Source organism: Odocoileus virginianus, chromosome 26 (genome assembly GCF_023699985.2).
Source record: "Odocoileus virginianus isolate 20LAN1187 ecotype Illinois chromosome 26, Ovbor_1.2, whole genome shotgun sequence".
Classification (NCBI taxonomy): domain Eukaryota; kingdom Metazoa; phylum Chordata; class Mammalia; order Artiodactyla; family Cervidae; genus Odocoileus; species Odocoileus virginianus.
This window is the reverse complement of record NC_069699.1, coordinates 6,392,573-6,464,661: the sequence shown is the minus strand read 5'-3', so window position 1 is coordinate 6,464,661 and position 72,089 is coordinate 6,392,573. Positions and strand designations below refer to the sequence as shown.

General features: G+C 44.4%; 2 non-coding genes across 2 annotated transcripts; both read left to right on the top strand.

The window, feature by feature from the left end:
- The first annotated feature begins 4,805 nt into the window (after positions 1-4,805).
- On the top strand, positions 4,806-4,915 carry LOC139031359 (U6 spliceosomal RNA). The gene has a single exon (XR_011483831.1). It is a non-coding gene; the product is annotated as a U6 spliceosomal RNA (small nuclear RNA).
- Positions 4,916-63,345: 58,430 nt separating this feature from the next.
- On the top strand, positions 63,346-63,418 carry TRNAE-UUC (transfer RNA glutamic acid (anticodon UUC)). Its single transcript has one exon. It is a non-coding gene; the product is annotated as a tRNA-Glu (tRNA).
- Positions 63,419-72,089: the final 8,671 nt, after the last annotated feature.

Genomic DNA, 72,089 nt, shown 5'->3' with positions numbered 1-72,089 from the left:
GCTTCCCTCGTAGCTCAGTTGGTAAAGAGAGTCTGTCTGCAATGCAGGAGACCCAGGTTCAGTTCCTGGGTTGGGAAGATCTCCTGGAGAAGGAAATGGCAACCCACTCCAGTATTCTTGCCTGGAGAATCCCATGGACAGAGGAACCTGGTGGGCTACAGTCCATGGGGTCGCAAGAGTCAGACACGACTGAGCGACTAAGCACATGCACACATAATGGAAAGAATCTGAAAAAGAAAAAAATATATATATATGTATATATATATACATATCTGAATCAGTTTGCTATGCAGCAGAAACTAACACAACACTGTAAATGAACTACACTCCAACAAAAGTTAAAAAAAAAAAAAAAGATACTATTTTCAAAAAAAAAAAGAAGACGGTACTGGACTTCCCTGGGTGTCCAGTGGAAAAGAATTCACCTGCCAACGCAGAAGACGTGGGTTTGATATCTGGTAGTCCGGGAATCCATATGGCATGGGGCAACTAAGCCTGTGGACCGCAGTTACTGAAGCCCACAAGCCTGGAGCCCGTGCTCCACAACAAGAGAAGCCACTGCAATGAGAAGCCCATACACCACAACTGAAGAGTTGGCCCTGCTCACCACAGAGAAAACCCATGGGAAGCAACGAAGACCTGGCGCAGCGATGCCAGCACAAAATGACATTGAACCCATAGGAAAGGGTGACATCAAGGCAAAAAATATAGAGAGGGGAGAAGAAAGGCCAGGCTAAGCTGAGAAGAACCCCCAACATCCTGTGGTCTGGACGATTAAAGGAGACAGAGAAAAAGACAAAGAGGAAGTAACAGAGAAGGGTCTGCCAGGACCTGACCTGGTTTGCACCACCACCCACCCCACTGAAAATGACATGCCAGGCCACCAAGGGCCTCGCTGCAGCCAAAGCCTAGGACCACCTTCACTACCCATCATCTACAGACTCCATCACTGCTGGCTTCTGGAAACCCTCTCCTCTCCTGGCCTCCTATAGGTTTTCAGCCACAATTAACAACCACATCAAAGCAAACAAAGAAAATTATCATCTCACAAAACAGGAAGCATCTCCAGAGGTAAGTCAGCCTTCAGGGCTGGTTGATTCATCACTTGAATGAAGGCTTCAGGGACACAGGCTCCACTTTGCTGCTTATAGAACAGCAACCTCTGGAAGGAAGGAATAAAAGAGAGAAGAAAAGCAAATGGGTTTTCAGTTCAAAAACAAGTTAGAATCCTCAGATTTCTCCCCAGTTTCATTTGACTGTTCTCTAGAACAACGATTCAAAAATGCTTATTCTCAGGACAACTATAGTCTTCAAAATTACTGAGGACCCTAAAAAGACTTCACGAGAATTGCATATACTGATATTTATCATGTAAGAAATTAAAACCGAGTCATTTTAAAATATTTATTTATTTATTTTAAATACTGGTAACAAACAGTAATTATACATTAACCCAAATAATATATTTTATATAAATATAACTATATTTTCTAGATCAAACAAATTCCTAAGAGCAGCATTGCTTTACATTTTTCAAATCCCTTTAATAGTTGGCTTAATATAAGATAGTTGGTCTTCTTTGTGCTCTTGCATTCAACCTATTGCAATATCACACATCACATAGCCTCTGGAAAACTTCACTGTATACTCATTAAAAAACGACAGTGCAAAAGGCAAATGAAGTCTCAGTATTATTAAGAAAACGGTTTTAATGTTGCTGATCCCCTGAAAGGGTCTGAGTAACTCCTAGAGGCCCACAGACTACACTTTGAGAACCAGTGCTTTAAAGAAGGTAAAAGTGGTCTCCCTGGATTGGGGTATACCAGGGAAAATTGAGGGGCAATTTACCATACCAAAAATATGAGCATTAACTAAGAGAACCACACTGATTGTTAAAATTCCACTTTCTCTCCCTAGACTTACCCACCTACCTCAGTTTCCAGAACACTGTCAGGCTAAATCCTCCAACCAGGAGACTAAAACACCCCTGAGAAATCTAGCCAGCCTAATAGAAAAGGTGTAAAGATACCTACCCTGGAGAAGGAAATGGCTTCCCACTTCAGTATCCTTGCCTGGGAAATTCCATGGACAGAGGAGCCTGGTGGGCTACAGTCCATGGGGTTGCAAAGAGTTGGACACAAGTGAAGAGACGGAGCATGTACTCAAAGATATTCAGTAAAGAAGCTGCAGTACATGTATGCAATGGAATATTACTCAGCCATAAAAAGGAATGAATTTGAGCCATTTCTAGTGGGATGGATGAACCTAGGGCCTATTATACAGAGTGAGGTAAGTCAGAAAGAGAAAAACAGATGTCGTATATTAATGCATATATATGTAATCTAGGACCTCCTAGGTGGTGGGAGTGGTAAAGAACCCACCTGCCAATGCAGGAGACATAAGAGACATGGGTTCAATCCCTGGGTCAGGAAGATCCCTTGGAGGAGGGCATGGCAACCCACTCTAGTATTCTTGCCTGGAGAACCCCATGGACAGAGGAACCTGGTGGGCTACAGCCCATAGAGTCTCAAGAGTTGGACATGACTGAAGCAACTTGAGCATGCACACACGTGGAATCTAGAAGAATGATAATGATGAACCTATTTGCAGGGTAGGAATAGAGACAGAGATGTAGAGAACAGACTCATGGACACAGCAGGGGAAGGAGAGGCTGGGGTGAATTGAAAGTAGCACTGATGTACATAAACTACCATATATAAAACAGATGTTAATAGCTAGTGGGAAGCTGCTATATAACACAGGGAACCCAGTTTGGTGCTCTGTAACATGCAGGCATGAAATTAAAAGATGCTTACTCCTTGGAAGGAAAGTTATGACCAACCTAGATAGCATATTAAAAAGCAGAGACATTATTTTGCCAACAAAGGTCAGTCTGGTCAAGGCTATGGTTTTTCCAGTGGTCATGTATGGATGTGAGAGTTGGACTGTGAAGAAAGCTGAGCGCCGAAGAATTGATGCTTTTGAACTGTGGTGTTGGAGAAGACTCTTGAGTCCCTTGAACTGCAAGGAGATCCAACCAGTCCATCCTAAAGGAGATAAGTCCTGGGTGTTCATTGGAAGGACTGATGCTGAAGCTGAAACTCCAATACTTTGGCCACCTCATGTAAAGAGTTGACTCGTTGGAAAAGACCGTGATGCTGGGAGGGATTGGGGGCAGGAGGAGAAAGGGACGACAGAGGATGAGATGGCTGGATGGCATCACCGACTCGATGGGCATGAGTTTGAGTAGACTCCGGGAGTTTGTGATGGAAAGGGAGGCCTGGCGTGCTGTGATTCATGGGGTTGCTAAGAGTTGGACACGACTGAGCGACTGAACTGAACTGAACATCCTAGAAGGGTGAGTGGGGGGTGGAGTGGGAGGGAGACTCCAGAAGGGAGGGATATACACATAGTTATGATGGGTTCAAGTTGTTGTATGGCAGAAATCAACATGACCTTGTAAAGCAATTATTATTCAATCTAAAAATTTTTTACTTAAAAAAATAAAATATAAAGATACTGAGATCAGTGGTTAGCCAGTGAAACAGTCTGATCTTCACCCTACAGTGAAAGCCATGAAGAGCAGCACAGAAGTCAGATGAGCTTTCTCATGTTCCTTTTAATGACTGACAGACAACCAAAGATAACAAGATATTTGAGGAAACCCAAAATGAGTAATAAAAATTAAAACAAACATATTGGGTTGGGGGAGATTAAAGAAGCAGAGAGCATGCAGAAGACAAAACCTTTCTTTAAACTATCATTAATATCTCAGAGAAAATGTATTTACAAAACAAGACCAAGATACATCTTAAAATATTCAGAGACTCCAAAAAGGAGCCCTTTAAAGAATAAAAATATGACAGTAGAAACTTAAAACCCACTAGAGGGAGTTCCCTGACTGTCCAGGGGTTAAGAATCCACCTTGCAATTCAGGGGATCCAGGTTCGATCCCTGGTGAGAAGGATCCCATGTCAAAGATCCCACAAGCCGCGGAGCAGCTAAGTCCGTGCAAGCCACAGCTACTGAGCCCATGCGCCATAACTAGAGTCTGTGCGCTGCAGTGAAAGACTCTGAATGATGCAGTGCAGATCCCACGTACTGGAATTAAGACCTGATACAGCCAAATGTTCACATATCTTTTAAAAACCACTGGAAGTGTTGTCAGATGTTGAGGAAACCTCAGTAAGCAGAGCAAACATATAAAAAGGGAAGATGCCCTGGAGAAGGAAACGGCAAACCACTCCAGTATTCTTACCTGGAGAATTCCATGGACAGAGGAGCCTGGTGGGCTGCAGTCTATGGAGGCACAAAGAGTTGGACACAACTGAGTGATGAACACTTTCAATTTCAAGAGGTTCAACTCCAAACAGCAGGCACTCTAGAGAGAAAACATGTTTCCACACTGTGTTTCCATACTGAAAGACTCACAAAGTTCTCAGTGCAAGAGATAAAAATAGACCCACATTGAAACCCATCATTTTTAAATTTCAGAACTGGGGACAAAGAGAGGATGGTAAAGTTCCTGAGCAGAAAAAAAAAAAAAAATACACACACACACATACACACAGTACCAAAAACCCGAATAGTCCTGAACTTCTCAACAGCATCAGCAGAAACTAGAATTCAACAAGCAATGCTGTTGGAATTGTAAGGGAAATTATTTCCAACCAAGAATTTCATATCCAAGCTTTTCATTAAATGTGATCCTATAAAGATATTTTCAAATGTAGAACCCTCACAGTCAAGTTTCTATCATTTCTCAGAAAGCTACAGGAGGATGTATGCCACAAAAACAAGCAAGTGTGCTTGCTTCAAAAGCACATGTACTAAAACATGAGCAATACAGAGAAGATTAGCATGGCCCCTGTGCCAGGATGACATGCGAATTTTTTTTTATGACATGCCAATTTATGACGCATTACATATATTTTATGCAATGGAATGTTACTCAGCTTTAAAAAAAAAAAATGCACTTGAATGAGTACTAATGAGGTGGATGAACCCAGAGCAAAGTAAGTCAGAAAGAGAAAGACAAATACACTATATTAACACAGGTGTATGGTCTAGAAAGATGGTCTATTTGCAGGGCAACAATGGAGACGCAGACATAGAAGAACAGTCCTGTGGACACAGTGTGAGAGGGAGAGGATGGGAAAATTGAGAGAGTAGGACAGACATACATAACATTACCACATGTAAAACAGCCAGTGGGAATCTGCTCTGTGACAACCTAGAGGGCGGGGAAGGGGTGGGAGGTGGCAGAGAGGGGCAGGAGGGAGGGTCCATATGTATACCTGTGGCTGATCCCTGTTGATGCATGGCAGAAACCAGAACACTATTGTAAAGCAACAATCTTCCAACAAAAATTTTAAAGAAGAGAGAGAGAGTATCCCAAGAAAGAGGAAAAGGTAAAAACCCACAAATGCAGGAAAGAAGAGAAGAAAACCCCCAGAGTGATGATGAAGGGAGACCTTGGATGACAGCTGCCCTGGACAGCAGCCAGTTCAGTTTGGAGCAGGACAAAAACTGGAAGATATTTCTTTTAAAAGAAAACTAATAGAATGGCTAATGTGACTGAGCATTCAGAGAACAACGTCACACACCATGGGAGGGTTTTAAGCTGAACTGGTGATAAATACGGAGAAAACTATGCATGGTTAATGAGAGTGTTACATGGATGCATGCTCAGTCATGTCTGACTTTTTGCAATTGCTTGGACTGGAGCCCACCAGGCTCCTCTGTCCATGGGATTCTCCAGGCAAGAGTACTGGAGTGGGCTGCCATATCCTTCTCCAGGGGATCTTCCCGACCCAGGGATTGAGTCCATGTTCCCCATGTCTCCTGCAATGCAGGTGGATTCTTCACCACTGAGCCATCAGAGTTTTTCTAATGAGAAGGGTACACAGGTATAGAATTCAGGAGATCAAATTAGTTAAATTAAACAATGCTCATATTTTATGTCCCAACATTTCCACTTTGGGTGACATATCCCAGAGTAGTTCTCACTGGGGAGCATGGGTACCATGTTGTTTATTGTAAATAACCTGAAACAACTTGGGTACCACCAACTGAGAAATAGATCATTGAAAAGTGAAAGTGAAAGTGAAAGTCGCTCAGTCGTGTCTGACTCTTTGCGACCCCATGGATTACACAGCCCATGGAATTCTCCAGGCCAGAACACTGGAGTGGGTAGCCTTTCCCTTCTCCAGGGATCTTCCGAACGCAGGGATCGAACCCAGGTCTCCTGTATTGCAGGAAGATTCTTAACCAGCTGAGCCACAAGGGAAGACCAGATCACTGAAAGGTGTAGGTATATATGATGGACTATTATGCAGCAAATATATTTTTTTCTATAAAAAACCTCATTTTTAAATTTTTCTAGAAATTAACTATGTTAATTTCTAGTTAATGAAGTTGAATAGATACATACAGCAATATGAAAAGACCTCAAAAACTGAAGTTGAATGAAAAATTTAAAGAGAACAAGATCAATTGCACAATACCACTAACAAAAATACTTTGAAATACAACAAACATGGATATGTGCATATAAACAGACATATGGAAAGTGGAATGGAATAACATATACAGGTGATAACTACACAAAAATTGAAGTATATGGGAGGTAGGGGAATTGCATTGGAAATTAGAGATAAGGTGGGAAAATAATATATTTAAAAATGTAAAAGACAGCAGCCACAGACCAGCAATGATAGGGTATAAAAAATGGAGGAGAATGATCAATTAAATTTTGTGCACACAAGATACAATCACATCAGCAAAGGTGCATACATCTACCTCACAAATATATCTCATCCAGTGTCATCCTCTCTACTCACAGCTCCAGCCACTTACACCAATTTTCTGTTCCTTGAACACCCCATGCTCATTACCACTCCAAAGCCTTTTTGGACTTCTGGTTTCATCTTCCTATCTTTTCCACCCCTGGCTCTTTGCATGGTCAACCCTTTGTCACCTTTCAAGTCTCAACTCAGCATTTCACATCTCAGAGAGGGCATCCTTCGCCCTTCAGTGCAAACTCACCCCTTCAACCCTATTATTCCCTATCCAAAACAGCCTCTTTATTCCTTTAATACCAACTAGCAAAATGAAGTTTTCTTCTCTGAGCTTATTTATAATGTAAATTTCATGAGGGCAGAGATCTTGTCTACCTCATTACTTCTATAACCCTTGGAGCTAGAATAGTGCCTGGCAAGTCATCAGCACTCCATCATTTATTGGGAAAATTAAAAGGTCAATAAAGATGAGATCAGGAACTGAGAGGCCATGGTGTTGGATGAGTCATTAATATAGATGCTAAAAACACTAAGAATGAGGACAGTGTTCAGAGGAGGAATAACAGGGTCAGTCAGGTACTGAGTTTTCCCAGGATGAGGGAGAAAGATGGGGCAGTCAGTGGGTAATGCATCAGGAAGAAAGAAGAGCATTATCAGATGGCATGAGTTTCAGAGAAGCAGATTTTTGTGGGCAGAGTAGAAAAGGCCTGTTCCAGTGCAATGATGAGAAGCAAGGAGGACAACTACTTCACCTCCTGACCTTTGGGTCGGTAAGATGCAGGAGAAGAAACAGTCCCCATCTGAGACAACCCAGGGAGAGCCATGTTTGAAACAGAGAAAAGAAGTGAAGAAAGAAAAGCCAGAGAAGAAGATACGGATGCAGTTCCTGGTGACATTTTCAGAGGGCACAATAGGAAATGCAGGTTATACTAGAGCTGTGGTGTATGCATTTGGAAAGGTGCATTTTCGAGGGTGCATTTGGAAATGTCTAGAGACATTTTTGGTTTGCTGCCAAACATGGACAGAACTGTCCTTCATAACAAAGAGCTACCCAACCCAAAAGGTCAACAGTGTCAGAAACCCTGGGCTGAGAAACCCAGGAACAGAGGATGAATGGAACCAGAGGGGATGAATGTCCAGTTTAGAGAATGCCAGGACACTCAGGCATTTAGCAGTCACTGAAGCAAACCAGGTGGGTGGCATGATGAGTCCTGATAGATTCTGGCATGGGAATGCAAAACCACATCTGTTGCTGAAGTTGAATCTGCTTATCTAATGCGATGGCAGCTCCCCAGGGAATCTGCACGTAGCATGACGGAGATCCCGGGCAGCAGCTTCCCAAGACCCACTCGGTGTAACCACACGCACAGGTGACATCTCAAGGACATTCGCCTTAACCCAGTCCCAAGGATGCTCAAGCGCTGCAAGTTTGTGTTGTCTTCTGAGGAACTCAGAAATCCTTGAAAAACATTAACATGCAAGATGCCTTGTGCCCTCTTATTTGCCATATCATCTACTGGGATTTTCTTCAGTTACTTCTTCTCACAAAATGGCAAGATGGGAAGGTCATAGCAAGCTCCATTTTAAAGTGACTTTTCAGTTATATATATATAAAGTGACTTTTCAGGCATATCAGTTAAATCAGGAACTAGGTAAGGAAGAGTGAAATGAGAGAAAAAACTAATGTTTAGGGAACCCTTTAGATATAAGGTGTTTGTTCAGATATTTAACAGTCCTACAAGAAAGGGATTTGGAACATGAGGCCAAGACTGAGTTTTGTAGATTACACAACCAGCACAGATTTGTAGCTAGGATTCTAACTCAGGCCAGTGTGGCTTTAAAGCTTGTGGGATTTCTACTCTGATATGCAGTTCCCAGCAGAATCATGCCTTGCATATGCAGGAACATTAGAAACATTGGATGGATGGGTGGGTGGATAAAGAGATTGATGATGGGCAGAGCACCTATATGATTCATTCACTTTTTTTCCTCCTACCTTGTTTCCCAGTTGTGGTTTTTTGTTTACTTTGTTCTGTTTTGGCTTTTAAAAAAAAAAAAAACATGATCCATTTCTTGATTACCCATGGTAATAGAAGAGATAGATAATAGAAATACTCAAAAACAGAAGACAATCCAGAAATAATTTCTATTTAGTCTGAGGATTCTGTTCATGCCCTTTTAAACAGCAGATCTACCAACCTAATTATATTTTACCTTGGCAAATATTAAAATTATTTTTCATTCCTTAAACACACACCAACCAGTGGTGAGTAAGGTAAAGTGAGACACAGCTGGATGGCAGGAAAAAAGGCAAGTGGGGACATAAAACTTCAGAGCAGAAAATCTACAAGCTTTATTACCTTCAAGCAAGTGATGAAGAATTTATTTATAACCCCAGAATGAGTCCTGTAAATGTAATAGGAAATAATGAGTCATTTCTCTCTGGATGTTTTTCTGTAGCATCATCTGTAAAAAGATATTATTCAGACTCTCTTCAGAGAGGTTTTTGACTTGCCAGGTTCCTTCAAGGGGGTCTACCTTTGGGTGAGTACATGGAATTATGAAGGAAGCCAAGTTGGTGCAAGCTGTCTTCATGGTCCTCCTGACCTCTGGGCATCAGTCCCCCTCTGGCAATACTGTCCACTTTCTCTCCCATCAAACTGTAAGTCAGAAGCCTCCCCACTTTTCTAATCGATGGGCCAGCAGAAGGTACTTAGATTCTGGAGACAAAGGCTGGAAGAGCTTCCTCTTTGTGGACAAGTGCTTGAGGGCCATGCAGGGGCGCTGCTAGTGAGGTGCGGTAGGGAGCGGAGATGTTGGACCACAGATAATTAAGCACGGAGTGCAGAAGATGGGTGGTTCCCTGGGAAAACGGTGAGGCTCTCCCTCTAGAGAAAGGCTGAAAGCTGTTGCGCAGTCCAGCCGGCAGTGTGGTCACTGCTCCATTTGCCTACACTGCCCCAGGGAACTCTCCCCACTCCTTTCCCACACCTCTGCTGAGGGTACTGGCAGTTCAACATCACATCACCACCACGGGGCCATGCATCTACGGCTTGTCCTCCGAACCAGGGAGGGAGAACAGGAACTGGCCCCATTTGGGACTGCTCAGGTCCAGGCCCAGGACTTGAATGTTGATGTCACCCTTTTCTCCCCCTGTGACACCTGCCCAGCCCCAGAGCCTGACCATGCAGGTTCAGGGAAGATTTGCTAGATGTCTGTTACAAATCTGGGTCTTGGCCTGGCAGAGGTAATCTCAGTTTGGGGGTCGTTTGAATGCGTGGCACAGTGGGAATGAGCCAGCCAGACCCAGCACAGGTAAGAGACAGTTCCTCTCTCCCCCTGCTCCCTGGAGATGACACGGTCTGAGACACCAGTTCACTTGCTCTCCAACTCACAGGAGAGGTGGAGACTTGCCAAGACCAAGCAGGTAATGATGAACACTCCAGGAGAGCAAGCCTCTTGTCACTCAGCCAAGATGAGATGCTCCAGCAAAGAAACAATGTTGGACAAAGATGTGGCCCCAACCTACCCTGGGGATGAGCCAGGAAGTGGGACCAGGTACCACCTCCCCTGTTTCTGCACCTGGGTGGCAAGTCCCCTGTGTCACTCAATCATTCATTTCCTCAAGATGGGAGATGGGTACACAACACCTCCAACCTGCTGCTTTGTTGGCTTCCTTCTTTTTTTAAGGTTACCTCTTCTTCAGACTTCCCTGGTGGTCCTGTGGCCAGGACTCCGTGTTCCCAATGCAAGGGGCCTGGGTTTGATCCCTGGTCAGGGAACTAGATCGCACATGCAGCAACTAAGACCCAGTGCAACCAAATAAAAAATAGTTTTTTAAGTTCACCTGTTCACTTGGCTCCTAAGCATGCCCTTTGCTCACAGCCCAACCTCACCAAACAACAGAGCACCGCCCAGGTATCACTGCATGATAACAGAAGGACAATGAGAGTCCTGTGTGTGACTCTGTGGGGAGCCGTGCATGGGGCAGGCGTGGGAGACCAAAGAACCTGGAGTCCAGAGTCAGAAAACCTGCCTCCGAGTCTCCCCTTGACTGACTGTGTGACCCTGGAAAACCCCTGTCCCCACTTCTTAGGCCTCGTTCCCTTATTTATAAACTGGAGATAATAATACCCATGAGCAGATGACATCCTGCATACATCTGAAAGGCTGGGCTAAATTATAAAACCAATAAATAATGTATGAGGTCAGTTGCAAATGGCACCTCGGAGACAGAATGTTTCCTGTGCCAGCTGCAAAGAGAGAAACAAATTAGCTTCATTTGTATCCATGGTCTTAATTCAGAACACAAACAATCACATCAACAAAAAGAAGTCTCTGAAGGTGGGGGCTGCAGGCACTCCACTTGGGATCCAGAAAAGAGAGGTTCAGAGAGGTGACAGCTGACAGCCCAGATCCCAAGACTGGGAGACCCTGGCCCTAAGAGCCCACCAACCCTGTGGCCACTCAACTATTAGTCTGATGCCATTAAACACTGGGATCCATCGTGGTCCATTGTCAGCAGGGAAACATGATGAACTGATTACCACATTGTTTCCTCTTAGAGAAGGGGCTAGTTGGGTGTTAAATCTGTTTAGTCTTCAGTCACTCTGGAGGTTCATTATAAGGCATGAGTAAGACCCCCAAAGAAGGACTTCCCTGGTGGTCCAGTGTCTAAGACTCCATGCTCCCAATGCGGGGGGCCCAGGTTCAATTCCTAGTTGGGGAATTGGATCCCACATACTACAACAAAGAGCCTGCATGCCACAACTAAAGACCCCGAATGCTGCAACTAAGACCCAGTACAATCAAATAAATACACAAACTTAAAAAAAAAAAGAACGGCCCTAAGAGGAAGTACTTTATCTACTCCTCAGTGCCGGGTACTGCATGGACATCCTCAAATGCTAAGTGACACAGAGCCCATATAAGGACAGGCTTATCCAACCGCCAGGACATCTGGGTCTTTCTGCCTTGTTCCTACAGGAGCCCAGACACCTCAATGAATCCTGACTGTGGAGAACTACAAAAAGGAGTTGGAGAGTCAAGGTCTGCTGGGCGCAGGAAGAGCCGTCTTTCTGTGCCAAGCCCCTGCTTGCCCACGCCTCCTTGACCCAATCTGCCACAAACACACCACCAGTCTATCTCCACTTCCGGCAATCACCTGCCTGCTAGCTTCAATCTAATTCTTCTTTAAAAAAGTGGAAGTCTGATTAAAAACCCTGCCAACAATTAGCTGCCAATTCCACCTTCCAATTTCGGCACTAATATTCCTCTTGAACTCGTGGCAGTCTCTCCTATAACTCCATAATCTCTGATCCTGGGTTCTGGTGTTCTAATTTCCTGAATATCCTTTGGAAGTTCTCTTTGGTAATGAAATCTGCTTGCCACATGAGAACAACTGATAAAACCCCATCTCCTCTCTTGGACCCAGAACCTAAAATTCAGAGCTCTCCTGAATAATTAAATATAAGTCAGCTTTATCTAACCACATGGCAATTTATTTGTTATTTAGACTGGATCAAGGACTAGGACCAGAGTTTGGACAAAAGCAACTGCAGTGTGACCCAGATCTAGACTCACTCATTCATTCATTCATTCATTCAGCTGTTACTCAGAACCTCCCAGGCTTCTATGTCACAGAGCCTTCACTGACCTCTAAGAACAGAGAAATGAGGAATTAGAAACCTGTCTCAAGGCTTAGGAGCCTGGCAATCAGGATCAAATCCTGCCTCTGCCACTTGCTAGTTACCTAACCCTTCTGTGCCTCTAGTGACTTAAAGTTTCTGAGCCTCAGAATGAAGGTGAAAACACTGTCAGCTCAAAAGAATGTTTTGTGAGGATCATATGTGAAAGGTCTTAGCAGAATGCCTGCTGCACAGTACATACTTCATAAATCTGAACCACAAGTACCACGTGTGGTCTGCTGCTTCTGACAGGGCCCCCAGTGAGCTCCATCTCATCGTCTTCATGACTTTGTGTAACCCTCTCTCTATTGGGATATGCTGACCCTAGCAACTTGCTTCTAAGCCAGAAGAAACAGCAAAAGGTGACAGGATTAGATAACAAAAGACTATGACCTCCAGACTGTTGGTATTCTCGCTCTCTTGCTCTTATGCTCTCTTAGATGAGAGGCACCCTTGGTAAGACTGGAAGGTGAGCTCAGGCCAACAGCCAACAAAAAGCCAAGTCCAAGAGGAAAGGAATCCTGCCACCAACCAAGTGAATGAGCTTGGATGCAGATCCTGATCCAGCCGAACCTTGAGATGATTATAGTCCCAGCCATACCGTGACTGCAGCCTTGTGAGAGGAGAAACCCATCTGAGCCACACCCGGATTCCAGACCCACAGAAGCCATGGACCGACACTTAAAGTTTTGGGGTAACTTGTTACTCAGCAAGAGATAACTAACACACTACTGTTCCTCAAGTTTGTCGTGTACTTGAGGGACAAGGAGGAAACAGTGTACAACCAGAAGCAGAAAAAGGGATGTGGAAAAGAACGTAAATTTGCAGCTAGAAGATCAGGAGCTGAGAATCCCATGCTATTTAGGGATTCTCATGGGGACAATGAGAAGGCATCAAATGTTCTTTATGAAAACTAAGGACTCAATTTCTCTTTAAATAATAAGACAGATTAGAATCATAATGAAAATATCTTTCAAAAAAAAGAAAATATCTTCCAAGAGAAAGAGCCAGAATAATGTCTTGAACTGGTATATTACCCAGGATATATATTTGGAAAATTTCCAGACAACTGAGATCTCTTATTTTTAGCCCCTTCTGCTGCTAGGCAAATCAGTTTGGGATTTATATCACCAAGTTTAATGGTGAAGAAAAGAAACGAAAGTGAAGTTACTGAAATAAACAATTTCATTAACTTCAAAATCAGTGAGTTCAGAATCAATTAAATTTGTAACACCCTTATTTAGGACACAAGTAGTGAATTAATAACAGTGAAAATTAGTTTTTTAGGAATACAAAGGGAGCGAGACGTTTGCAAATAACTTTTGACACTGCAGTTTCCTAAATCAATAAAGATACACAATTTTTCACTTGCACGTCTTCTCTTTAAATCCTGAATCAACTTTACAAACAATTGCCCTTGGACCAATCCCATAAATCAGTTTGAAAGTGACCCAGTTTTTTCACATGAGCCATAGTATGCAGGTATCTAGGTCTTGTTGTTATAAGACAAAGGGACTGATATAAGAATATGGTAAAAATAAATAAGCAAAAGGAAAATACCTCTGAGGTATTTACAGAAAGAGGTTTGAAAGAGCTTAAGGGATGAGGAATTTGATTTGGAAGAATTATTGCTAACTTTGTATCCACCTTACTGTTGACAGAGTTGGTAACAGGGAATTCCCTGGCTGGCCAGTGATTCAGACTTGGTGCTTTCACTGCTGAGGGTCCAGGTTCCATCCCTAGTTGGGGAACTGATACCCCACAAGTGCACAGAGTGACCAAAAAAAAGTAAAGAGTTGGTAACACTTATTTCCTAGAAATTCACAGTCAGTGTCTTGACTCGTTTTTATTGAGCACCTACTATGTGACAGGCACTATGCTGGACCTCACCTCAGACAACTCCTACTTAATGCTGGGATTGGAAATCTCTGGAACTCTGATTTGGTTTTTCTTTGTCTCCTGGAAAGCACAATTAGACCGAGGAGAAGAAGAAACTCAATAAAAAGTGGCCAGTCTGAGCTTAACCATTAATTTGCTAAACTGTTGCTCATTTTCTCTCTCTGGGGCTCATGAAAAAAATGAAGTTGTTTTATATATATGTGTGTGTGTGTGTGTGTGTGTGTGTGTGTGTGTGCATGCTAAGTCACTTCAGTCATGTCTGACTCTTTGCGACCCTATGGACCATAGCCAACCAGGCTCCGCTGTCCATGGGATTCTCTAGGCATATATATGTATATATATATTATATATACATAATAATAAATATATATATCTGTAAAATTGCCTCCAATTCTAAAAGATTCAGTATCAACAGCCCTTGAATGTCCAAATTTGGCTCATTTTCAAACTACAGATTCCTGATGGAAAAAGAGCCTTTATCTCACCATCCTGACAGCCCCATTTCAGGAAACAGAGACTCAGGACCTCAGGACCACGCTAAGTGTGTTCTATCACCAAAGTTTGGCACCACCCAAGTAATGCCACAGGATTCTTAATCAGGATAGCTGCTGATGGAGGGAACATTTGGAAGTGGAGGGCCTAGAGCCAGAAAAGCAGCCATATCCTTTTATTCTAGAGATGAGTCAAGTGTGGTCCAGAGAGGCTCTCTGACCTGCACCAGCTCACCAAGGGCATCTACCTTCTGACTGGACCATCAACTCAGCAACAGAGCTGGTCTCAAGCTAAAGCATCTCTCTAGATATTGTCACATCTGGTGATTCTGGTTCTTATCCCTCCCAAACACAGAAATATCCCAGAACCAGGGGATGCCAAGGCTCCTCAATCAACTTCTGCCCCTCCTATTTCACAGAAATGAACATCAAGGCCACAGGATTCAAGTGCTGGGATGCTGAGCAACAGATTGAGGGCCAGAACTCAGGTCGGCATTCAGTCCCAGCCTCCTTCTGCACCTGCTCCCTCCACAGTCATCTATGGAGTGTCCCCTGCATGCCTAGTGCCGTGACCGGATTCAAACAAAGACCCTGAGCTGAAGCCTGTCATTATGAACAGCTGTGGTCAGGCAGAACCGAACCTGAGCGAGGCTGGCTCTGAGAGAAGTCCCAGTGGAAAATGTGAACAGAGAAAATGATGACAGATCAAAAAAAAAAAAAAGTAAAAACCTATTTCTTAAATATCCCAGACAATTCCTTCCAAGAGTTGAGTACCCCTTTCTCTGGTTTCCATCTTTCTCCCGCCTGTATATTTCACAGCAGCAGGTCAAACCTCATCTTTGCAGATTCCACCAACGGGCGGAGAGTGATGTTAGCTGATGAGCTGGAATTAGTTAAACTGACTCCTTGGGTGTGTAATGCACTTTACTAAATCAGAGATAATGAATTCCACAGAGAGTACACAAGGGGAAAGGAAAACATAAGCACACAGTCTAAACACACTTCATTTCAAGGGGAGCGAAGGGACCGTCACGGAAAGTTCATCCTTAGAAAGGGCCTGCTCTTCACAGTTTGTCTCCCCTGGCCATCTCCCCTACTCAAATCTTCTCTGTCCTTTCAAACACATTCTGGCTTTCGAGACCCATCCTTCAGCCTCGCAAGGGTCAGCATCAGCTTCAGGCTGGGTGAGAAGAGAATTTTCTTACACTGGGGAGCGAGGACTCGGTTACTTAGAAGTCATTTTTCCTGGCGTTTCCTGGAGTTGACTCCCCATGGTGGGGTCTGTTTCTGCCTCATAAATTACTGGAGAGGGGAAGAATGCTGACTGACCGCTGGAGGAACCCTGGAACTACAGATACAGCTGCTCTAATGTGTCTGCCAATCCCTTGACACCACTCCCTTAAGGAAAAAAAAGCTAATTCTCCTCCACTTGAAAGCGGGTCATACCTGGGGGCTCATGTCTAAGGGAAATCAGGGGCTTCCCTGGTGGTTCAGAGGTAAAGAATCCACCTGCAATGTCTTGGCTTGCCTGCTCTGGGAGAATCCAGCCACCACGCCACAAAGACCCTGTATAAGGCCCTCCCAGAGAGAAAGTGGCCTCCCGACAACAGCTGGCATCAACTTGCCAGCCCTGTGATGCATCATCTTGGATAGGGGCTCCTCCAGCCAAGGTCAAGACTTTCGGGGACACCAGGTGACCTCCTGACAGCTTCATAAGACCCCTGATCCACAACTACCCCGTTTGGCCACTCCTCCATTCCTGACCCAGAGAAATCATGAAAGGTAAGAAAGATTTATTGTTGCGTCAAGCCCCAATGTTTGAGGAGAATGTGTTAGACACACTAGCTAACGAATACAGTAGTTGCCCCGGACTCACTCTCGCCTTGGGAAGATCCCATGCCTGAGAGGAGTAGAGAATGAGAAGAGGTTGGGTGGAGAATATGAGAACAGAAAGGAGGGCGGGGAAGAGCAAGGAGGCAGGGATGGGGGGTGAGAGGGGGTCAAGCAGCTCTCTCCATCTCCCCTGGTCTCTATTTAGCTCTTCTTTTTCTGACTTTCCATCCCTCCCTTTATCTCCCCATCTGGACAGCTGTCTTCTGAAGACAGGAACAGGGCTCCTCTTTCTTCTCTGTGGCTCACAAGGCCTGGCAGTGTCCTCCAGAAAGGGAACCAAGACTTCCAGGTAAAACTGGCCGGCCAATGATGAGTCAGTATCAGAAGGAACATTCTAAGAGAGTTTGGCAAAGAAGTTGTGACGGGACATGAGGCTTCAGACAGGGGTTCAGCTGTGGACCCTGTTTTTGTGGACAGTGGTTGAAGGGCAGATTCTTAGAGGCGCCAGCAAACTACTACTGTTGCCACTACTTTGATGGCCCCCAAAGAACCACATTAATGTCTTCGGGCAGCCCCCTCCCACACTGCCTCTGAATTTGGCCACATGACGACCTTTGTCCAATGGGGAAAGCATGATGCACATGGATCTGATAGGGACATGCCCACGTGTCCCTGCCCTCTAGTGCCTCCACCAGAACAAGACCCCATCAACTCAGCGCTTCCTTACAAGGAAGTCGCAACTCCAGATCAAGTGATATTTGAAGTTTGTTTCTGAACCGAGAAAATGTAAGCCACTCCCTGAGAGCTCAGTTGGTAAAGAATCTGCCTGCAATGCAGGAGACCCCAGTTCGATTCCTGGGTCAGGCAGATCTGCTGGAGAAGGGATAGGCTACCCACTCCAGTACTCTTGGGCTTCCTTTGTGGCTCAGCTGGTAAAGAATCCACCTGCACTGCGGGAGACCTGGGTTCAATCCCTGGGTTGGGAAGATCCCCTGGAGAAGGGAAAGGCTACCCACTCCAGTAGTCTGGCCTGGAGAATTCCATGGACTGTATAGTCCATGGGGTTGCAAAACGTTGGAAACGACTAAGCAACTTTCACTTTCATGCCATCCCGGACCCTCTCCCTTTCCAGAAAAAACAATCATGTCTATCTTCTAAGACCCCAGAATATAAGTAAACAGAACTCTCCTCTCACTCAAGAGATAGAAGATATTTTGTGACATAACAATAATAGGAAAGGAGGAGAGAGAGAAGCAACTAATGACAGACATATTCACAACAATATGTATTATGAATATATATGTATATTTATATCTCAGCAGGCCCTGCAGAGTTATAGATGAGCTAATTAAAATGCTTATGCTTTTAGCAATGATGCTTATTGAAATCACTTTATCACCATCCAAACCAACGTTTGTTTTCAGCTATAATGCAATCCTACCTGGAGTAGTCTGACCTAAATTATTTATGTGCCTAAAAATAAATTGCCATCCCCCATTACTAACTTTGTGGATATGTCTCAGGAGGTGGAAATTTTTGGTCAGCTCATGTGGCTCTGAAGGCTTTTCTTGCATCTTCCTTGCCTAAGAGAGGGACTGGGCTTAGCGTAGGAATCCTATGACAGGCCAAGAGGTTGAAATAAACTGAGAGAAAGGCTAGGCCTGGTTAGATGCTCCTGAGTAAAGAAGGACTACTGGTCACACAACTGGGATCCAGATGTATAACGGTTATGTCTGGGTTCAGTTTCCCACCCTTCTAGCTCTGTCAGGCATGAAGGGGTTGGGTGTGACCACAAAAGAATAGCACAGGGGTATTTTGTGAGGGGTAATGAAGCTGTTCTGAATCGTAAGTGTGCTGCCAGTCACATGAATCTAGAGGTGTTAAAATATTTAGACCCATATTTTGACCCAGACACCCAAAAAAGTCAATTTTATTGTATGCTGAGAAGTCTTTTAATTAAGAGAAAAAGATAAATAATATTTGGTCAGTTCAATAAGAAATCATTCTACCTGCAAATTTTACCTTAAATCAGTCTACTTGCCTCCATCTCTATTAGAAGCAGCATCTCTCTCCTGGACTTCTGTAGCAGCCTCCTAAGTAGCACTCCTTCTTCCATGTTCACCCCTCTAGACCATTCTTCCTGCAGCAACTAGAGACTTCATGTCACTTCCCGGCTTGAAACTTTCAAAGATTTCCCTGTGTGCTTTGGCTTAAACCCGAGACCCTCCCCTGCCTGCAGGGCTTGGCGTGATCTACTTCCCTCTGCCATTTCATCTTCAATCACACCGGACTCACTCCACGCCTTTAAATGGCCAGGCTCAGGAACTCTTCTACACTGTTGGTGGGAATGTAAGTCAGTGCAACCACTATGGAAAACAGTGTGGGTGTTCCTCAGAAAACTAAAAACAGAACTATCATATGATGCACCAGTCCAGTCCTGGGCATATATCCAGACAAAACTATAATTCAAAAAGGTACATGCACCCCTGTGTTCAGAGCAGCACCATTCACAATAGTCAAGACATGGGAACAATCTAAATGTCCATCAACAGAGGAATGGATAAAGAAGATGTGGTACATATAGACAATGGAATACTACTCAGGCATAAAGAAGGAGTGAAAATATGCCATACATAGCAACGTGCATGGACCTAAAGATGATCGTATTAAGACATACAAAATAGAAATAGACCCACAGACATAGGGAGCAAACTTATGGAAAAGGATATATATGTGTGTGTGTGTGTGTGTGTGTGTGTGTGTGTGTTAGTTGCTCAGTCATGTCTGATTCTTTGTGACCCCATGGTCTGTAGCCCACTATGCTTCTCTGTTCATGGAATTCTCCAGGCAAGAATACTGGAGTGGGTTGCCATTCCCTTCTCCATATATATATTTATTACTTTGTTGTATACCTGGAACTAACACAACATTGTAAATCAACAATATTGAAATATAAATAAATAGAAAATAAAAGATATTTACTATATTAAGTGGGCTTCCCAGGTGGCTTAGTGGGTACAGAATCCACCTGCAATGCAGGAGATGCAGGTTGGATCCCTGGGTTGGGAAGATCCCCTGGCGGAGGGCATGGCAACCCACTCCAGTATTCTTGACTGGAGAGCCCCGTGGACCGAGAAGCCTCGTGGGTCACAAAGGGCTGGACACAAGTGCAGCAACTGAGCCCTATGCACCATATTAAGTATTAGGTGCTTACCTTACCAGATCCCAGAAGCACTGGTGAAACAGAAGATGCATAAGACTGCTGAGTTCAGTGACACGCCACGGAAGAGTGAGCCAGAGGCCAGGAGGCTGCTGCCCTCACTGCTCCTGCCACGACGGCCTGAGAGACCCGGAAACTGAGGACCACACGTGGAAGTGCTGAGGCCAGCTGCCACTGGTGCCTCCAGGCACGCGCAGTTTTATGACCTCCTTTGCCAGGAGGAAAACGAACTCTGAATCACTTCCACCTTCTAGTTTTCCATGAGTGCATCTAATCAGCAGAAACTAATTGGTTGACAGAACCAACTGGCTGCAAGAGTCTTGGGAATGCGGGTGAGAACCTTCCAACCTCTACATCTGGCAGGAAAGTAAAATGGCAGTTGAGAGAACCAATCCACCCTACCGACTACAGTTTCCACCCCTTCAGCTCTCATCATCCAAATACACCTAACACATACGTAAGCTTCCAACAGCAACAATGTCCAATACAAGCAACTATCTCGCATACAAACAGATGCATCTCACCTCGCCCCCAAAAGGAAGAGCCAAAGCCTGTCCATCACTGAGCCATCTTCAACTATCCTTCCAGTTCTGCCAGGTTCCCACCTTGGGTTAAATTGTAACCTGAGGATTAAACTGCGTGGTTCACTACAAGCAAGACATCTTAAAGGAAAGAAAATGGCTAAAAAGTAAATACCTACAAAAAATACATACAAAACAGAGCAAGCGAGGAAATAGGAGGCGCTGCTATAATCCTTGTTTCTGTCACTGGTCGTGAGGCCAGGGATGGACTTTTAACTTTCCTACACCAACTATTCCATATTACTGAAACTTCTCTAGCTCAGTTGCTTTAGCTGGTGAGATTGCGCTACTGCAATATATATATATACTGCAGGGTACGGGCTTCCCTGGTCGCTCAGATAGTAAAGAATCCACCTGCAATGCAGGAGGCGTGGGTTCAACCCCTGGGTTAGGACAATCCCCTGGAGAAGAGAACAGCTACCCACTCCAGTATTCTTGTCTGGGAAACCCCATGGACAGAGGAGCCTGGTGAGCTAGAGTCCAAGGGGTCACAAAAAGTCTGACAGGACGGAGAAACTGAGCACACACAAACACACACACATACACACGTGTTTATACAGACGCACAGGCACACATATACATAGAATAGTGTGTGTGCGTGCACGCTGCTGCTAAGTCGCTTCAGTCGTGTCCGACTCTGTGCAACCCCATAGATGGCACCAGGCTCCGCCACCCCTGGGATTCTCCAGGCAAGAACACTGGAGTGGGTTGCCATTTCCTTCTCCAGTGCATGAAAGGGAAAAGTGAAAGGGAAGTCACTCCATCGTGTCCGACTCTTCACGACCCCATGGACTGCAGCCTACCAGGCTCCTCTGTCCATGGGATTTTCCAGGCAAGAGTACTGGAGTGGGGTGCCATTGCCGTCTCCAGTGTGTGTGTGTGTGTAAATTTATATACGTAAATAGATAGATTTAGTCCATAGGGTCACAAAGAGCCAGACACGACTTAGCAACAGAGCAACAACAATAGATTCATACATTTTCCCCTTTCTCTGTTGCGTACACATTTCAATGTATTGATTAACCTCTGGACCACAGTATCCCAAGGCCCCAGAGGAGCCTCACGTTCACAGACACTCTTCCTGCCCCATCACATGACTGCGTCCCCTGGACAAAATGGGTCAATCGCCCAGCCAGGGCATCTGCCCCACCACTGAAAGACTGAGGACAGGACAGAACAAACCCACCCTCTCCAGCCTCAGGATGTGGGGGTGAAGGGAGAAGTCAGGGGAACCTTGGAAACAGCTCCTCTGCCTCATAAAACTTCCCCTACAGCCGTCTTCAAGATCTGAAATTCCAGCATGAGGAAACAGTTGCTTTTTCAGTCTTTCTGAACTTTCATAAACTTTCTAACAGTAACAGCTTCTAAAAAGGAGCTGTTTGGGGGATTTCTCTGGTGGTCCAGTGGCTAAGACTCAGCACTTCCAATGCAGGGAGCTGGATTCAATCCCTAGTCACAAAACTAGATCCCATATGCTTCAACTAAGAGTTCATATTCTACAACTGAAGATCCTGGTGCAGTGAAATAAATAAATATCTTTAAAAAAAAAAAAAAGGAAGCTGCTTTGTTGCCACAGGATTCTTTCACCCCAAAATTAAAACTGCAAAATGGGCAGGTCAGAAACTCAGGAATGACTTTGCACTGCTAAACAGAAAAGTAGACGGCAGCTTCATGCCCCTTGGGGCAGAAACCCATGAGTGGAATAACAGTGAGAGCAGAAGAGAAATCCATCCCTTTATTTCCTTGGAGACGGCAGCACAGAAGCCTGGAATTAAAGGTGACAAGCCCAGACGTCAGATGGCAGATTAGCTTTGTTTGAAGGATCCAAGAAGACTAAGGGATTTACCCAGAGTGACAGTCCACGGGCAGTGGCTGGTACCAAATGCCATCTAGAGCTCTCGCTATCTTAAAAGCAGACTCCAGGGAAAGACCTGCAGCAGGCAGCCTGAACATCAATAACGACCACAATCATAGGTTAGAGTGAGCTGGGTCCTCTGTGAGTCTCTCGTGTTTGGAAAGCTTAGCGTTCAGCCAGAATGTGATCAGAAACTCCAATTCCACTGGCTGAAGACCCTTCTCAAAGTAGTCCTAATAACCTTGGAAGTTTATACCGCTATTAAGATTTTGTTTGGCAGCTGTAATTCACTGACATCTCTTAGTATGGGAAGGTGACAGACTTTGTCAAGCGACCCATACATCAGAGAGAGGGAATCTGGCCAGAATAGCATTGACATATACAGACTACCGTTTGTTAAAACAGATAGATGATGGGAAGCTGCTCTCTAGCACGGGGAGCTCAGCTGGGTGTTCTGTGATGACCCAGAGGAGTGGGATGCGGGGGGGGAGTTCAAGAGGGAGGGGTATACGTATAATTATGGCTGATTCACACTGTCGTATAGCAGAAACTAACGCAATATTGTAAAACTATCACCTCCAATTTTTAAAAATGGAAAAAATAAGTAAGGAACCTGGACCAACAGCTTAACTTTCTCCCTCGATCCCTTGCCCACATGTTCTGCTGCCAAGGGAAATGGAGTCTGTTCTACAAAGGGAAACCTCACAACTCCTACAAAACCTTCCTATTTGGTAACCTCAGCTGGCCCAGACTGCACTCAACTCTCTGCCCTAAGTCAGCCCTATAATTTAAGACTTGTGACACCCCCACACCCCGATTATAATGTGCAGAGAGGGGCTACCTGATTCTCTACAAGTACCCAGCCACCTCCCAATTTCCATAATTCTGTTTTACTGAAGTATCTCCACCCCAATTCCCTGTGCTCCTCCCCCTCGAAATAAGATGCAAGGCTTCTCTCTTCTAGAAATACAAACTTGACCCTTTAAGAAACATAACAGAGGAGAGGACCCATACTCACATCCAGTTTACTTCTTACCTTTGGCAAAGTTAATAGGAGAAACAGTCCAAGGCAACAAATTAGGCCACTACTTAATGGCCTGGAATTCCAATTAAATCAAGGAGCTTTACGAGGCTGCCTGGCAGTGGGGTGGAGAGTCTGACCTAATCTCAGAGCCCAGGAAGGCCACCTGAAGAGGGAAAGCAATTGCCCATCCGATTTGCCGTGGGTGGAAGGAAGCCATAAACTACAGGGAGACTGGGCTCGTTAAAATGGTAATGCTCCTGTCTCTACCAAGAAAGCACTCCTGGGACACCTCCAGAAATGACATTTGGAACGCATTTGGAACGCTCAAAGAACCGAGCATTTCCTCCCCTCATCCAATCTAACTATTGTCATTTTATGTATTGCTGTGCAACAAGGCCATTAAATTGAACTCATCACTGCTGAGTGCAGGCCATGCTTCACAGACACCTGCAGGCCAACAAAAGACCTGGAATCTCAACTCAGATGACTAGATGGGGATGTCAGGGCATTGTCAACAGACCCCATCCTCACTGACACCTCATACTTCATTTGAAATGTCCTGAAACACTAGCCACCTCCAGGAAACCATGCTATGTGTATTTAGAGGGGAGGAGACAGGGCATGAAATCAGGCCCAAGAGGAAAACACAGGATGAGTCAGTGAACATACACAAGAGAACCTGTAGTATCTAGAGTCATCATATTCCCCCACAGTGACCCATCATCTGACCAGTATTCAGAGTCAGAATCTCGATCATCATCCTTGAATGCTAAGTTGCTTCAGTCTTTGCGACACCATAGACTGTAGACCATCAGGCTCCTCTGTCCATGGGATTCTCCAGGCAAGAATACTGGAGTGGATTGTCATGCCCTCTTTCAGGGTATCTTCCTAACCCAGGGATCGAATTCACATCTCTTATATCTCCTGCATTGGCAGGCACATTCTTTACCACTAGTGCACTTGTAAATCATTCTTGATTTTGCCAAAGTCATCTTTCGTTCATTCATTCTAGTGTTTACAGATCACCCATCACCCACCAGGCACTGGGCTGAGCGCTGGGGGTGCAGCCGTGAACATGCCCACTGGTTCTGTCCATGGGTTCTGGTGATATCTGCCTTAGCTGGGGTGTTGTAGAATCCAATTCTCAGATAAGGAATTGCAAGCAGACATTTCATTGGGAAGAACTCTTGGGAGATACATCTAAAGGGAGGGAAGATGACAGGATTGGGCAGAGACAGAAGCTTGACATCCAAGCAAGTGGAAATGAGGCCTCAGCTGACCCTACACAGGGCTCTGGAGCTCTAACACCCCTTCAGTGTTTTCCCAAATTGAAGTCTTTGTATCCCCCATCAGCCAATCCGTTAGTGGATGCCTAGGGCGGAGTGTCAGTGGGGGACAACAATTTCCAAGGTCACTGAGGGTAATTCCTGGAGGACACAGTGGTAGCCATAGACACCAGATATTCCCAACAGCTGTGTCAGCAGCTGTGTCTCTTTATAGAGAGGTCACAGGTGAAGACCCCTCGGTAGTTCCCACCCATCTATCTACTGCCAACCTGAGCCCAGTCCCTGTTGGCCTTTAGGATGTCTTGTCTCAAACTCCTTGCTCTTCTCTGCCTTCCATCTGGTGACCTTCCAGTCTTGTCCTTTGAAGCATCCTAAATACCTAGATCATCTCTGGAATAACATCTGAGTTCCCAGCTGGAGACCGTGGAGGTCTTCAGACAGAATAAGGAAGGACTTCAAAATCTCGGTAAGAATATTTTTCCTCTATTTCATTTTAATGATACCTAAAATTTTTAATGTCATTACATTCTGGATCATCTGGATTTCCACTCTAAACCCAAGCGCTACCTTGAAATTTTAATGCCCACATTTGCACTTGTTAACAATCAGGTGGGCTCCAGGTAGCAGGAGTTTAATTTCCCCAGGCTAATGAGGGACAGTTCAGAGACAAACAGGGAATAAATGATGCCTCAGGGCCAAATGAAGGTTGAATTACTTCACATACCTGTCCAAATTAAGCTTCCACAGTGTTTAAGTCGAGAAGAATGGTGAGCTCTGGAGTCACTTCTAACATACAGTACAAGTAGGTCAAGTTCAAAGCACTCTACCTGATGCAAGCATCATTGTCACATTGAGAGTGGCAATTTTGCTTCCCCAAAACAACTCGACCTGACACATGGAACTCATTTTTTATTTTATTTTCTGTTTAGATTGCAGTTTTATTTGAATACAATTTACAAATTTTCTTTGGTTTCATAGTTGTGTAAGACTTACAAATATGACTGTAAGCCTGGTTTTAGGGTTGTACATATTTAGGCTAAATTACAGTGAAATCATTCGTAAACATTGAGAGATTCTGAGCATTTTTTTATCCAAAAGATAAAGTTAGGGGTATCATAAATTATTCAGGTGAAAAACATAGATCTAAAGCCTTGCACACAGCCTTCATGGTCTGGTCCCAGTTTACCTATCCAACCTCCTCCTCACACTGCTTCCAGTCAACAGAAGTTAGGAAACCGTCGTGAGATGTCTAAACTGAGTGGTGGGGCTTCCCTGGTGGTCCAGTGGCTAAGACTCAGTACTTCCAATTCTGGGGGCTCCAGTTCAACCCCTGCTCAGGGAACTGGATCACATGCCTCTACTAAGACCCTGTGCAGACAAGTAAAGAAATATTTTTTCTGTAAAATTGACAGGAGCCACTTTTGCCTTCCAGTGGGAAAGGGAGCTGCATTTTTGGTAAAGTAAGAAATTAGGCATTTGTTCTACTCTATCTCATTTGCAGAAACTAAGGCTGGAACAGAAATGGAAAAATTAACATTTCAAAACCCCACCTACGTCTTTATGTGCTTCTACTGGGTGAAGATCTGAGCATACAGTCCAGCATACAGGGTTGTACTTAGTAAGTGGGTTTCCATAAGGACAAACAGAAACTCCAAAAGACCACAGATTCTACAACTGTGGATAATTCAACAATTATCTTGAATTCAACAATAATTCTACAACAATTCATGATAATAAGTGTATTATCAACATGTAGGAAAACCACACTGATATAACAAGATTCAACATGCACATGCAGAAAGCAACTTTCTTTCTTCCTTGCCTCCCTTTGGTGGTTTAATCACTAAGTCATATTCAACTCTTGAGACCCCATGGACTATAGCCCACCAGTCTCCTCTGTCCATGGGATTTCCCAGGCAAGAATACTGGAGTGGGTTGTCATTTCCTCCTCCAGGGGATCTTTCCAACCCAGGGATCAAACCCAGGTCTCCTGCATTGCAGGTGGATTCTTTACCGACTGAGCTGGGAGGGGAGCCCCTGCCTCCCTTTAAAGTCACTCAAAGGTGAGTTGTTCCTCTAGTAAGGAGAGAAGGGTGCAAAGTGGCTGACTAATGCTCAAAAACTACTCTCTCATGGACTTCTTCCATAGGTTTCCAGGGAGTTTCCAGTCTAGGACATGAGATTGCCCCTCTTACTGGAGGCAGCACTGCTTTTCCTCCTTCCTCCACCTCTGGGCACCAGGCAGTCGGTCCACACCCTGCCCAAGGCTCCTCAGCCCTTCCATGAACCTGTTCATCCTCTTGAGTGAACTCTAAAATTCCACTACCCCATCAAGGCAACTTTAATGACCACTGACGTTGACGGAGAAGTGCTATTTCCCAATACCACACTCTTTCTTCCCTCCAATGCCAGCCAGGCTGCTCCACCTACCTCTCTTGTGTTGCCTTCTCAGGCATGCATCAGCCACCAATCCACTGGGGACCCTAAACTCCAAAGAATACATGGCAAGGCTCCAAGGGGTCTCCTTCAATTACCTCTCAGTACACATAAGCAGTGTTTCCCTTCCCCTGACGGAGACATAGTGGGAACGCCAGAGCACTCCATCACCTTTCTCCAAAGATATTCTCTCATTTAGCCTTTTCAAACTCAGTTGTATTTTATCCTTGAGTTGGAGGCTGATTAAGGATCACAACACTGGTTCCAAATTACCTCTTCACAACCCTACTGAGGTGGTCTAGCACCTCACTTTAGAAAGGAGGTGTAGCATCTATTATTTCTGTGCCTAGACTTTTGCCACCTCTATGGAAACTAAGAAAGAAAGAGTCCTATTTTAACACCCTGTTAACAGAAGTGTACACTCTACAAAATCTGGGTATAAATGGAGTAACAGAAGGCTGTCCTCTATAATTAAACAGAAGATGATTTCAGAAGGCTTAAGATCCCTTTCTTTAACTCAAAATGAAAATTATGTTTCTATGTGGCCATGAGACCCTGCCATAAACTGTCAGCATAAGGATCCTTTCAGATCATCTGGAAAGAGAAAAGTCTACTAAAATGATGGTGGTATAAGGGGAGGAAAGGAGATCATTTGAGCAGAAGGTAATTTCCTGCTGGCCTAAGAAGGAGGCGAGAACAGAAGCAACAAGAACTCAACACATGAGCAGCACTTCTACACACAGACTGGCTTCTAATGATGCACAAAACAGCAGAGAAAGAGATTGATGGCTCAATCTGAGAAGACAGAAAGCAAAATAGGCCTGGAGAAGTATGTTCATAACAGTCCTAGAGAAATGAGTCTGAACAACAGATGCTCCTCCGCACAAAAAAATAAAATAAAGAAACTGAAGTCTACACAATATCAAACACACAACTACACCCAAAGGGATAAATGAGACCTCTGACTTCCCTGAAATATTCATCTGAGCTGCAAATATGTTCATTAATTAAATTTTTCACAATTCCTAAGTACTACCATTTTGGCTTTTTGAGAGGACAAATTTCTATGGCGTCAGAGTCTACACTTAGAGTTGTATAACAGAAGCAAAGGACATTTAACTATATTTTTCCTATTTCTGATAGATTTTTATCCATTGAAATTACAATGAATTATTGATATTTCTTTTCTGTAGAAGATGCTTCTGGTCTCCCATTTCTTCGTGTTTCCAAGAAGAGACAACTGTCTAGCTAAATGTTTATGTTGGTCCTCCATCAAGGCATCAAAAAAGCTAGAAAGAACCTAGCAGCTCAGCTCCCATCATTTTGAAATCACATCATCACATCATTTCCTAAGTCACAGGGCAGGTGACTTATCCAGGGACATGACATATTTGCTTCCAAAGTATTTTCTAAAAAGAGAGGCATGTCTTAAACAGAGACTTCATCTCCTCATGTGTTCCCATGATGACAGCAGTAAGAGAAAGGAAGGTGGAGAGCCATGCACTGGCTCTGAAAACGTGTGCCCAGAAGTGATGCATGTCTCCTCACATTTCACTGGCCAAAACAAGTCACATGGCCATGTCAACTTCAAAGGCAGTGGGAAAATCCAATACTACCATGTGCCCTTCTTTGAAGGTCCTCTGCAATGAAAGAGATGCTGAATTTCACCTTGTTACTCTCAAGTGTGGTAGTAGGTACTGTTGGCAGAGGGCTCAAAGACTTCTCCAGCCTTGAGCCAATGATCTCTCCTTCTCCTTCACTCCTTCTCCTAAGCCCAATTTAAATCCACTCATCAAAATGTCTTCCTTGTTATATTCAACCCAAAGTGGTTTTGGAAGCCTCTAAACTCCTACCCAGAGTATATGCCATGGATACAGTCACCAGGTTGCTTCTGCAGAAGACCTCATTTGGGTGTGTATGTCCATTGCCCAATTAAACAGAAGCCTCCTTGAGGGCAAGATGCCTTCTTATGCCTAAGCAAGCCATCCAGTGAACAGAGACAGTAAGTCATAGAGGGATGTCTGTAAGAGACTCCTTGGAAGCACCCAATTCACATGTAACACAGGCAACCATAGGTAATAGACCAAAGTTTCAATCAAGTACATTTTGCACAAAATTAACAGCCATCAAGACCAGAGGGGTTGCAATTGCCCTCAAATCACACATGTAAACTGAATTTCAGGACCATGTGGAATTAACTACAACCCCTTCACTCTGAGAACAGATCACTGCTTGAAAGGTCACTGAATCAGCTTGAGATGGACCTGGTGAAGTTGGGTTTCCTAAAAGCAAAGACCAAGACAGGGATTTGTGTGCAACTGACTTATGGTGGAAATCTACAAGGAACTCCCAGAAGAAACCTACAAGGGAGCAAGAGGAGAAAGATGAGGCAGAAACTAAGTATAAATGAGAGCTTCAGATGAAATCTATCCTTAACTCCATTCCACAGGGAGCTCTGGAACACAAATTGGACCCTGGAGGCTGCCCTACCTTGAGACAAGAGAAAGGGGTTTTGGAAACTCTCACCCACCCAACCCCAATGGTCAATCTTCACTATCTGCTGCTCCAAAGTAAGGGGGAAGGATATGATTTCCAAGCTTCTCTAGGTGAGGTTGCTCTACCCATCTGGGAGCAGTCCTCAGGTTAGCAGCTGGAGATGGGCAAACAAAACTGATAAAAATGTAACCCCGCGAATCTGGAGAGAGATCATTACCATATTCTGTGTCCTAAAAACCAGACTACACATAGAGAGGCTTGACCATTACCCTTCACCTCCAGATGATGAGTAGGGACTCCTCCAAGGATGAATAGGGACCCAGCTGTCGGCTGAGTGTATGCAGCTGCATCACTCTCCTGTAGAAAGATCCTCAGTAAGTTTGTTCATTAAGAGTGTCACTGGGGACTTCCCTGGTGGCCCAGTGCTTACGAATCCGTCTTATAATGCAGGGGGCGAGGGTTTGATCCCTGGTCAGGGAACTAAGATCCCACGTGCCATGTCTCACCACAACTAGAGAGAAGCCCATGCACAACAAGGAAAGATCCCACATGTGGCAACTAAGACCCAATACAGTCAAAAATAAATAATTTTCTTAAAAAGGAGAGAGTCACTAATTTGAAATCACTGAGTCAGACAGACTCTCCACTCTGCTCTCTTTCTCTTCAGACAACTACCGCCAGCTAAGGTCATTCTGACCCTGATAGTCCGTCCTGATTGCTAAGATGATAGCAGAGGGCTTTTGATGGGGTATTCAGTGAAAGTGGGATGAATCTGCCTTTGGGTGGCCACAGAGGATTAGCCTCCATTGTGAGGCTGCGCTGAGGGATGGTATTTTGAGAGGATGCCTGGAATTGATACCTCACAAGGCTTCTTCTGAAGGGATGATTTATACATCACAAGACAAAGAGGATTTGTATTCAAGAAAATGGATTCTTTTCCTGAACGGCTTTGAAGCAGATGGATGGCTTCTTGTAAACTGAAGTTCTGTGTCTGTGAGCTGAGTGTCTCCAGGAAATTACTAAGGTCATGTGGCTTGCGGGACCCACTACAGCATCCCTGCCACTACCCATCCTCTGTATGTGCGTGTGTGTGTGTGTGTGTGTGCACACATATGTAGAAGTGGCCACATAGCAGTTACCTAACCAGGCTGCCCTCTACTGCATAGCTCTACAGAGAAAAAATACTATTAACCAAACTACATATGCATGTAAATTGAAGATACTGATGAAGGAAATGTTTGACTTATTAGCAGTTTTCACTGTTACTGTAGACATAATTGCCCACCAAGTTCTTCCCATAAAAGCATGCTCTTGTCTACTAGAAACTTCATGATAAAGGTCATTCTACAAATTTTAAAGAGCTCTGTTAGATTCCCACATGATCTTGACACCAGCTTTCATGTCCATGCGATGAAAAAGATCCCAGAGTCTAAGATTTGTCAAAAATCGAGTAAGGGGAAGGTTTACTATTGCTATTAGGACCTCAGTCCCTCACCACTGGGATGGCTGGAAGGTTAGAGAAGAAATACATAGGATCATAGACAGTGAAAAATTTTCCAGGAGAAGTGAGACAACTTCCACTGAGAAATCTAGAAAGTTACCTAAGGGGTTCTGGAAACCATGCCATCAGCCTTGAGAAACCAAGAACTATAATCTCCTTTCATTGAGGGGAACTAGTTATGGGGTCCTCAATTTCATTCCATCCTTAGGGTGATTCTCATCCAGTGTGGTGTTAGTAAGCCAAGTCAGGAGAAGGGGGGAAAGCTCTGATGTGTGGTGTTTGCTGACTTATACGGTATAAATACTCTCACTGTGGCCAATTAGAAGCTACTAGTGTGATATCTGGAGAAGGCAATGACATCCCACTCCAGTACCCTTGCCTGGAAAATCCCATGGGCAGAGGAGCCTGGTACGCTGCAGTCCATGAGGTCACTAAGAGTTGGACACGACTGAGTGACTTCATTTTCACTTTTTTTCCATTTATTTTTATTAGTTGGAGGCTAATTACTTTACATCATTACAGTAGTTTTTGTCATACATTGAAATGATTAGCCATGGATTTACATGTATTCCCCATCCCGGTCCCCCCTCCCACCTCCCTCTCCACCCGATCCCTCTGGGTCTTCCCAGTGCACCAGGCCCGAGCACTTGTCTCATGCACCCAACCTGGGCTGGTGATCTGTTTCACCCTAGATAATATACATGTTTCGATGCTGTTCTCTTGAAACATCCCACCCTCACCTTCTCCCAGAGTCCACTAGTCTGTTCTATATATCTGAGTCTCAACACATATATATGGAATTTAGAAAGATGGTAACGATAACCCTATATGCAAAACAGAAAAAGAGACTCATTTTCACTTTTCCCTTTCATGCATTGGAGAAGGAAATGGCAACCCCCTCCAGTGTTCTTGCCTGGAGAATCCCAGGGATGGGGGAGCCTGGTGGGCTGCCGTCTATGGGGTCACACAGAGTCGGACACAACTGAAGTGATTTAGCAGCAGCAGCAGCAGCAGCAGTGTGATATCACAGTGTGATATCACCAGACAAGCAGTGTGATATCACCAGACAAGAGATTGGAAAGAAACTCACACAATCAGTTCTCACCAACCAGAATCAGCACAAGGATCAGCACAAACAGAATCAGCACAAGGAGAAACACAAAGAGATGAAGGGTTGGACTGTGCAAAAGCATCTGTCTCTGCCTTTCCATCTTTCACCTGCAGACATGAGCATCACCCAAGAAAACACCTTTAAGTTACTCTCCCCAAGTACAGAAAAGTTGGATCACTGAAGGTGTGAAGCCTCAAAAGATACAAGGAATGCACCAAGCCCATCTTTGTCCATCACAGGAAAGAGTTCTTTGGGTTGCATGTTATCAAATCCTGTATAATTCACATGCCTACCACAGTGCTTTGCCCACACTGACCACTCACTGATGATTACTGAGGGACTGGTTTAGTGACCCTTTTTTCCAAATGTCTCACTAAGTCTGATCACCCAAATCCAGCCTTCCCAGACCTGAGGATTTTTTTTCCCCAAAGTTATTAATATATGCAAAGTTAAAGATATTGAAATTTGGAAGGGACAATAAATCCAGCAAATGATCTTTTCTTCTGTCCCTCTAATAAGTGGGGGATTTTTTGTTTGTTTAATCACAGTCATGTTCGACTCTTTTGCGACCCTGTGGACTATAGCCCGCCAGGCTCCTCTATCCATGGAATTTGCCAGGCAAGAATACTGGAGTGAGTTATCATTTCCTTCTCCAGGAGATCTTCCCATCCCAGGAGCTGAACCTGCATCTCCTGCAGTGGCAGGCAGATTCTTTAACACTGAGCCACCAGGGAAAACTATCACAAAGATTAGCACTTTCTATTCTGATTTATAATAGAGAGCAGGACAGCTTGTTTTTCATTTAAGTCATTTATATCTGTCACCTCCACTTACATCAAAGTTCAGTGATATTCTATAAAAGCTGCTTTTGAAAACTCATCAGTCACAAACTGAAACGAAACTACACTAAGCTCTAAGACCTCTATGGATCTCTTTCTGTGGTTTTCTAGTAAGACTAGTAGAAACTTTGAGTGTTTCCCAGGAAAGAGCAACTAGGGATACATTATCATATCATCATAGGAGTAAAGTTAAGAGATAAAGATGTCTTACATAAGGTGTCTTTGAAGCAGGAAACAATCCATCTGGGGTCAAACCAAAACGGGAATAGTTTCTTTTCAGTTTGCAATAATCTCAAAGAGGGGGGAGGTTTCGCCTGTCCTTTTATAATGTCATGATCCTTTATGACATTTGAAATATGTTGGAATAGCCACCTGCAGGCATGCTGAGAGCAATCCTAACAAAATTTAGTCTAACTCAAGTAACTTTTTAAAAGAAAAATCCATCCCAACCTAGTGTCAAATACTTTGCTGAAATGTTCTGCTCAATGAACCTGGCTTTTCTCCACCTCGCTCCTATGTGTTACGAAATATTCAATATAATAAATTTATTTTCCCTTCTCCCACTGATTTTATAATTCCATCAGTGAGAGGCTATCAGATTTTGGGGGCAAGATTCTTTGTTTACAGCTCTCAGCTTGCCTGTTGCTGAAGATTTCATTATCCTCCACATGACTCCAGATTTCTTTTCTCCTGGTATTTGCTCCATTCTTTCACAAGGAAATTTAAATCTATTCAAAAGATATTCACTTTCAGTGTGCAGTATCTTTGCCATTTTTCAAAATCTGTCATTACACCTTTCAGCATCTTCACTTCACAACCACTTCACCACGATCGTAGAAGCAGATGAGCTAGACCTAGAAAAACTTGATGCCCTAGTTCATACCTTCTTGGACATATCCACAGAACTTTGCTTTGTTAGGGTTTTTGTTGTCGGTCTTTTGTTTTACTGGTTTTCATTGCTGTTCTTAGTAAAGGAAGGAGTTTTCCATGGATGGTTCAAATTCCCTTTCTGTCTTTTTTCACACAATATGAATCCTCAGTGTTGGACATTCCAATACACTCATTTATTTCATTTCCTCCTTTTTGATATATTTCTTCTTAATTTTCCTTGAGGGGAAAGACAGGAAATTTACCAGAATTCTGATTTTCAAGGGTTTTGGAATTACAGACCTGGGTTCAGATCTCAGCGTTACCACCTACCAGCTGAATGACCTCTGATAGGTTACTGACCTCTCAAAGCACCGTTGTCACCTGGAGCACAGACAGGGTACCATCACTTCCCCCTACCCAGGATCATCTGAGGTTACATGAGTTAGCCCATGTGGAAGCCCTTGGAAACCTAACCCTAATTCTATTTTACCCTCTCTTAATTTTACTTAATTTTCTGTTCCCTCAGTTGCACATAACTCCATGTCATGCCCAAATCCCTACTCCAAGTCAGCAAAGAATCCTTCTAGAAACCTCCAGAAAACCTTTACCTAGCCACCATCTCTCCAGCCTGTCTGCCAACAAAACAGCATCTCAGTGAGATCTGAAGCCCACCAACCACCAGAAATTTCTCAGTGATCTCATCAACTGAAGAACATGGATGCAACCCAGGACTGTGAAAAGAGATGGGACAGGGATTTTCCTAAAAGACCCTGGTTCTGACCTACTGTATAGGTCATGGAACTCTGCTCAACGTTATGTGGCAGCCTGGACGGGAGGGAGTTTGGGGGAGAATGGATACATGTATACAGATGGCTGAGTCCCTTCACTGTTCACTTGAAACTATCAGAACATTGTTAATCAGCTACGTTCTTGTTATTAAGCCACCAAGTCATATCTGACTCTGCAGCCCCATGGCCTGCAGCACACCAGGCTTCCCTGTCCTTCACTATCTCCCTGAGTTTGCTCAAACTCATGTCCATTGAGTAGGTGATGTCATCCAACCATCTCATCCTCTGCCACCCCCTTCTCCTCCTACCCTCAATCTTTCCCAGCATCAGGGTCTTTTCCAATAAGTTGGCTCTTTGCATCAGGTGGCTATACCCCAATACAAAATAAAAAGTTAAAAATAACATCAATAGAAAAAAAAAATTTTTAATCTATTTTAAAAGGCCCTTGTTCTGTCCTCTCAGTTCTTTAGTGCCCTAATCAATCTGCTTGAGCCTTGAGTCATCATTGTCAAATTGCCTTACATGAGAGAATCCTATTTGTCTTTGTTCTATTTTGTTTTTTCAAGAAATCAGAACCTTGATTCCTTGTTGAAAAAAAGTTCTTGCTTCTTTTTTGACCCCATTCTCCATTTTTGATCAAATACAACCAGGAACCCATTTTTACCATAATTAATGCCCATAGTGCTGCAGAGATAGTAGGGTTTTCTAAGCTCCATGATTATTCCCACACTTCCAATTAACTCTTTTTCTTTTTGCTCTAAAGTTCAGATGATTTCCCCAAGGACTGATTCTTCTCACTCTGGAACATATACTTGCTGTCTTTAGTGCTTATTATTTATAATCCTCATCTGCTTCCCTAGTTGATGAGAAACAAAATCACTACGGAAGATCTTCTGGCCAAGAAGCATCTTAAAATATACTCATGGGGCCCTGAGAATTATGATTTGAAGGTGAGATCATGATAGCTACAGTGAGGAATTAATTGAAGAGGGCAGCTAAGTTTACTAAGTTAGGCAGATGTTACTGGACTCATCCCAGCTTAGAAAGAAATATATCACCATCCTCTGTCAAATGATTATTCATTATGTCTGGGCAGCCTGCATTGTATTTTACATGCACTATCTCATTCTATCCTTAGAGAAACTTTATGATCTAATGATTACTACTAGTTAAGATGTTTGCCGATAAGGAAACTAAAGCTTTAAAAGGCAAAATGTTGGGACTTCCCTGCTGATCCAGTGGTTAACACTCTGCGCTCTCAATGCAGGGGGCCTGGATTCAATCCCTAATCAGGGAAAATTCCACATGTCACAACTAAGCGGGGTACAGCCCCCCGCAAAAAGGCAAAATGTCAATAACTTGCCCAGTATCACACAGCTAGCAGCAACAGATCCAGGCAAATCCAGACCTGACTCTAAAACTCAAGCCTTCAAGCCCAATGTTTAACATATCTGAAAAAAATTCAGCTCACTTCATAATGGTATTCAGGAATCTCATAGAAATCTATCTGACATTGTATACCAATAATTGACCTGTAGAGAAAAAGAGTAATTTCTCTTTAGTTTATTAGATGCAAGAGAGTCTATGATACAACTCTAGGAGCTCAGAAATGAATTATAGACTGCCCTCAGAAGAGAGAGATTGTATTATGAAAAGTGACTACTCCACAAAAAACAAATGACCCATCAAAAAAATCGTCAGAAGACCTAAATAGACATTTCACCAAAGAAGATAGACAGATGGCCAATAGGCACAGGAAAAATCAAAACTACAATGAGTTGCTTTCTCACACTTCTCAGAATGGCCATCATCAAAAAGTCTACAAATTACAAATGCCAGAGGCTGTGAAGAAAAGGGAACCCTCCTACAATGCAAGCTGGTGTACCCACTACGGAGAACAGTGTGGAGGTTCCTCAGAAAACTAAAAATAGAATTAACAAATGATCCAGCAATCCCACCCCTGGGCATATATACAGAGAAAACCATAATTCAAAAAGACACATGCACCCCTATGTTCACAGTAACACTATGTAAAATAGCCAAGACATGGAAACAACTTAAACATCCATCTACAGATGAATAGATAAAGAAGATAAAGATATATATGTACAGTGGAATACTATTCAGCCATAAAAAGAATGAAATTATGCCATTAGTAGCAACATGGATGGTTATTGCTGTTTAGTCTGTAAGTCACGTCTGACTCTTTGTGACCCCATGGACTGTAGCCTGCCAGGTTCCTCTGTCCAGAGGACAGACACACAGATTATCATACCGGGTGAAGTAAGTCAGAAGGAGAAAGGCAAATACCATATGACATCACTTATATATGGAATCTAAAATATTACACAAATGAACTTACCTTCCAAACAGAAACAGACTCACAGACAGAGAGAACAGACTTGTGGCTGCCAAGAAGGAGAGGAGGGATGAACTGGGAGTTTGCAAGTAGTAGATGCAAACTAGTTTGTTCAAAACGGATAAACAAAGCCCTGCCGTATAGCACAGTGAGCTACATTCAACATCCTGTGATAAGCCATAACGAAAAAGAATAGGTGTGTGTATGTATGCAAATGAGTCACTTCGTTGTATGGCAGAACTTAACATAGCATTATAAATTGACTTTGATGAAATAAATTTTCTTAAAGTAATGCAAAGATCTGCCTGTAATCAAATAGGAACATATCAATGATTTCTATTGGTGATGTCACACAGGTGCTGTGAACACTACTGTGGTTTGTTTCCAACATCTGAAATATAAGGAAATGCTAAATTTTAGGGATTAGTGAAAATAAAAGTATATTTCTGCCCAAAACTAAAATAAAAAGTAATGCAAAGACCTGACAGAGGACATTCTGGCTGCAGAATCCAGAAAATTCTTTTCATTTCATTTTAAATACCCCCTCTCCTTCCCCATCTCAAAAAGAAAAAAACAGTTGGTTTGTAACCCAGACCAAATGAAATGCTAAATGACAAGTATTACGAATTTTTCTCCAGGCAATGTAAAGTCCTAAGGCAAAAGAACCCTACTTTTTTGCTGAATACACAGTATTTTTTATCCATCTGAGGTCAGGCTACTGTGGGGTCAGGAGGCAGTGGCAAGACTAGCAGTGGGATCCATTCTCCACCAGGAATTCCTGAGGACAAAAAAAAAGAGGAGACTGATGGGGCCACAAACAGCATCAGGATCAAAGGCAGGTCACTATCGGCCAGCCAGGAAATCCTTGCATCCAGCTGTCATCGGGGACCTGGAAATAAAGGGGAATATCCACTTCCGACCTCTCCTTTTCTGTATCTCTCCAAACCCAAAGTTATATTGAAAACAGTCATAAATATCACAAATGTAGGACACACGTCTCATGGCCCATCTTGCAATAAAGTTTCTGCTTTGTAATAAAGTTCCTAAAGTGTTCTTTATGGAAACTGTCCTTTTTCTGTTGCTTTTCTTTTGTCTTCATAATCTCAGTGGTGACATGTTATGAAAGGGCTGGGTGCGTGGCTAATAAAAGCCTCGCCGCTCGGGGTTTGAGTGACTGCGCTTGTCTCCAGGCTGCTGGCGGGTTAATGTGGCGAGGTGCCAACAGTGCCTCAAAAAATAACAATAATGTGATTTAGGTCTAGTGTCATTAAACTTGATTAGCTGAGTGCGCTCATGAAAATCCACAATTAACTAGAAAAACAAGAAGACAGATGTTTCTGCAAGGAAATTGAGAGCCTGGTCTGCTATCAGATTGGTTTTCTTCCCACCTGAGGACCCTGGCTCTGTACCCCTCTCTTCCTATTCTTATGCAAGTGAGTATCCTCAGCGTGACTCATCTCCTATCTAATCATCACTACCTTTCATGGGGAGGTGGAAGGAAAGGAAAGGCCATTCTTTCAAAGGTGCTGAAGCTCATCAGACAAAGTGAAGTATCAATAGGGAACCGTGGACTGAGCTCCCCACTCACCTTTCAAGTCACTTGGGCCCAGTGCTTCTCAGCTACGACTCATCCTATCCCACTGGGGGACATCTGACAGCACCCAGAGATGGTCTGGGTTGTTATTACTGAAGAGGTTGCTGCTGGTATCCAGTGGGTAGAGACCAAGAATGCTGCTGAATGTTCCTACAACGCACAGGACAGCCCCCACTTCATTTGGGTCAGGATCTCTGATGCAAAATGTCAGCAGTTCCGATGCTGAGCCAAAGGCAGACACAAAGAGGACCATCCTCTGACCCAGACCAGCAAAGCCCTTTCACTGAGGAGCCAGCTCCTCAGATCCCCACCCAGGTCAGCCCTGAGCCATACATCTTGGCGATTCTGAGAAACAAGAAACACAAGTAACAGTATGCAGGAGCCCAGCAGAGGTTGGGAAAAAAAGTCATCATTCTAGGAGAGCTGGCATCAGCTTAAGAATGAGGCCTTTACATGAGGATCACTCCTTATGACAGTATTTGTTATAAAGGTAATGACCTCTCATATCACACTCTGCTCAACTCCTGGGGAAAATGGCTTTTTATCACATTCTTTCTCCAGTTTCTCATTTTCAGCTCAAGACCGTCAAGAGCAGGGTGAGGTCAAGAAACCACAGACTGAGTCCTGGGAGGACAGGTTCCACGCATGGACTTTTATTCAACTTGGTACAAGTAAGCTTTGAAACCTAGATTTCCCCAGGCACTAAAATAAGGCTGCTTATAATCTTTCTGTCTCACAGGGACAATTCAGAGAAGGAAAGACTTTCCAGAACCACTTATTAATGTAGAAGGTTGAACCGTATGAAATGGCCATCCTCATAGGACAAAATTGGTTGACTGTTAGCATTTTCTTTTGGTTCAACTTCATTAGGTTAATGAGGGTTCTCCAGAGAAACAGATCCAGTAGGATGCATCGAGATAGAGAGAGATTTATTATGAGGAATTGGCTTGTGCAGTTTAAGGAAGCCAAGAAGTTCCACAATCTGCCATCTGCACGTTAAAGGCCCAAGAAAGCTGGAGATGTAGTTCCAGTCCAAGTCCAAAGCCCTGAGAACCAGAGGAGCCCATGGTGTAAGTCCCAGTCCTAGTCTGGAGACGCGAGGACCAGGAGCATTAGTGTCAAAGGGCAGGAGGAGATGAATGTCCAAGTTCCAGCAGAAAGAGAATCTGTCCTTCTTTCACTATTCTGTTCTCCTCGAGCCTCTAACAGGTTGGCTGATGCCCACCCACACTGGAGAAGGTGATCTTCTCTACTCTGCTCACTAACCCACATACTAATCTCTTCTAGAGATGCCCCTCACAGACACACCCAGAAATAATGTTTTACCAGCTGTCTGGTCATCCCTTAGCTCAATCCAGTTGACACATAAAATTAACCATCACACTAATACTACAGGTATTTAATTAATAGGAAGTACTTGGCTATTTATAGTTCTCCAAACACTTAATTCTATCCCCATCTGAATTTGCAACCACCTGTGAGAGAAGTGTTCATTTTAATTAACAGTCTCATTTTATAAATAAGGAAACTGAGGCTGGAGAGGTTCAATAACTAGTCCAAGAGAGCACAGTTAAGACGCTATAGGACTAAGACACAGACAGAGAACACTTTAACTCCTAAGTTTTTCCCATCAGCTTCCCAGCCTGAAGAAAGCATGACACATGGGCATCTACTATCTGATGGGACCTCTACACTCTGTGAAGAAAGCTGAGTGCCGAAGAATTGATGCTTTTGAACTGTAGTGTTGGAGCAGACTCTTGAGAGTCCCTTGGACTGCAAGGAGATCCAACCAGTCCATCCTGAAGGAGATCAGTCCTGGGTGTTCATTGGAAGGACTGATGCTGAAGCTGAAACTCCAATACTTTGGCCACCTGATGCGAAGAGCTGACTCATTGGAAAAGACCCTGATGCTGGGAGGGATTGGGGGCAGGAGGAGAAGGGGATGACAGAGGATGAGATGGCTGGATGGCATCACCGACTCGATGGACATGTGTTTGAGTAAACTCAGGAGTTTGTGATAGACAGAGAGGCCTGGCGTGCTGCGATTCATGGGGTTGCAGAGTCGAACACGACTGAGCAACTGAACTGAACTGAACTGAACTGAACTATACTCTGCAGTAGAAAAACTTTACATTGTGTCCGGGATTAAAGTCAAGGTAAGAGTTGGCTTTATTTTTAGTCAAGATCCCTTGCCAAGAGGAGAGATGGGACCTGTCCAGGCTCACATAAGTGCTGCATTAATCAAGAAGAACAGGGAGCCCCAGGTTGGGAAGAAAAGACCTCAGCAAGAGCATCTTCACTTTCTTAGCACCCCCTGGGCCTGACGCACTCCCTGTGCTTGCCTCTCAAGCCCACAGATGCACCAACATTTTTAATGAGCTTGGTGTCAAAGCACAGGCATCATGAGAGCAGGGCCCAGGCTTCTGATCAATGTGAGCAATATTTAGCCTTCCCAGGGCCCTGCTGGTCGCCCTCATCCATTCAGCAGTTCTGCAGTGCTATTTTTAGTGTGTGAAGTTAATAGAGATCCCTGGGGTGATGTGGAAAGGGGAAAGGCGCTGGAGAAGTGCTGCTAAATTTGTAACCCAACAGAGCTCTCAGCTGGAGCTGCAGGAGGGAGATGATGCAGGGACGAGGTGAACAGCCTACCATTGATCGGTGTGGGTCTCAGCCAAGGGATTCTGTTTCAGGCTGCCCCCCAGGAGGGGCAGGGGGAGGAGAGACCAGTACACTCCTCCTTCTGCCTCAGGGATAAAGTAAATAAAATAAGTGATGTGGGGAAGGGGTAGATTGGGAGTTTGGGAAGGCAGATGCAAACTAGTATATGTGTGCTATATAAGTTTCTTCAGTCATGGCCGGATGCTTACAACCCCATGGACTGTAGCCCGCCAGGTTCCTCTGTCCATGCAATTCTCCAGGCAAGAATACAGGAGTGGGTTGCCATTTCCTTCTCCAAGGAATCTTCCCAAACCAGGGATCGAACCCGTCTCTAAACATCTTCTATACTGACAGGCAGATTCTTTACCACTAGCACCACTTGGAAAGCCCAAACTAGTATACATAAATAGAATGGATAAACAAGGTCTACCCTACAGCACAGGGAACTATATTCAATATCCTGTGATAAACCATAATGGAAAAGAATATAAAAAAGAACATATATATATATGTAAAAATTTTTTAAACATAAAATAAGGGAATTCCCTCACAGTCCAATGGTTAGGATTCAGCAATCTCACTGCCAGGGCCGAAGTTCCATGCCTGGTCAGGAACTAAAATCCCACATGCTGTGTGGTGCAGCCAAATAAACCACAACAGAAATGACAGCACTGCTCCATGAGCTTAACCTGTAAAAATAAAATATGAAATAAAATAAAAATAATAGTATTCAGAAAGGAAAATCAGCCCATAAGCTTACGTTACCTTAAAACATATGTTAGGAAATAAAAACTATTCACTCTTAACTGATGTCAAATCTTTGGTTTCATATTTAAATAACCTCTACCCTAAGATTTCCTCAGGAAAGCTGTCAGTGTAATTAGAGCTATAACAAAGGACATATAGACTTACCCAGGAAAGAAAATTATGACAGGCTTGATCAAAATTACCCTATAAATATCACTTTGCTGTTTTAACTATCACGTTTTAGTTCTAGGGCCATGAAAATGAGTCATATGCTACCAAAACCAGGCATGAAGTTTGATTCACTCCTTTTATGGCAGCCACACGTACAGATGCATCCGCTGAGAGACTTGCCCTGTGATTAATGTATATAAGGTCCCTGGTGGGCAAGTCCATAAATGTGAAAGTTATACTGAAATGAAGCCTGCGGGAATAAAAATAGAAATCGAGAGCTTTTTCTCTACCTTCCCACTGCTAAGCCATGAACATCCCAAGTGAGGTTTCTCTGGACACAGGGTTGGTAAAAGATGGAATAACTCTTGGCCAAGGAAAGTGCATTGGATGCCACAATTTAACTGCTCAACCTTGCACATCACTCTGTGTTGTTTTTTTTTTTTAATCCTTGACAACTTTAGAGAGTTGATGGGTTTTCACCAAATTTGGAAACTACACCAAGAAACACAAAGGCAGTTGTGGGGAGGGTGGGTAGGAAAAAGGAAGAGAAAAAAAAAAACAAAAAAATACAGTTCCATGTGCCTTCTTGGAACAATAGATTGACTAGTGAACATTTTGAAATGAAGATTTTTCCCTATCATTTTTGATGTCGCTTATTGAACTTCACTATGAAGACTGAAGTTACAAAGGAAAATGTCTTACAAAGAGGAGAAAATGACTTATTCCCATCATAAAATCGAATGAAAGAAGCATCCCTACCACTTACCACATCATTTCATAAAAACGGGCTTTTTTACCTTGTTTCTGAATAAGGACACGGTCAGAGACCACTTCCTCTAGAAGTGGGAATCAGAGGCTTTGAAATCGGCTCATTGTTGCAAGACTGGATGCTGACTGGCTTACCAGGGGAAAACATGACATTTTTCTCTCTCTTGGGTCCACAAGAAAAATACTAGGCTCTCTTTTCATAAAGACTTTTATATAAAACATTAAGTATTGGGACTTCCCTAGTGATCCAGTGGTTAAGACTCCACCCTCCCAAGGCAGGGAGCCTAGGTTCAATCCCTGCTCAGGGAAATAGATCTCACACGCTACAACTGAAGATCCTTCTTACCACAACTAAGACTCATCGCAGCCAAATAAAATAACATGATTTTTAATTTTAAAACCAAAAACCAGAAAACAAATAAAACAGTAAATATTAACAACCGAATTAAGAGCATTATTAAAATAAAGATTTAGAGTTTTCAGAACTGCTGGTTCAAGATATGTGAAACCTCTGAAAGGTCAATACAGGTAATTTATTAGTCTTCCAGATTTGTTTTGATTCTACAGGGATTCACTGGCCATCAACTCTGTTCTTTGGGAAGCTAGAAGGTGGAGTTGAGAACGTGTCCCAAGCGTCACATATATTCAGCTCTATTATCTGGGGAGGTGGGGTGTTGCTCTCTCCAGCGGCTGCCCCGAGGAGCCCCAACTAGAGAGGGAGGGAAGGACAAGAGGTCATGAGGTTGGGATGGCAAAAGAATATTCCCAGGGACAGGAAGATCAGCTAGGCAGGATGAGGAGGTATAACCCCAAACTAGTCAGAAACTGCAGAAGAAGTCCATCATTACAGACTGAAGTAAACTGAAAGGAGAAAAACAAACATCATATATTAGCGTATATATATGAAACCTAGAAAAATGGTACAGATGACGCAGGGGGCAGGGAAGGGTAGGACAAACTGGGAACGTAGCACTGACATATGGACACAATTATGTCTGAAAGAGACAGCTAGTGGGAGCCGCTGAACAACACAGGGAGCCCAGCTCGGTGCTCTGTGATGGCCTAGAGGAGTGGGATGCAGCAGGGAGGTCCAAGAGGGAGGAGACGTATGTGTACATAGAGCTGAGTCACTTCATCGGACGTCAGAAGCTAATACAACATTGTACAGCAATTATACTCCAATTCGAAAAGAAAAAGAAACTCTGTTCTTCCCTGTTCTACAGAGGGTAGGATTTTCGACCATGTCACCATCGCTGAGATGACCTTCACATTTTGCCTTTATCATCACAGAGGATTTTCAAGCGTCATCCAGGGCTGCTGTCAATCTGTCCTCCTGAGGAATTGCTGGTTTTTCTATCAGACTGTCTACTCTGTCTGTTTCCATCAGACATTGGCATTTTGGTTATAACAGTCAGTGAGGGTCAAGCATTGATGTTCTAAGCCAGTTATTAATATTATCTCTGGCTCCTCAAAAGCCATATGGTAAGCCCTGTATCTGATGAGCACCCTTTTTTCAGGGAAAAATTGGAGATTGCCATTGTCCCTAAGAACATAGAAGAGCCTCTGCCCCCTCTGAAGCCACCCCCTAACCAGATTAAAAAGCTGGAGAAGGGCTGTCCCACCTGCCTCTATCCTACCACACTCAGCAGACTAACCTGCTCTCCTAATCCACCAGTGGGGACTTCAGCCTGGGTCCCACACACATAACAAGAGGGTCTTTTCTAACAGATGGATCCCCCCTTGCCCTCGCCCACTCAGGCCCTGAACTCCAAAACTGGGAAATACAACCTGAACTGGTCACACTAGCATGTGACTTTCGGCATTTTGTGTTCACGTTTCTGTCTGAATCTCAACTCGGGGGGGGGGCGGGGAGGTGGGGTGGGTGATGAGAAGCCAGCATTGGATTAATAAGATTCACAGGGAAATAATGATTCCCTAATTTAGCAGCAAAGAGAGAATGGGAACAACCTTCAAATGTCATCATCCAAGGCACTGTTGAAATGCCTCCCTTTTCTGACACAATTCTGTCAATTAGCTGAGCAGAGCAATTACCATTCCTTTCTCTTTTTTATTTGCAAAGAACCAAAACTTTGTAAGGATGATAAATGACTCCCTGGAAAATTCAATGCTGGTTCTGCTAAATTTGCACTTTCCATACTGTAAGGGTTTTGGTGGATTTTTTTTCCCCCAGTTATTTCTCATAATCAATAGGGTGAGCAGCTTAAAAAACAAAACAAAACCAAAAAAACCACGCTGTGTAGAATTCAGAGATGGGACCTCCGAAGAAATCAGACACACTCAGATCCATCCAAGTGACCAGCAAATGAATACCCATCTCAGCATAATTAGTACAGTCGAGGATGTTGTTAGCCAAATGATGAAGTAAATCTCATTTTAATTGTTTAGAATCCTATTCCCATTCCCCTCAAAAGAAGAAAAGGAAATGTATTCAGATTATGACCTTTGAGAATTCTGGACTCATTAGCGTTTCATATAACATGGCACAGAATTGAAGCGGGAGCGACTCCACAGTGCTCCCCTCACTGCGGCATGCACCTCGTTAATGGCACAAAATTAAGGAGGTGTCAGAGTTGGCCCCAGGTCTCGGTCGACTATGGCTTACAAACAGTATCTTCAGTCTAATATAATAGCCAGCTTACAGTGGTTAAACCTGTTCATTAAAAAAAAAAAAAAAAAGACAAAGGAGATCTAATTGTGCTCCAGTGCTGGGACAGGAGACAAAAAGAATAGGGAGGTGGGCACTGAGGCATACCCTGAACCAGGTGTCAGAATGTTCTGGTGCTTGGGGGCTCCCCACAGCTGTAGGGAAGGAGGAGTCTGGAAGGAAGTGAGGAAACCCAGGCACAGACAGGGACCAGGGAAGGGATGGTAAAGGAGAAAACCCAAGAGTAGAGAGACAGGGAGAGAGAGGTCAGCCCATGCATCACTGCCCCCGAGGCCACCAGCATCCTTGAGACAGACTGCCCTCCGTGAGCTCCGACCAAAGTCAAAGTCAAGGAAGAGGTAACAGGAGAAACCGGGCAGGTGGAGCTGCCCAGAAACGGCTGTTTCCAAGGCTCTCCACCTGGAAGAGCCCAGCCCAACTCCACACGTCATCTGGCTAAAGAGGTCTCTTCCATTATCCATGGCTGTATCACAAACCACCCCAAACCATCTATTCTCCATGGTTCTTTGGGTATCTCTGGCTGCATTCATGCAGGTGCTCGGCTGGGTTGGGACTTCCAAGATGGTCTCTCTCTTTTTTAAAATACATTTTTTTTTATTTGGTTGTGCTGGGTCTTAATCATGGCACTCAGGATTGTTGATCTTCATTGAGGCATGTGGGGTCTTTAGCTGCAGCATGGAGGATCTTTAGTTTCAGCATGTGGGATTGAGTTCTCTAACCAGGGACTGAACTCAGGCCCCCTGCATTGGGAGCACAGAGTCTTAGCCACTGGACCACCAGGGAAGTCCCTGCAAGATGGTCTCTGAGCACGAGGGTGGTCGGTACATGCGGCATCTCATCACTGGGTGATCTCCTGGAGCCTCTTCACAGCCTGGTGGCCGGCAGCCAAGAGAGGCTCCTAAGATAGCCAGCCCTCAGAATGCTAGCGTTTATCTGGCCTCTGTCTGCTTTCTGTTGTCCCACTGGCCAGAGTAACTCGCATGACCAAGTCCTACGTTATCGTGGGAGGGGACACCCAAGAGTGCGTTCCAAGACCCACGGTTCACCGGAGAATACCAGTCTCCCACAAGGGCACAAGCCATCTCAGAACCCAAGCCCTTGATGAGACTTCACCTCCCTTCCACTGAGGCTGCTGGAATGCAGATAGAAAGCGCAGCAGGGTTGCAGTAACTGCCATGGGTTTGAGGCTCGCTCTCACACACACGTGGGCGTCTCTGGTGGCTCAGTGGCAAAGCACCCACCTGCAATGCGGGAGACTATCTACGATTCAGGAGACGCTGGTTTAATCCCTGGGTCAGGAAGATTCCCCTGGAGAAGGGAATGGCAGCCCACTCCAGTACTCTTGCCTAAGAAATCCCATGGACAGAGGAGCCTGATGGGCTACAGTCCATGGGGTCTCAGAGTTAGACATGACTTAGCGACTAAACTACCACACACGCACATATGCCCCTCCAGTGTTCCTTGGTTCTGTCAATGGTGCCATGATCCATTCGTTTGTGCATATCAGATCCTTCCTTAACATCACCTCCTCCTCCTCCTCTCACCCCAACAGTCCATTACCAGGTCCCCTTCAGGAAAGGACATCAGTTTGGGGAAGACAATGTTCAACCCGACAATACAATGAGCATTAGGCATGAGGCGGCAGCTAACGGAGAAAGGAGCAAACGAACAGACAAATGTGAAAGTGGATGGTCAGCCAGGGGAAAGCAGCCGCCACCATGTGCCAAAACCACCAGATTGGCCTTTACAAGTCCCTGGTGGACATCGCTCTGTGAAGGGGAAAGGCTTTGCTGTTAATACCTTGAGCCCCTGGCCTCTCTTTGGGGATGAACGTTCAAAATACAGTGTTTTTCAAAACTTTCCAGAAAGCACAAAGATGCCTCTCAAAATGAAAAGGCAACGGTGCTCCCAGTAAGGAGCCTCCAGGCTCCGTGGAGGGGGATCTTAGGAGCCACAACGTCTCTGACAGGTGGCCCCCCTCCTGGTCTGTCACACACCCCCAAACTCAGTTCTCCCAGATTATTTTTCTTAATTAGGCCTAAATTGGGGTTCATCCAACACAATGACAGGTGCCCAGGGAGGGCCCATCTTATTTCCCTGCTCAGCCCTCATTACAAGTCTCAGCTGAGGAACTGCAGAGCCCTGACACTGCACATTTATTTAGAATTGCAAACACCTGTGCACTAGAAAACCAGGCCAGCAGAAAGTCTAGCCTCTTCGGCGCCACCCCCGGCCCCAGCAGCCTCTTTTCTCAGGGGTGGCCTGTCCTCCTGCGCCCCCCTTGGAGGCCAGCCAGAAGCCGGAAGGCCCAGTGACTCATGCACTTAAAGAAGGCAGCGCCCCCCATTCACCTGAGCACCTGGGCAGAAAGCCTCAGCAGTGCGGACCCTTCCCACGCCACGGTGCTTCCCACCAAGGGTTAAAAAACAAAATCATTATTGCGGGGCGGGAGGCTTGGTAAATAGCATTAGCCTAAGGAGGAAGCAGATTTCCTGAGCCCAGCTGAGAAATACAATTAAGTTGTAATATTTTGTCAAGGCTTGTCCTCCTCCTGACTGTTTATCAGTGTTAAGAGACAATTTATACTTTGCAGTTCTCTGGGATGGTGAGTATATCTCACAGCAAGCAGGTGAGATTAAACTGTCTGTCACGGGGCACCGGCCTTCCCAAGTTGCTGCAGACAAATAGCCAGGGAGATGCCAGCCCCTGACCCCTGGCAGATCTGCTGGCTTGGAGCCACAATAGCCGTGAGTAGGACCCACTATCTCCTCCTCGAAGCTAATGATTACTGGGAAACTAGAATCCGGACCAACAGGAAGATTCAGGACACAGTGAGAGGGGAGGTGGTCCACTCTTCAGAACACAATATGAGATCTCTTAGCCTTACTCCCAAGGGTCTCTGATTCCCCAATCAGTTGAAGGTGGGGTCCACTGGAGGCCCCCATTTTTGCAGGGAACTCTGGCACTAAGCGGAAGGCACCCTGATTAGGCCATTTCCTCACACAAGCTGAAGGAACACAGTCAAGTAAGTGCATGTATCTCTGAGATGACACATTTAGCCTGTCTTGAAATGCAATCAGCCTTGGAAGTCTCTCTCTGTTATAAAGGGTTTCAGCACATTAAATAACTGAAAATCTGTTGACTCTCTTCACCATCCTATGTTTTATTCACTTGAAAATGAGTGCTCATGTCCCCAGAAAGACTTGCACAGGGATGCTTATTGCATCTTTTATTCAAAACAGCCCTAAACTAGAAACAACCCAAGCGTCCGTCAACAAGAGATGGGATAAACAGGCGGTGGTGCATTCGTACAATGGAATACTGCTCTTCAATGAAACACGACAAGCTGCTGACATATGCGACAATGTGGATGATCCTCACAGACATCATGTCGAGAGAAAGAAGCCAGACCCAAAAAAGCACAGACTGTCTGATACCATTTCTATGAAGTACAAGATCAGTCAAAATTGATTTTGGTCACATGTCATGAGAATGGTGATCTCTGGAGGGGGGTATTGACTGGAATTTCTCTGAGGTGACAGAAATGTTCTAGTGGTCACACACCTTGTAAAAAGTCACCAAGCTGGACACCTAAGATTTGTTCATTTTACTGCATGGAAATTAAACCTCAAATTTTAAAAACTTCTGAAATTCATTCATGGTGTCATTTAACTTGAATTAATATCTTCCAACCTGCCAAACTGTCCCAACCTCCCAGCAGTTTGCTGAAAATTAACTTCTCAACCCTCGGGGACTGTTGGCTCCTCAGCCAGACCATGAACTCCCAGCTGTTTATGGGGCCCTCAGATGGTTGATGGATGGATGGAGGAATGGATGGATGGATAGGTGTGTGGATGAACGCGTAGGTGGTGGGAGATGACCAGTCAGCATGAGGCTATGTGATCAGATGATGGACTTAAGTTAATGGGTCCACACGTTAGTGAAATAATAACTTATCCCATTCCTCTGAGCTACTAGAAACCACGTTTGGAAACTGTGATGGAGGAGAAGCACTAACTTGGATAATCCAAACTTGGTCCAAAATGACTTGTCTTGTGTCTCAAAAATTGTTATTGCTACTTAATTGTTTAGTTCAAAATTGTCTTACTTGCTAAAAGGTTACAATAGGCATGAAGTAAGCCAAACTAAGGAGATGGCAGGCTGGGGGTGGGAATCTCACATAGGCAGTTAATATCTGAGAATCCAGTTCCACTGCAAATGCAGTCCATCTTTGGGTCTCCATTACTGGGAGTATCTTGTTCAGCAGGATCCATGTTTCTGCTTTGAACCAAATTTTGGAGTCTTTATCCTTTTAACTGTGAGCGTGTACACAGGATTCTTTCCTTTGAGGGACAAGAAAAAATCTTGGCTATCAAATGCATTCTCAATTGCTTCACACAGAGAAAGAGGCCAGATTCCAAGGGAAGGGATGAAGAAGAGAAGAGGAAGGCTGTCCTGTTTGAAAGAGGGGCTCTTTTAACCCTTTGGGGTGAAGTTGATTCAAACACCTAAACAGAAGCAAAGGTTTCACATGTGAAAATGTTACCAGATTGGTGTTAATTGCTTACTTCTTAAGTCATAGGGCATTTTTTTTTTTTTGTCCGACTCTTGTGGCCCCATAGAATTTAGACTGCCAGGCTTCTCTTGTCCATGGGATTCTCCAGGCAAGAATACTGGAGTGGGTTGCCATTTCCTTCTCCAGGGCATTTTTTTAATAAATTTGCCACCATTTCTCTCTGAGCACTGGGTCTTGGGGGCTTCCGTGTATGGCTGCCAGCAATACAGGAGACCCGGGTTCAATCCCTGGGTTGGGAAGATCCCCTGGAGGAAAGCATGGCAATCCAATCCAGTGTTCTTGCCTAGAGTACCCCGGGGGCAGAAGAAGCCTGGAAGGCTGCAGTCCATAGGGCTGCAAAGAGTCGGACACGACTAAGGTGACAGGGCAGCCGCAGCACTGGGTCTGGGAGATGCGGATGTAACTGGCTAGGCTTTCAAAAATGAAGATGATTTTGTTCTTTAGGCCAACGGAGCACACAGCTGTGGACTAGACACTTGCCAGAAACCTGGCCCTGGGGAGTCCCTGCCTGTATTTACAAAGCCACTGGTACAGGGCACCATCCCCTGATAGCCAGGGGTTCTCGACCTGCAGGTATCGAAGTCAGTCAGGTGACTAAGGTCAGCCATCCCCTTAGACAAGCACATGGGCACAGACACACACAAATACACTCACTCACACTCATAAACCAGCCAGCCCTGCCTGCCTCCCATCCAGAGAACATACCCTCTAGCAGGTCTTTTTGGTTCAGAGCTCCCACAGGGAGCCTAAGTGAAGGCCTCCAATAGCTCCAACTCACAAACTCAGTTTTCCCTAAAGCCTTTCTCCCCTGGTCCTGAAGAAGCCACATAGCAGGTTTTCCCGACCACACCCTGGGCTGTCAGTGGGAGAGGGGCCACAAGAGGGCCTCCCCCAGTTCTTTTCCCAAGTTTCACAAGTTTCTGATGAGCACAGCTACGGGGGCTTCCCTGGTAGCTCAGATGGTAAAGAATCCACCGGCCATGCAGGAAGACCGTGGTCTGATCCCTGGGTTGGGAAGATCCCCTGGAGAAGGGCAAGGCAACCCACTCCAGTATTCTTACCTGGAGAATCCCCATGCACAGAGGAGCCTGGCGGACTACAGTCTATAAGGTCACAGAGTTGGACACGTGTCATGTTCCCATATGGATGTGCGGACATGACCCACAGCCGTGGCTAACACAGCCACAATTGTGCCTCACAAGCTTGTGCTATGAAGAAACCGAACCAAACTGAAATGTGGGACAGACAATCTGGTCTGAGAAGAGGGGCTCACCTCTGAAATGAACTGAGGGATCAGGGGACCACAGAGCAGGGGCAACAGGAAAGAAAAAAGAAAACACACAGGCCCCCATGGCATTGCTGATCTTGACTCTGAGCCTTAAACCCAGCTTGCTGCCTGTCCCAGGCCCAGCCCTGACTTCAGAAATGGGGTTGTGGCGAGAGCTGCTCCAGATCCTGGGCCCAGAAGCTGGAATCTCAGCTCTGGCACTCAGCACTTGGGTAACATGAAATGGTGCAGTTCCAGGCCTGGGTTTACCCATCTTAAATAGAAGAGGGGGAATTGGGAGCAGTGACAGATTTTATTTTCTTGGTCTCCAAAATCACTGCAGACAGTGACCTCAGCCATGAAATTAAAAGACGTTAGCTCCTTGAAAGGAAAGCCATGACAAACTTAGGGAGTATATTAAAGAGGAGAGACATCACTTTGCCGACAAAGGTCCATATAGTCAAAGCTGTGGTTTTTCCAGTAGTCATGTACAGAGGTGAGAACTGGATCATAAAGAAGGCTGAGAATCAAAGAATTGATGCTTTCAAATTGTGGTGTTGGAGAAGACTCTTGAGAGTCCCTTGGACTGCAAGGAAATCAAACCGGTCAATCCTAAAGAAAATCAACCTGAATATTCATTGGAAGGACTAATACTGAAGCTGAAGCTCCAATACTTTGGCCACCTGAAGTAAAAAGCCAACTGCATGGGAAAGACCCTGAGGCTGGGAAAGACTGAAGGCAAAAGGCGAAGAGGGCAGCAGAGAATGAGATGGTTAGAGAGCATCACCAACTCAATGGACATGAGTTTGAGCAAACTCCGGGGAGGCAGTGAAGGACAGGGAAGCCTGGGGTGCTGTAGTCCATGCGGTTGGTAAGACAAGGACATGACTTAGCAACTGAACGATGGCAACAAAGTGGAGGTTATTACAGACCTCAGCACAGGCTTGTTCAGAAAACTAAATGGGTCATGTGTGTAAGGCCCAGGCATAACATGAGCCCAGCACGTGATGACTACTCAGAAGTCCAATACGCCCTAGTGCCTGCAGTTGCATGATACTGGACAATGTACATAACTTGTAAATGTCTTGATTTCTGAGCTGCAAACTAAGGAAGTAAGATGCGCTTTGTATTCAATAAAATGTAAATGCTAAAAAAGACAAGGACTTCCCTGTTGGTACACTGGATAAGAATCCAACCTGCCAATGCAGGGGACATGGGCTCTATACCTGGTCACATGCCATGGAGCAACTAAGCCCATGCACCACAACTACTGAAGCTCATGCGCCCTAGACCCGGGAAGCCACAAGAGAAACCACGGTGAGAAGCCCGTGCACCGCAGCTAGAGAATAGTCCCACTCGCCGCAACTAGAGAAAGCCTACACAAAGCAACGAAGACCCAGCGCAGCCAAAAATAAATAAATAAAAAAGAAGCCCACGAGAGATAAACACGCAGATAAATAAGGAGTTCAAAGGATCCGGAGCGCTGCTCCCAGCTCAGAATCACCGCCGTTTCCCAGCGACAACGCAACAGCCCCATGCTTGGCTCTTTCGTTATTGCCTTCTGAGGGCAGCGTGGGGACCTTCCTCAGTCTCAGGGCTGGATCAGGATGTCCCTGGATCTTTCTTTTTTTTTTTTTCATCTTTTGGCCCTGCCACCCAGCAACTGGAATCTTAGTTCCCTTTGCATTGGAAGCACAGAGTCTTAACCACTGGACCGCCATGGAAGTACTTGCCCCTGGCTTTTTGATGATCAAGATCCATTTTCTTCCACATGAGAGGCTTAGAAACAGGAAGGAGGGAGAAAAGCCCTGCCTACTTCCTGCTGTTACCCCATCCTCACTCGGCGGCTCCTACCAGGTGCCATTCAGAGCCCCAGCCGGACCATCCTGCCCAGGGAGGGCGCGAGGCCAGGCCTGCTCTCAGACCCGGGCGGCTCCCTTAGCCACGCTCTCTGCTCACCCCACCTCCACCGCCACAAGCCCATCCACGGAGCCCAGGCAAGTGGACACCTCTATAGTCAGGACACCTGGTGGTTTCCAGACCCTGTGTTGGCATGTTCTGACGAACTCAGTTCTATTTTCATTCAAGATGGCACTGAAAGAGCCAAGAAATTTCCCCTCTTTCTCTTTTCCCTGCACAAGGCTGCTACCTAGAAAAAATTCTCTTGTTCTCAACCTGAAAAACAGAGGGTTGGAACCTGAAAGTTTGCTGGATGAGCTCTGAAGAAGACTGAGATCTGCACACAGTGGGTTTGTGATAGGAAGCTGAGTCCAGCATGGGAAGGGGAAGTCTGGAGAGTGAAGGATCACAGGAAAGGAATTGGGAGACTTCCCTGGTGGCCCAATAGTTAAGAATCCGCGTTTCTACTGCAGAGGGCACAGGTTCAATCCCTGGTAGGGGAACTAAGACACTGCATGCTGCGTGGTGCAGTAAAAAATAAAGAAGGGAAAGGAATTGGAGAGGGGGTGTTCAGAGAGAGTAAGAATCCTGGGGGCCCAGGAAAGGTTAGGGAAGGAAGACAACAGATAAACCTTAAGATGAGAAATGCCCAGATCAACTTCTGAATCTCTCCCTCATATTCTTCATCTGAAAAATGGGGCACCCACCTGCCACCCCATCCCAATGTGACAGAAAGCATTTCATAAAGCTGCACCCACAGAGGTGTCTGCTATGATACTTGCTCCACCTTTTGCCAGAACTTCCCCTCCACCGGCTCTGTTCCCCTATGAATGGCAGATAATTACATAACCTAAGAAAGGTTTTGTTTCCCAGAAAAACCCATCTGAGCACTCTCTGAGTCCAATGGTTCATGGTATGCCTTCAGGTTTTTCTCCTGAAAGAAAAGTTTTTGCCAAACATTTGTGAAAGGAAGATAAAAAAAGGGGGGGAATGCTGAAGGCAGAGATTAAGAGGAAACAAAGAAGAGAAGATGGATGAAGAAAGCAACTTCTGCATTCTGGTTTTTTCCATTAAAAATGCTGGAAACATCCCCCTAAATGGCTGGAATGCTCACACCTTTGGATGCCCAGACTTGCTCTCCACACACTCCAGGGGGTAACACCTGTGCAGAGGGTGCTGGAAGGTGGGATTAGCCCCTGTTGACTGCAAGGCGTCAAGAGTTTCTGGAGGACCCTCAAGCTTTCTGTTTCCCATCTTCATGACCCCACTTTGTTGAACTATCCCCACCACCCCACAACTGCTTAAACCTTACCTGCACCTTTGCCCTCAGAGCCTGTCACTGGGGACACAGCTCTGAGCTCAGAAAAATTCTCATGCACCTTTTTTTTTTTGCAAAGAGTGGTTTAAAAATTCAATTTCACATACATTGATAGACTGAAGCTGTGACAGGTGTGGCTATCTGGTCAACCTATCAACCTTCAGTTCCCCTGCTATACAAGCAGAAGCACTGCAAAAAGTGGTGACAGTGAGCAACCAAGTAATCTAAAAAGACAGCACCATTTGCAGCAACATGGATGGACCTAGAGATGATCATACTAAGTGAAGTGAGCCAGAGAGAGAAGGACAAATATCACACGATATCACTTATATGTGGAATCTAAAGAAATGGTACAAATGAACTTATCTACAAAACAGTAACAGATTGTAGAAATCAATTTTATGGCTACCAGGGGGGAAGGGGAGAAGGATAAATTGGGAGATCAGGGCTGACATACACACACTTCTTTATATAAGAAAATATAGCTAATAAAGACCTACTGTATAGCACAGGGAACTCTACTCAATACTTTATAATGACTTATATGGGAAACAAATCTAAAAAGGAGTGGATACGTGTACATACATAACTGATTCACTGTGCTATAGAGCAGAAACTAATATAACATTGTAAATCAACTATACTCCAATAAAAATTTTTAAAAATAAATAGAGTACAGCCACTATGGAAAACAGTGTGGAGATTTCTTAAAAAGCTGGAAATAGAACTGCCATATGACCCAGCAATCCCACTTCTGGGCATACACACCAAGGAAACCAGATCTGAAAGAGACACGTGCACCCCAATGTTCATCGCAGCACTGTTTATAATAGCCAGGACATGGAAGCAAACTAGATGCCCATCAGCAGACGAATGGATGAGGAAGCTGTGGTACATATACACCATGGAATATTACTCAGCCATTAAAAAGAATTCATTTGAATCAGTTCTAATGAGATGGATGAAACTGGAGCCCATTATACAGAGCGAAGTAAGCCAGAAAGATAAAGACCATTACAGTATACTAACACATATATATGGAATTTAGAAAGATGGTAACGATAACCTTATATGCAAAACAGAAAAAGAGACTCAGATGTATAGAACAGACTTGTGGACTCTGTGGGAGAAGGCGAGGGTGGGATGTTTCAAGAGAACAGCATTGAAACATGTATATTATCTAGGGTGAAACAGATCACCAGCCCAGGTTGGGTGCATGAGACAAGTGCTCAGGCCTGGTGCACTGGGAAGACCCAGAGGGATCGGGTGGAGAGGGAGGTGGGAGGAGGGGCTGGGATGGGGAATACATGTAAATCCATGGCTAATTCATTTCAATGTATGACAAAAACTACTGTAATGATGTAAAGTAATTAGCCTCCAACTAATAAAAATAAATGGAAAAAAAAATAAATAAATAGAAAACTTCCCTGGCAGTTCAGTGATTAACACTCTGTGCTCCAAATGCAAGGGTCACAGGTTTGATTCCTGGTCAGAGAACTAAGATCCCACATTCTGCACAGCACTTTCTAAACAAATAGTTTTTTAAAAGACAGCAAATAGAAAGCGAGGGGTGATAGAAAGCACAGCAGTTTGGAGGCATCTGGGGCAAAACTGAGAGCAATTCCTCCAAATGGCTCCCAACTGAAGCCACAAGAGATGGTGATAGACCTCACAATAAGACCAGCTCCATCATATCCATGCAACAAATGATCTATTGCATATACACTGAATTCCTCACTGAGGTCTCAAAACCTTTCAAAAAATAAATATTTCCCCATTTGTTTGCATCTACTAATAATTACTTCATTCAAAGGGGAAAAAAAGGACAGCACAACGGACCACTTCTCATTTTAAGAGACAAAAGGTCCGAAACCTCAATCTTCCAGTAACAGCCTGTGAACACCCAAGATAAACCCAGTACTGAAAGCCAGGTAGGATGGACTCTCTCAAATCCTACGTGCTCTTATTTAACATAGAACTTTAACTCCCTCGGCTCTATTCCTTTCCAGACTAGATGACAGGAGCCAAACTAGAGACAGTCCTCACAAAGGCAAGGATACAGACATAAGAAATACAGGGAAGGGGATGTGCACTGCATGGACCACAGTATTCTATCCTAATGATTACCTGAGGTCACCACAAACACGGTGAATTTAAATAATCTGGGGTAGAGAGAAGTGGAAAACATAGACAAAATAAAGATCATGAATTGACCATTGCTGAGGCTGGCTATTGGGTACATATGGTTTATTATATGATTCTTTCACTTTTGTATTAATACAAGCTTGAATTTTCCTGTAATAAAAAAAGATATTTTATGGGGAGCTCCTTGGTAGCCCAGTGGTTAGGACTCCAGGCTTTCACTGCCATGGCCACAGTTCAATCCCTGGTCCAGGGGCTGACATCCCACAAACCATGTGGTATAGGAAAAAAAAAAAAAAGTATATTTTAAGACTGAACTGCTCTTAAGGTACTCTGCTTTAAAAAGGTTGAAATCACAACATACATTTTAAAACCATTCTTTTCAAAAACTAATCCAACAATGTAAGGAGGTACTTTAAAAGAGATACTCTAGAAAATACACATTTATCTGAAAATACCTCATTTCTTGACAGTAATTTCTTCATTTAAGGGGAGGGAAGCATAAGTATGTCAAACTCTCTTGCTTCTCAGTTCAGTTCAGTTCAGTTCAGTTGCTCAGTCATGTCTGACTCTTTGCAACCCCATGAACTGCAACACACCAGGCTTCCCTGTCCATCACCAACTCCTGCAGCTTACTCAAACTCATGTCCATTGAGTCCGGGATGCCATCCAACCATCTCATCCTCATCCTTTCTTCTCCTGCTTCAACCTTTCCCAGCATCAGGGTCTTTTCCAATGAGTCAGTTCTTTGCATCAGGTGGCCAAAGTATTGGAGTTTCAGCTTCAACATCAGTCCTTCCAATGAACACCCAGGACTGATCTCCTTTAGGATGGACTGGTTGGATCTCCTTGCAGTCCAAGGGACTTTCAATAGTCTTCTCCAACACCACAGTTCAAAAGCATCAATTCTTCAGTCCTCAGCTTTCTTTATAATCCAACTCTCACATCCATACGTGACTACTAGAAAAACCATAGCTTTGACTAAACAGACCTTTGTTGCCAAAGTAATGTCTCTGCTTTTTAATATGCTGTCTAGGTTGGTCATAGCTTTTCTTATAAGGAGCAAATGTCTTTTAATTTCATAGCTGCTGTCACCATCTGCAGTGATTTTGGAGCCCAGAAAAATAAAGTCGCTCACTGTTTCCACTGTTTCCCCATCTATTTGCCATGAAGTGATGGGACCAGATGCCATGATCTTAGTTTTCTGAATGTTGAACTTTAAGCCAACTTTTTCACTCTCTTCTTTCACTTTCATCAAGAGGCTCTTTAGCTCTTCTTCGCTTTCTGCCATAAGGGTGGTGTCATCTGCATATCTGAAGTTATTGATATTTCTCCCGGCAATCTTGATTCCAGCCTGTGCTTCATCCAGCCTGGCATTTAGCATGATGTACTCTGCATGTAAGTTAAACAAGCAGGGTGACAATATACAGCCTTGACATACTCCTTTTCCTATTTGGAACCAGTCTGTTGTTCCATGTTCAGTTCTAACTGTTGCTTCCTGACCTTCATACAGGTTTCTCAGGAGGCAGGTCAGGAGGTCTGGGATTCTCATCCCTTTAAGAATTTTCCACAGTTTGTTGTGACCCACCCAGTCAAAGGTTTTGGCGTAGTCAATAAAACAGAAGTAAATGCTTTTCTGGAACTCTCTTGCTTTTTGGATGATCCAATGGATGTTGGCAATTTGATCTCTGGTTCTTCTGCCTTTTCTAAATCCAGCTTGAACATCTGGAAGTTCATAGTTCATGTACTATTGAAACTTAGGTTTCTGCTAGGGCCCAAATCAATTCTTTCTGCACTGGTAACTTCTCTCTCCACACAGACCAGCAAGCAGCCCTGAAATGTTCAGCACAGGTAGCCATGCCCACAGCAGGTGAAGATGGTGGGCCTTCTCCCACATCCTGCCCACAGAGAGGTGTCCTCACACGCTGCCCACAGGCGCCTGGAGGAGCCCTGTGTGCTGCTGGCTGCTGGGGAAGCCTGGGGAGGGCTGAACTGAATTCAGGCTCTAAGATTTGGGCCCAGGCAAACACATACACTCCAGTCCTCTTTCTGGAGACAGAAGGGTTTCACCTCACCCCCTGGGCCTCAGCCATTACAGAAGATCAGTACTGCAGAGCAAGGCACTCTCTGACCAAAATTAAATTGAATTTTCAGGAAACACAAGCACTCGAGTCTGAGGAGGATCCAATCGCTCATTCCAAAGCAAGTTAATTTATTCTTTGTTTGTTCACATCAATGATGTCTCCATGGCCTAAGCTCAAGAGCCCAGGGTAGGGGACAGAAGCCAGCCCTAGCATTCCAGCGGCGTTTCTTTGGAGGTTCCAAATTATTTCCTGTTTGTGAATACTTAGAGCTTCCAGCCTTCTCTGTATGTTCCTGTCAAGGACCATTTGATGTGATTATTCTTGAGGAAACAGTGTATCCAGATAGTTAATGATTTATGAACAGACAGTCACTCAATGCAGTTGTGGCCATCCCCTATTTTTAAAAAGCCCCCCTCTCACAAAATGGTACCGCCACCCATCTTCTGACTGAAAACAAACCTGGGCACCAGCCCAGAAAGTTCACTCTCTGCCACATCCAATACAATGAAGTCCATTTTCATTCCTATATATCTCTCATATCCACCCAGCTCTCCATTCCCACTTCCAAGGCCTTCATCCACTCTAATTTCCTTGAGCTTATTGATATCTGTAAGAAAGTTCAAAATGAGGCCAAGGAATGGAGGATACACTTCTGAACCCCAAGAAGAAAGCTGTGCCATCCCTGGAAGGGAAACAGTATTGTAGAATATAAAATTCTCCCTGTGTCTCAACATCTGTCTCAACCCACCACCAAATATGGAGCCAATCAGGCCAACATCCGTGAGTAGCATTTGCTTGAGGGGTTGTCCCTCAAAACCACTCTCAGCAGGGAGCAGAAAATCAAAAGCCGTATCCCAAGGAGAACGAGAAAGGAGTTCAGGGACCCACTGAAGAATTTCACATGGGGTTAACTAAAATAAAAAGTTGATGGTTGTGGCACTTCCCTGGTAGTCCCATAGTTAAGACTCCGAGCTTCCAATGCAGGGGGCTTGGATTTGGTCCCTGGTCGAGGAATGAAGATCCCACGTGCCACACGCCACAGCCAAAAATACAAATAAAAAAGAAGTTGATGACTGTCTCTTTCAGCCAGTCAGACTGGTTTCCTGTGAAACTCATTCGAATTCTTGAGGGACTCTAAGAGGCAGCCTGTTGACATGACCAACAGCAGGTTTTGCTTGAGATGTTTAATATTGGACTTAAAGGCCTTTAGCTAGAATATGCCGTCTCCATTTCGCCCCAGGTCCCACCAGACCTGACGGTATGACAGCTGCTCTAGTTCACATATTTTTGTCACCTTCTGAACACTCAAGGCATTTCATTGCTTCACCCTCAAAATATGAGCATAAATGATAACAGAAAGGCTCAGGAGAGCCCATTGTACAGTATGTGACACTTTTCTCCCCGACCTAGCATCTCTGGAGAAGAAGGGAGCTTGGAACTGCCCCAGGACCTTTTGCCAAAACCAGGGAGGGAGGTAAGCCCAGTATCCATCAGGTGTTCACAGACCGCTCAACTAGAAGGGGAAGCCAAGAGTCCTGGAAGCAGACAGGTGAGAGGCAGGCTGGGTCTCGAGCTCCCACGGCCAGGCAGAGGGAAGGCAGGGGTCAGAGCCATCGCTCAGCTGAGGGCCATGCTCTGGGGCCAGCTGGTGCTCAGCATCCCTGGGTACCAGTGCATGAACAGGTGAGATGGAGGCAGCCCTCAGAGGCCATCATGTGGGTGGCTGCAGTCTCCTCCATGGACCCTGTTCCAGCCTGTGCCTTCTCTCCAAGAGTGGAGCAGTCCTGGGTGAAAGGGCAGATGGAGGGTTTGGGCTGCATCTGAACATCCTCCCAAGTTCACTCCAGAGGAGACACTACTATCTGGGGCCTCTCGGGGCAGAAGGCCAAAGTGAAGTACTCCCCATCCTCAGTGGGGCTCCTCCTGGCCAAGACCCTGGCATCTCCATCTCCTGCCCTTCCAGAGGATGGAGCTCAGTCTGACTTCTTGTGTTGGAAGCTCTTTTTAGAAATCCAAATTACCCAGAAGTGCAGATGGAGCACACCTATTCTGGAGTGGCCCTGGAGGAGGTAATGACCCCTCCCCAGGCAGATGTCAGGCTCCAGGAAGCCCAGAGGAGCCACCTTGGACTTGAGCCCCAGCCCTGCTCACTGGGAGCGGAGCCTGTTACAGAACAATTCAGGGTTTGCCCTTTGAGTTGCAAATCCCGGACCACAGGTCCATGGCAGTGCTGCTCACTGTACCTGTCAGGGACCGTGCACTTTCTTGTTCTCTGGTTGACTGTTCACTCCAGCATTCTTTTGTGTATTTACTGAGTTGCTCGTTCCTTGCTATTGAGACAGGCTGGGATCTGGGATCCTTTGCTGCAGGGCTTGCACTTGGACACACCTCTCCTTGAGCAATAAAATACAGAGAAATTCTATGGGACTAAAAATAACTATGTGTACAGTTAGGGAAAATTCTAGACAAAAGATACAATGAGAACAAAAAACCCAACTGCCATTTTTGAGGAGCCTGGAGTAAAGGAGTGTTCTGAGCATGTCCCCTGCACCCACCACCACCAGAGGGGTGGGCAGACCACCTAAGCCAGCCCTCCAGCCCGACCCCTGGACACAACCCTATCCTCACTCCATATAAAGAACAAGCTCATCCTCCACCTCCAGGATCAAGAAAGCAAGGGAACCTGTATGTCTCGCTTCCCACTATAGCAGGGACCCCAATAGAGCCTTGCCTGAATTTCTTGTCTGGCCTCTAGTCAATTTCTATTGATGTAGGAGACCAAGAACCCTGGTCAGTAACACTATCACACACTAAGAATAAGACTCAAAGTCCTCATCACAGCTGGCAAAGCTCCAACCTCATTTCTTAACACTCTCCCCTCGGCCTGGCCTCCTGACCCCTCTCCGCATATGTCAAACATCCTTGGTGCTCCTTGCCTTTTGCACTTCCTGCATGCCTCATCATTCCAGGGATCCCTCCCCTTCCAGCAGGCTGACCCAGAGCTTGCTTACGTGGTAACTCAGCAAGTTTCTGAGGACACGAAGGAAGCACAGAAGCCCCTGAAGGCCCAGGCCAGGGCCTGGCCTGGGTCTCACGTACCACAGCAGGTCACAGGGCAAGCCCAGGGTCAAAGCCTGGGGAAATACACTCCACCTCTTGCTGGGAGAAGCTTCAAGATCACAAAGCATTGAGGTGTGAATACAGGGAGGGAGAGGAACTACAGCCATTTTTCAATCCACCGTATTACCATCACTTTCCTATATGGATCAGGCCTGGGAGAAATCTCCGAGGGGTGAAGGATGGACTTTTCTTATGCCTTCTTATGCCTTTTGGATTTTAAATCTATTCAAACAATAAATAAATAACTTCAACTAAGTCTTTTTTAAGCTCCGTTTTAAATGTCCAGTAAGGAAGGAGATGGAAACATTTAACTAAAGAAAATATGGGGCTTCATGATCCCTGCACAAGTTAAGATAAATAACCACATGCTTGCTGAGTCTGCATTTCCAGCAGTCCAGCTTGCTAACTTCTTTGTATTTTGATTCTTTCTGTAAGTCTGCCTGTCCTACATAATGATCAAGCGTTCAGTCCAAGAAGAAGATACAACAATTATAAATGTATATGCACCCAACTTAGGAGCACCTCAATAGGTAAGGCAAATACTAAGAACCATAATGGGAGAAATCCCGACAGTAATACAATAATAGTGGGGGACTTTAACACCCCACTTTCATCAATGGACAGATCATCCTGACAGAAAATCAATAAGGAAACACAGGTTTTAAATGATACTTTAGACCAGCTGGACTTAATTGATATTTATGGGGCAGTCCATCCAAAAGCAACAGAGTATACATTCTTCTCAAGTATACACAGAACATTCTCCAGGATTGACCACATGCTGGGCCACAGGCAAGCCTTGGTAAATTTAAGAAAATTGATATCATATCAAGCATCTTTTCCGATCACAATGCTATGAGATTAGAAATTAATTCTGCCTGTCCTTAAAGAACGAAGTGGTTGAAGTGTCATTTTAGAGGGCTGGTGTCACGCAATGTTATGCAATGTACTCTGAGGTCACCCCTTCATGGGTTCGAATCCTAGTTGTAACATTTCCTGTCTGGAATTTCAGGCAACTTACTCATCTTATTTAAGTTCCAATTTCCTCTGTAAAATGCAACTGTATCATCTATTCTGCAGGATTTGGGTAAGAATTAGAGGAAATAAATACAGAATACCTAGAGAAATGTCTGGTATATTACAGATGAAACAAATGGCACTATTTAGAAAGTTGAAACTTGATTTTTCTTTTCACAAACCATTTTCTATGTTACTTTAAAAATAAACTCTTGGGGAATTTCCCTGGTGGTCCAATGGTTAGGACTCAGCACTTTCATTGCTGTGGGCCCAGGTTCAATTCCTAGTTGAGGAACTAAGATCTCACATTCTGACAGAATGTGGTCCGGTCCACTGGAGAAGGGAATGGCAAACCACTTCAGTATTCTTGCCTTGAGAACCCCATGAACAGTATGAGAAGGCAAAAAGATAGGACACTGAAAGATGGAACTCCCCAGGTCGGTAGGTGCCCAATATGCTACTGGAGATCAGTGGAGAAATAACTCCAGAAAGAATGAAGGGATGGAGCCAAAGCAAAAACAACACCCAGTTGTGGACGGGACTGGTGATAGAAGCAACGTTCGAGGCTGTAAAGAGAAATATTGCATAGGAACCTGGAATGTTAGGTCCATGAATCAAGGCAAAATGGAAGTGGTCAAACAGGAGATGACAAGAGTAACACTGACATTCTAGGAATCAGTGAACTAAGATGGACTGGAATGGGTGAATTTAACTCAGATGACCGTTATATCTACTACTGTGGGCAGGAATCCCTTAGAAGAAATGGAGTAGCCATCATAGTCAACAAAACAGTCCAAAATGCAGTACTTGGATGTAATCTCAAAAATGACAAAATGATCTCTGTTCATTTCCAAGGCAAACCATTCAATATCATGGTAATCCAAGTCTATGCCCCGACCAGTAATGCTGAAGAAGCTGAAGTTGAACAGTTCTATGAAGATCTACAAGACCTTCTGGAACTAACACCCAAAAAAGATGTCCTTTTCATTATAGGGGACTGGAATGCAAAAGTAGGAAGTCAAGAAACACCTGGAGTAACAGGTAAATTTGGCCTTGGAGTACAGAATGAAGCAGGGCAAAGGCTAATAGCGTTCTGCCAAGAGAACACAAACCTCTTCCAACAACACAAGAGAAGACTCTACACATGGACATCACCAGATGGTCAACACTGAAATCAGATTGATTATATTCTTCGCAGCCAAAGATGGAGAAGCTCTATAGAGTCAGCAAAAACAAGACCAGGAGTTGACCGTGGCTCAGATCATGAACTCCTTATTGCCAAATCCAGACTTAAATTGAAGAAAGTAGGGAAAACCACTAGACCATTCAGGTATGACCTAAATCAAATCCCTTATGACTATACAGTAGAAGTGAGAAATAGATTTAAGGGACTAGATCTGATAGACAGAGTGCCTGATGAACTATGGACAGAGGTTCGTGACATTGTACAGGAGGCAGTGATCAAGACCATCCCCAAGAAAAAGAAATGCAAAAAAGCAAAATGGCTGTCCGAGGAGGCCTTACAAATAGCTGTGAAAAAAAGGGAAATGAAAAGCAAAGGAGAAAAGGAAAGATATACCCATTTGAATGCAGAGTTCCAAAGAATAGCAATGAGAGATAAGAAAGCCTTCCTCAGTGATCAATGCAAAGAAATAGAGGAAAACAATAGAATGGGAAAGACAAGAGATCTCTTCAAGAAAATGATAGATACCAAGGGAAAATTTCATGCAAAGATGGGCTCAATAAAGGACAGAAATGGTAGGGACCTAAAAGAAGCAGAAGATATTAAGAAGAGGTGGCAAGAATACAAAGAAGAACTATACAAAAAAGATCTTCACAACCCAGATAATCAAGATGGTATGATCACTCACCTAGAACCAGACATCCTGGAATGTGAAGTCAAATGGATCTTAGGAAGCATCACTACAAACAAAGCTAGTGGAGGTGATGGAATTCCAGTTGAGTTATTTCAAATCCTGAAAGATGATGCTGTGAAAGTGCTGCACTCAATATGCAAGCGAATTTGGAAAACTCAGCAGTGGCCACAGGACTGGAAAAGGTCAGTTTTCATTCCAATCCCAAAGAAAGGCAGTGCCAAAGAATGCTCAAACTACCACAGAATTGCACTCATCTCACACGCTAGTAAAGTAATGCTCAAAATTCTCCAAGTCAGGCTTCAGCAATACGTGAACAGTGAACTTCCAGATGTTCAAGCTGGCTTTAGAAAAGGCAGAGGAACCAGAGATCAAATTGCCAATATCCGCTGGATCATTGAAAAAGCAAGAGAGTTGCAGAAAAACATCTATTTCTGCTTTATTGACGATACCAAAGCCTTTGACCGTGTGGATCACAATAAACTGTGGAAAATTCTGAAAGAGATGGGCATACCAGACCACCTGACCTGTCTCTTGAGAAACCTGTATGCAGGTCATGAAGCAACAGTTAGAACTGAACATGGAACAACAGACTGGTTCCAAACAGGAAAAGGAGTATGTCAAGACTGTATATTGTCACTCTGCTTATTTAACTTACATGCAGAGTACATCATGAGAAACGCTGGGCTGGATGAAGCACAGGCTGGAATCAAGATTGCCGGGAGAAATATCAATAACCTCAGATATGCAAATGACACCACCCTTACAGCAGAAAGTGAAGAAAAACCAAAGAGCCTCTTGATGAAGGTGAAAGAGGAGAGTGAAAATGTTGGCTTAAAGCTCAACATTCAGAAAACTAAGATTATGGCATCCGGTCCCATCACTTCATGGCAAATAGATGGGGAAACAGTGGAAACTGTCTGACTTTATTTTTCTCGGCTCCAAAATCACTGCAGATGGTGACTGCAGCCATGAAATTAGAAGACGCTTACTCCTTGGAAGGAAAGTTATGACCAACCTAGACAGCATATTGAAAAACAGAGACATTATTTTGTCAACAAAGGTCCATCTAGTCAAGGCTATGGTTTTTCCAGTGGTCATATATGGATGTGAGGGTTGGACTATAAAGAAAGCTGAGCACAGCAGAATTGATGCTTTGGAAATGTGATGTTGGAGAAGACTCTTGAGAGTCCCTTGGACTGCAAGGAGATCCAACCAGTCCATCCTAAAGGAAATCAGTCCTGAATATTCATTGGAAGGACTGATGCTAAAGCTGAAACTCCAATACTTTGGCCACCTGATGGGAAGAGCTGACTCATTTGAAAAGACCCTGATGCTGGGAAGGATTGAGGGCAGGAGGAGAGGGGGACAACAGAGGATGAGATGGTTGGATGGCATCACCGACTCAATGGACATGGGTTTGGGTGAACTCTGGGAGTTGGTGATGGACAGGGAGGCCTGGCGTGCTGCGGTTCATGGGGTCGCAAAGAGTCGGACATAACTGAGCAACTGAACTGAACTGAACTGAAAGATCTCACAAACCACACAGCTCAGCCAAAAAAAAGTTAAAAAAAAATAAACCTTTTCAATACAGCGAATAAACAACATGTCCCTACTATATAGCACAGAGAACTATATTCAATATCATGTAATAAACCATAATGGAAAATAATATTTTTAAATGAATATATATACAGATATATATGCTGTGTGTTAAGTTGCTTCAGCCATGTCTAACTCTGTGCAACCCGATGGACTGCAGCCTGCCAGGGTCCTCTATCCACGGGATTCTCCAGGCAAGAAAATGAGTAGGTTGCCATTTCCTCTTCCAGGGGATCTTCCCAATCCAGGGATCAAACCCACGTATCTTAATTCTAACATGCATTGGCAGGCAGTTTCCTTACCACTAGTGCCACCTGGGAACGTTATATAAATATATAACTGAATCACTTTGTTGTATAGCAGAAATTTACACAACATTATAAATCAACTATATTTAAGTTAAATTAATAAATAAACACTTTTAGATCAGATAAGGCTTCCTACAGGAAGCCCTGGTAGTCAACCCTTTAAAAAGACATGGCAGTCCTCTTACTGGCTATGATTTTCAAAACCCAGGTTTACTTATGGTAAAAAAGGCCAGTGTTAATCACTGTCACTCAGAAAGCAAATCTATCCTCCAATCCATAAATATACCATCAGAAGACATGGAGCATTAAACCCAGAGCTAGATGAGTCAGGCCTCCAGGAAGCCAGAGGTTGGAACTAGCCCAGAGAAAAGAAACCTCTTTCAGAATAAAGCATAGGGTTTGGAAAAATTAGACTCTAATTCAGAATTTAGATGGCTAATAAGAGAATGGTCTGATGCCATCTGCTCCAGGAGATGCTCTTGTAAACCCCAGAGAAACGAGGCTCAGGTTCCACAAGATGCCTTCTGGGATTTGGAAGGATAACTGAGACAGATCAAGTGGATTATCAAGGCTTTAACTAGGCTGATTGCATCCTTGCCAGCTTAATCACAAAGGCACTTCTCTGGAAGGGCTCCACCCTTGCTAGGAGTTTAGAAACAGGAGTTGTGGGCTCAAGGCTTCCAGGAAGCTAAAATGTGGTGCAGCTGCACGGGGTGCCTGCTGGGAGGCTGAAAACTGAAGACAAGTGCCTTGAAAGGCAAGTTCCAGCTCACACTTGCTCACACATACAGATTTATGACCCAAACACTGTCTGAGAAGCAAAATTTCATGTCTTCGATTAAGGAGGAGCATTTCTGAACTAGGGATTTACAACGACCAAGAAACAGCAGAAAGATACAGACCTTTGCATCCATCCGAACAGTGCAGCAGTCTGAGAAATGATTATCATTGTGTTCCTTGAGGGCATTCATCAGAATTACAATGAGGAACTGGAAACTTCCACTGTGGAAAGGCTGGAGCTGGAGAAGTACTATTCCAGACTTCCGGGCTGTTCTTTCCTCCCAGTTAACCTGCCTCCCTGACTCGCCCCTACAGACCCTCTTTCCTGCATCCCACTCCCCTCAACATCAAAGGCTAAAACTCCCAGAATGATCAAATCCAGGGACCAACGCACTTTTTCCAGAATATTTTAGACCTTCCAGACTGTGAGTCTCCGTTGCAACAACCCAGCTCTGCCACTGCAGTACATCAAAGTAGCCGAGGACAATACGGCATAATTGTGTTCCAAAAACACTTTTATTTATGGGCCTGAAATTTGCATTTCATATCATTTTCATGTGTCATGAAATAGTCCTATTTTAATTTTTCACCAACCATTTAAAAATGTCAAAACCATTCTCAATTTACTTGCCACACAGAAACAGGTCGGCAGGCAGCATTTAGCTCTGAGGCAGCAGTAGTTATGAACCAGTGGAATCATACACACTGGGAAGTAAATGACTGCAGAAGTTGAAAGTAACACCTCCCCAGTGGGGACTTGCATACAAAAGAGTCAACAGGATCTATCCTTCCAATAACTAGGTATTAAACATCTAAGTGCCAAGAGCCATGCTGGACCCTGGAGATACAGGGGTGTTCCAAACAAGTCCTGATCCCTGAATTCCTGCAGCTGACAGGTCAGCAGGGAATTTCTCTAGCTGTATTTTGTGAAGACATATCTGAGCAGGATGAGAGGATATCTTAAAATGACCAGAAGGCTCCCCCAGATGCCAAATCCTTGAAGTCAAAGTCAACTTGTTACTAAGTCGAAGCTCGCTCTGCTCGCCACATGACAGGCCAGTGAAACTGAGAGACAAGATGTTGAAGCAAGGAATATGACTTTATTCGGAAAGCTGGCTGATGGAGAAGATGGCAGACTAATGTCTCAAAGTAACCATCTTGTCGGGGTCTGGATGCCAGTTTCTTTTATAGCATCAGAGAAAGAGGAGCAATGAGGAATTGAAGTCAAAAGGCAGAACAGAGAGGGAGAGGCAATGAGAAAGTAAATAGAAAAAGATGTTTTCAGTCCTGCAAAACATTTTCAGGAAGAATCAGTCTTTAGAAGTGGTGTTTTAATCTCTTCTATTTACAGGTGGACAGGGTCAGATTCTCTCTCTACAAGCTGAACAGAGGCACTTCAGTTTACAGTCAGGTTGAGGGGCAGGGTCCTCTGAGGCAGGCTATTACATATGATTATAATAACAAAAGCAAAGAAAAGCAAGTTAAATGGAGAAGGAAATGGCAGCCCATTCCAGTTTTCTTGCCTGGAAAAGTCTATGGACAGAGGAGCCTGGCGGGCTGCAGCCCAAGGGGTTACATGACTGAGGGCACATGCATGAAGAGGGTGGAAGGAGATGGGTTGGTAGCAATAAACTGGTAGAACTAAAAAAAAGAGAAAAACAAGTCAAAGAAACAGTTTCCAACATGGAGTCAAAATGGACCAGGACACAGCCCGGCCATTCCAGTTAGATCTTCATCCCCAGAACTTCCTAAAGAAGCCGCAACTGCTTTGTCCCTGGGAGAGTTGGATGCTTTTTGTTGGGGGATTAGAGTGCAGGACAGAGGTGAGGGGACCAAGCCAGAGAAATCACTAAATGATATTACACTCCAAGCACAGACCTGCAATGGGATTAACATCTGTTCCCAGGCAAATCTACCAACAATAATTCAGAACTTTACGTTTTCTGGGCAATGAGACCCTTTTATGGCAAGCTTTTGAAAATTCTGTTGTTCTGTCTCCCCAGCCCGTGAGGGGCACAGAAACACAATCTGCACTTGCTTATTTTGTATCTAAGCAACTGTCAGATTCCATATCTACTAATAAGAAAGGGTATAATTATACCCTGATACTTTAATTAGTAGCAGATGCCTGAGTTTGTGAATCAAATGGAAGATTTTGAAAGACCTGGAAGCTCAATTATATGCAAACTTCAGGAGCCTGATGTTTAAGACTTAAAATCTTCCTCTTGGTCAGCCAGGACACAAGATGTCCACACATTGGCCTTTACTAGATTTGGCCACAGTGAGGAAGCCTAGGGGCCTATTTACATGCAATTTTCATGTTATTGAATATCACTGTGTAATAGAACAGACTTTCCCTAGCCATGTTTCCAGCTATCGTTGGTTAACATCTTTATTTTTTAATTCACCACTTCTTTCTATCCACAAAACCTATTCAAGAAATAAACCTTAAAAAAGGAGAGGTTCTCACCTTTTTTAGAATTTGAGAAGCCTACCATAAACTGCGATTGGATTATAATTGGGACAATATCACTCGGACGATATTTTTGAGTTTATCTATTACAGAAGATGTATTTCCTCAGGCAAAAAAAAAAAGAGTCTTCAAGTTTACTAGCTTGGTTTATTTCCACACACTCCCCTCAGAATTCAAGACAAGTTCCTACAAATAAGAAAATAAAATAAAATTTTCTTCCTTGGGTCTGAAAGCACTACATCTTATATCCAGACCTTTGGAAAGGACAGAAATGATCAAACATGTCCTTGGAATTGCTAATACTGCTGCCTGCTCACTTCTGCCTGGTAAATACAAAGCCCCCGAGGGCTGAAAAAATCATCACAATTCAAAAAAAGAGGAAGAGAGAAAGAGAAAGGGAAACTAATATAATGAAGGGGGGAAAAAAGAAGGGGAGGAGGGAGAGAGGAAGTCATTCTTCCCTACCTGTATCCACCACTCACCATCACGGCACCGGGGCCATAAGTTGATCCATTAACTGGTAGAGACCGTGAGTCAGGTTCTTTGTTTAGCCTCAGTCTCCAGCACAGAGTGGGCCCTCATTTAAAGTTTGCCAAAAGAAACCAAATGGAACTCTCTGGGTCTCAGTTTTCCCATCTGAACATGACAGGACAGGGACAGGATGACGTCTAACATCCATTCTATAATTCTACGATCCTATTACCAGTAGGCGTGCAGACTTTTGCAGGGGTCAGTTTTCCAGCTAAGCCTACATTTTGCTTAGAGATAGAGGATAATTAGAAAAAGCCCAGACCCTGAATTTAAACCCTGAAATCGCTTAGAATAATGTGTTTCCATCCACCTGATAGAACTTCAAGATATTTTCAGATGACACTCCCACCAAACAGTCAGGAAAACATGACTCTCTTGAATGGATTCCCAACAAAGTGCTCCAATCTTTGGGATCTACAAACCAAATAAATGAGAATTCCTCTGGAACCAATCACTACAGGATGAAAAAAAAAATAAAAAGATAGGGTCTATACAGTGTTCTCACAATCTGGGGAATTTCAGGAAACTTTCTTTTGCCCTTGTTTTCTTAGAAACCAAAGATCGACTCCAGTCCCTTGAACATGGGTGTCACAGGTCTCCACCCTAGACTTTAGTTCCAGAGGATCTATGGAGGATGAAGAACCTTAGAAGCCAAGATAACCCTGCATATTCTTTTCTCCGGTCTGGATTCAGCCAAACAGCTAGACACTGGAAAGAAGCAGATCTGTGCTCTGTTGCCTTCAGAGGGTATTAGAACATCTGGGCAGCGGGCAGGCCTGTCCTGCGAGCCCAGTGCATGGTGGGAAAGGATGCTCCCATTCCCCACCGCCGGACTGTGACTAGCGCATGCTGCAGCCTGGCCTCCACCGCCTCCCTGACCTCAGCAAGCAGAACGAAGTGGATTGGGAACTTTTCTCCCCACTCTTAATTCCCTTAGGCTTCACGGTACCCAGCTGCTGACATCCCTCCCCTGTGGGAAGATTGTGTGTTTAACATAGCTCGAGGCAAAAAAAGAAGCAATTACTCTTGCCCAAATCTCTCATTCCACAAAACAGCCTTTCCCAGACTGGCCGGTGAAGTTTCAGTTTCTTTAATATCATCCCAACAATCTCCTTTCACGACCCAACTGTGCTCAGCCACCCCTACCCACGCCTTTATCATTTCGTTTTGACCCTTGGCGGTGACGGCACAGTACCCGTTTATGGCCAAAGTCTGTCCATCCACTGCCACCTAGCGTCCGCAGGCTGTTGGATCCGCCCGACTCTCAGGCAGTCGTTGACTGCATTTCCTTGAGCAGTGTTGCTCATTCCCTTGATAAGAAATACTAGGAGTGGGTCTGGCTTTGTCCACCACCCGCAGGGGAATTTCTGTCAGTGGGGACACACAGCATGGGACTTG